Consider the following 72,089-nt stretch of genomic DNA (forward strand, 5'->3'; position numbering starts at 1 on the left):
GGGGTTCATCATACATCTTCTCTCTAAACTTTCCATCATGATAAAGTTTTAAAAAACATATTTGTTCAAACTGAATTTCTTTTTTTAAATTTATTTTATTCAAGTATAGTTGATTTAAAATGTTGTGTTAATTTCTGCTGTATAGAAAAGTGATTCAATTATACATCTGTATATATTCTTTTTCATATTCCTTTCCATTAAGTTTTCTTACAGGATATTGAATATAGTTCCCTGTGCTGTACAGTAGGACCTTGTTGTTTATCCATTCTATATATAATAGTTTGCATCTACTAAACCCAAACTCCCAATCCAACCTTCCCCACCCTCTTCCTCCTTGGTAACCACAAGTCTGTTCTCTATGTCTGTGAGTCTCAAACTGAATTTCTTAATCAACAGCTCCAATTATCAGGTATTCACTTTAATTCATCTAAACTTTATTGATGGTCTTTTAATCATCAAACTTAGTGGTAGACATAGTGGGAGGTTCAAGAACACTTTAAGACATGGTGGATTCCTCCTTCAGAAAGTTGAAATCTTGTTGCAGAGGCAAGAGGACTACTTGTGAAATGAGTGAGTCACACCAGAAAACAACACAGTAGAGAAGTTAAATCCCCGGCACAGAATGTAAGTTCCATGAGAAACCTGGAGAAAACTGAATAAAAGTTCTATCAATAAATCTGAAGGTTTCTAAACATCTGAATGTCAGGAGTTCTACCAGGAAAAATATATGGGTTTTTGAGTGCCTTTGTGGCACAGGAAGTCACATTCTGTTCAACCTGTTTTTTGTTTTGTTTTGTTTGTTTTTTAAATTCCAAAGTAAAGGACAGATGATGATGAAACCAGGGAGCAAGATCTCACTCTTGAATTGGGCGCAAGGAAAAGATGAAACTATATATACAAAAGCATGCTTACAGGCTGAACTGTGCCCAAAGGGGGGCTGGATGCTGTTTTCTGAGCAGAGCGCAGTGCCAAGCACTGAGTTATTGATGAAATGATCATTCAGGTGGTTGCTGGCCTTAGACTATTAGTGTGGCCTCTGTGAAGAGTTCAGATAGGGAGGCAGTTTTGTTTTAGACCAGTTTATTTAGTTGGCTGTGAGGCATGGCTTGCAGGACCTTAGTTGCCCCCTAGGGATTGAACCCGTGCCTCCTGCAATGGAATCGCAGAGTCCTAACCCCTGGATGGCCAGGGAATTCCCAGTTTTAGACCAGTTTAAAATTAAAATGTCTATGTGCATATATGTTTTATAGATTTATTTTGGCCTTTGTAAATATCATTGAGACCTTACAGAGTACTTATATTATATTTTGCCTTATTGGAGATTAAATGATGGTTCTGCATAAGATTCTAACGTTGATTCCCACAGAATTGATATATTAAGTGATTTGCCCCCCCCAAAAGAAGAAATAAAAGATTGTATATTTAGATTTTCATAGAGAAGCTCAGAAATTATAACCCCTTGGGAACCAGGAACATTTGAGACTCTCCGTGGAGAACTACTTGTTATTCTAAAATTATCTCAAAATCAAATTTCTTGAAACACAAAGTCAAGAGGGTTGTAAGTTTCAAGTGTTGGCAGCTCGGGCAGCACACAGGTATCTGTGAGGACTTTTCACTTAGAACCTGGAAAAGAGAGTGAGGATTTGGATCTAATGAATCTTTCTTTTTTTAACTTGTGTAGTCCTTGGAATAGTAAATAAACTTTTGAGGATGCAGAAGAGTATCTCTATTGCTTAATTGCTTTTTCTGACTTCTTAGGGGAGTTTCTAAATCATTCCCCATGTTCCTAACTGCTGCCAATTCCTAGAAATTTCCCTGGTTTTAAGAAATAAATCTAAGAGACTGCAGCTTTTTATCTGGAGAGGAGAAAGAAAGGAATTTGTGAGCACATTTTCATACTACAGGGATGGAGTAGCAACCATGTACAGCACGCAAAGTGCTAGCTAGGGTTGATGCTTTCCCTGTATCGGTTCATTTAATCCTGCAGCCACTTCTGCAAGGAGCTACCTGTATTTTTAGAGGAAGAAACTGAGGGTCAGCTGTCAATGTGCCTAAGGACACATGGCTTGTATGTGGCTAAGAATGTGAATCTAGATTTGTCTGACCCCCAAAGCCTTGGCTTCCCATCATGATGTTTTTTAGTTTCAGTCTGTAGACTCTAGGGCAACACTTCAAACAGAAAAGAAACGTGAGGTTCTCATCTCATTTTCTGAAGCCATTCAAATTATTATGTAAAAGATCATCTGTATATAAAACAAAGAAGTCAGCTCTTCTTAGGGTAATGTGAGGGACATCCTCTCCAGGACTAAAATAGCCTCCTTTTCCCCAGTCTATACAAGTGCTATTCAGGTACATTGGAAATTCCACCAGTACCTATTCAATCCTTTGTATTAAATATTTCTTTCTCTTGGTTCTTCTTTTTAAAAGGAAAATATACCCAAGAAAGGGATGGCATATTAATGATTAAGACTGAAGTCTTAATAGTCACTTAATTACATACCCTTTCCCTTCTCAGAAGGAACCAGGGTATTCCAGATTACGAGAAAAGGAAGCATATGCTCTGTGGGTTCACAACTGGGATTGCAAGGCACCTAGGAAATTAGTTACTGACAAGAGGTTAGTAAATTAGTTCTGATATTAAAACAGAAATTGTATGTTCCTTGGCAAAGGTTTTCACACTTCTAGAAAAAACCATTTAGTTTTTGCTTAGCCTTACATTGAAATAACAGCGTAATGAAATTTTGTCCTGGAATGCCAGGGAGGGGTCACTGGGTACCAGCTCATGCAGTTAAGCTCAGAAGACCTGCATGCAAGGAGCTCATACCGCCCAGACACCTGGAGGCTTACAGACCTCATCACATTCTACCTTCACAGTGACTCTGAAAGAGAGGTTAGTAGACCCTGTATGCAGATGTTACTAATAATAGCCATAAACATCCTCAATTTTTAAAAGATGCCAAAGCCAATTATTCCTTAATTACAGATCATTTTACAGACAAAAATAAAAACCAGTGTTAGCTTAGGCATCACGGGCATATGGAAAAGTATGGAATTTTAAACCAGAAAACCTGTTTTCAAGTTCTGTGTTTGTCATTAATGAGTTGTGTAACTTTAAGCTAGGCATCTTACTTTAAGCTCCAGTCCTTATCTATTATTAAAAAAAAAAAAAAGAGAGAGAATGTTAATAACCTAACACCCAGAGCTTTCAGATGAAATAGCTAGTCCAGTTTATTTGGGGTAATGATTCATCACAGGTACCCAGAGGAAGAGGTCAGGAAAGGGGAGGTAGATTGTCAATCCTTCGAAGAAACCCTGGGTCTATCTCACAATCTTGCTCAAGGCCATCTCTTCCCCCTAAATATATCTTCTTTACTCACCCACACCATAGTGGTTCTTTATCCAGCTTTAACTGTCAGATTTCTATAAAACTGCCACAGATTACAAGATTAAAAAATTTAAAGGCTTACATTCTCGGTATGACAGACAGTCTCTAAAGTATGTGTGTCACTTACATATAAATAATTTTAATATGACTCTATCTCCGGATTAGCTGGAGGGAACATCAGGTAAACACAGGCAGAACACCCGTGACGAGAAATCAAAACCATTCGTTTCAGTAGGCTGAGTAACTCAATTCCACTGAGTATCTTGATTCCTTACCAAATAAAAAATGGACGAAAACAGAGATCACCGAAAGAGACATGCTGCAAGATGATCTTCTGAATGGTAGACACTTTCCTGGCACAGAACACTCAGTATTTGATAAAATTAGAAGTAATATTGAGACTAGCTCTTCCAATCCTAAATGTTTAAGGTTTAAAGCTCAAATCTTCTCCCCACCTCTTCCCCGTGACTAAATGGAGAAGTAAATTTTTCTGGAATATTTCCATAACCGTTTCTCATGGCAAGCTGCTCTCCATGGGAGATCAAGGTGGTCACAATGACATGAAGTGGCCCCCTTGAATGCAAACCTGGCAATTCTAAAAGGCAGTTTAGAATGTCAGCACGTAACTAAGCAGCTGCAGTCTCCATGTCAGCGGGGGCTGCAGATCTGAGGCTTAACTGGGGCTGAAGGATCCGCTTCCAAACTCACCCACAGGGCAGCTGGCTCATATTCCACTAAGTTGATTATGGACTGGCTCAAAAGAAATCTAGGAAAGTAAGTGATTGCCAGGCTAAGTAAGGAATTTAACAGAAAAAGGATTCTCCCACCTCCCATCCTCCCCCTATTTTGGGTGTTAAATTGTGATAGCACTGCGTCTTTTTGTGACTAAGGAGTGCTCTGAAATGCCGAGTGTCTTGCTAGAGCTGGTGTGGGGTTCATACCATGGCCTTCATTGCTCGAATGAAGGAGTCTAAATATTTAAGAAAACCTAATGTCCACCCCAACTAAACTGAAAACTGGGGTATACAATAACTAGTTAGTATCAAGGGTTCCAACTCTTAGGAGAGCGAGTTCAAATTATTTAAAAGCACCAAAAGGGTGAAGCATGGTGAGCACCAAGCTTTGGAGGAAAGAACTGCTCACATGGAGGAACTTGGTGAGCACTTCTAGGAAACTGCCTTTCTGGGGAGCTGAATGTTAAGTCCCAGAAGTGTTAGGGTGGCTTTATTTCAGGAGAATGTTCAGAATTCCCACCATTGTAATCACCAGACTTTGAATCTGGAGGGAAAATACACTTTGTCAGAAAAGTGATTTGAACACTGAAACACTTAACTTGTTTTTGAGGAAGCCTTGGGACAATTGAACCAACTATGCCAACAGGACTCCCAGAAGAAGGAAAACCTCTCAAGGTCTGAACTCATTAAACACAACTGCCTTACAATGGAACGGCATTCTAAAAATGCTGATTTTCCAGACTTTCAAGAGTGAAGATTTAATTTAAAAAAAAAAAAAAAAGGGGCTTCCCTGGTGGCGCAGTGGTTGAGAGTTCGCCTGCCGATGTGGGGGACACGAGTTCGTGCCCCGGTCTGGGAAGATCCCACATGCCGCGGAGCGGCTAGGCCCATGAGCCGTGACCGCTGAGCCTGCGCGTCCGGAGCCTGTGCTCCACAACGGGAGAGGCTGCAACAGTGAGAGGCCCGCGTACAGAAAAAAAAAAAAACCAAAAAACAAAGAGCGTATGCTCTTAAAAGAATCAATACCCGTTTTTACTAGTAACAAAATTAAATGGCTTGCCTTTGAAAAACTAACAAACATCCTTCACCAAAAAGAGAGGCCGTGATTCCTTTATCAAACCTGACACTAAGGTGGGCTATCACTGCACAAAACTAGCAGAAGAGTGAAATACCAAACTAGCAAACAGTAGTGTTCTTCTACCTGTAAAGTCTATGTAGAGGATTTTGAACATGTTCATCAAGAGTTGCAAATTTGCATCAGTTTTTTTCCACACTTCCTAGTACAAGGACACTTATAGGCATATAGAGTTTAGATTCTTACACAAATATTTCTTATCTTGTTATTTTTACATGAAATATTTATCCTGTGCATCTATGGCAGTACTTTTAAGGTTTGGCGTATCTTAAGAATCTCTATAAAGCCGGTTTCATTAATAATTTGGTAAATGTTAAAAACCCTACAGTTAGCACCAAATAGACTGTCATTAACTCATTTTGCTCAGACTGATGGCAAGCTAATGGTTTGACATCTAGAAAATTCGTAAGAGTCTTCAATTAAGGTGTTCTGGTCTATCCTATATGCCTGTATTCATTTTATACCATTGACTAGATCAAAAGATTTTAATGTTTTTAGGGGCTTCCCTGGTGGCGCCCCGGGTTGAGAGTCTGCCTGCCGATGCAGGGGACATGGGTTCGTGCCCCGGTCCGGGAAGATCCCACATGCCGTGGAGCGGCTGGGCCTGTGAGCCATGGCCGCTTAGCCTGCATGTCCGGAGCCTGTGCTCTGCAATGGAAGAGGCCACAACAGTGAGAGGCCCGTGTACCGCAAAAAAAAAGAGATTTTAATTTTTTTATTGCTTAGCTATACCCTGAATATATCTTACTTTTATATTAAAATAATCTTAAAAGTTTACTTGTGAAAAATATTAAATAGATTTATATATTAAAATAGAAAAGCTTTAGAAATATTATACATGGTTATTACTATAAATGCTGTGTACAAAAATACAAGAAAAAATAGTCCCCCATGATATCACCTTTTAAAGATAACCACTATTAACAGTTTAGTGTTTTTCCACTAAGTTTTTATTTCTAACATATTTTTGTACGTGCCAAGACCATGTATCTGAACCTTGTTTCACCCTGCATCAACCTTATCATAAGTGTTTTCCTATATCATTAATTTTTCATAAAGTATTTAAAGTTGTAAACACTTCTTAATATGGATTTAAAATATTTTATTTAACCCTACTTTCACTGGAATATATATATAGAATTTCTCTCTAAAATAATACTGCAACTTAAATTTTTTTTGCATTATTTCCTAAACAAACGTTCCCAGGAGTAAAAGTACAAGGCCAATATATGTGATACTATTTCGGATTTATAATCCACAGTATCACATTGCTTTCTGTTCACCAACAGTGTGAGAACATCTCTGTTCTTACTCCCGAGCAGTTTGAGAGTGTGTTTCACTAAATTCCTATATTCTCACCTGAATATTCTAATATTCTCTTTTTTTCTCCTTGAAATTCATTTTAAGTTCTTCATGATTGCTTTGCATTCTTTTTTGCAGTTAAACATTTTTTGTCATATTTATTATCCATTTATAATCATCTTCTGTAAAATATTTTCTCTAGTACACTTTGGAGACACCCTTTATGTGGCTTTTCCTTTGGGCTGACGTCAAAACATTTCTAGGACCGGCTCCAATAAATGTATGCATTCTCTTTTGTTATGGTAAAAACTGACTAGAATCTGAAAGTGAGGATTTCTCTAATGTTGCCTTTGTTCCCGAGGTCCACACAGAGCACTTGATTCAATGATGCTGTAACATTCTGCAGGACAATTATATAGCTATAATTATCAATTCTTATACCGCATCATTAATCTTGTGCCACTTCTTATAAGAACTCTTATCACTACTTATTTTGAAATAACATTTAAAAATCAGAATTAAAATTACATTTTTCTATATCTCATTTTAAGATGGCGTCCTAAAACTCAACTTGGCTGTGAATTTTGGAAAAACCCTAGCCACAGGTCATAACATTCCTGTGTGCCAAGATAAGTTGGCTGAGAAATACTGGAGAGACTCAGACATATAGGAGGAGACTCTTCTTTGGTGCAGAATTGGCTGCACAAGAAAAATGAAAGAGGAAACCATCAATTAAGAAAGACCATTTTTTAATTTACTAAAATAGAGCTCATTTCCCAAATAGGGCTTATATACTCAAAATGTAAGCCAAAGTATGCCACTCCTCTGACCAGGGTCCTGCACTGGCTCTCCATTTCACTTGGAGTAGAACTTAGGTCCTACACATCCAGTGCCTACTTCTGCCACCTCCTCTCTGCCTCACCCTTCTCCCCCATTCCTTTCATTCATTCTGCTCCAACACTTCTGGCCTCTGGGCTGTTCCTGGAATAAGCTGAGCAAACACCTACCTTGGATCTGGTCTTTTTATCAGCTGTTCTCTGCCTGGGTTTTCTTCCCCTCGACATCCATGGGGTGAACACTTGCTTACTCTTTCTAATACTTGCTCAAATGTCACCCTCTCAGTGATGTCTACCTAACTCCCTTAATTAAAGTTGCAACCCACACCCTGTCCTACCATATCTGAATCCACTTGCCCTGCTCTACTTTTTTCCCCCATAATAATTCTCACCTAACATCACATATAATTACTTACTGCTTATGTCTATTTTCTCTCTCCTTGTTAGAGTATAAGTTCCAGCAGGGCAGGGATCCTTGTTTTGTTCACCAACATGTATCCCAAGGAACATAGAATAGTACCTGGCAAATTCAAACAATATTTGTGGAATGAATCACAAATACTTTTAAAGGAAAATACTATTGGAGAGTGTGCCATGGATGGCATTTGTCTGGGTATCTAGAAGAAGTATATGACCTAACTTAGTCTCATGTCAACTTTTTGATAATGTAGATCAATGTTGTTGATTCATTGATTGGACAAACATTTATCAGACATAGACTATGTATCAGCACTGTGCTAGACCCTAGGGACCCAAGGGAGAGAAAATATAATCTCTATCTTCAGTGAATGTGTAGACTAGCAGCACGTGGGGGTGCACTCAACCTAGTCCTACTAGGGGGTGTTCAGGAAAAACAGATCATCAGACTGAGATCTGAGGCAGGAAGAGGCTGGAGAAAGGGTACGAAGAGTGTGCAGAAGGCATTTCAAACGAAGGAGGCAGCACGTTCAAAGGTCGGGCATGATGTGGTTCCTGCTTACCCTCAATTCTACCCTCAGCTACAGAATTTGGACTTTATACTCAGAGCAGTAGGGAATCATGGAAACCCTGAAATAAGTTTAACATGGCCAGATTTTCATCTTAGAAAGAATACTCTGTCCTCTGATTCTCAAGGTATGTTAAACAAGCCTTTTAACAAATGCTTACAATAATCAACATGCTCTTTCTTTGTGCTATGGGGGAAATTAGAATGGTATGTCTAGGGAAGAAATTTTAAACTATATTGGTAAACTATGTCTTAAGCATAAGAATAAGAGGTATTGCGAAAGTTTTGTTTTTCCAAAGTTAATTACAATATGGAAAAGATATAAAAATCTTTTGAAGTGAAATGAATTATTGATTTTCCTTTTAGTTATTTTCTCTAAATTATTAAATAAGTTAAAGAAATTCAGTTTTATTTAGTTCCTAAAATTAAAAACTGAAAAAAAATGTTCAAAAAGCTGACTGCGAAGGAATACACTTACAACTTTCAATGTCAGAAAACTGTTGTTGCTTCAGAAATGCAGCAGAAGCAAGATGACAGGTACTCTGAAAGCACATTTGATACATGTGACTAGAATTTACAAAGAGGCAAAGTTATGTTCTTTACAAGCTCCTGGGTTTTTCTGCTGGGAAGGATAACCATCCTGTCGGTGTCAAATCCTGCCAGGTGTGTAACTGAGGTGTAAAGAGCTACCCCAGGCAACCGTCTCCCTATAACCAATGGTGTCCTAAGACACCTGGTAGAGGCCTCAATAAAAAAATTGCTGGGGCAGAATATCCTTCTATGACCTTATTCCACCTTTCTGATGTTAAATGACCTCTAGTCACTTTCAGGATTTCATATCAGAGAGCTGGGGATTGTGGGGAGGTGAAAAGCATTTCCAGAAGAGTTTATGTTGCTTGAGGTTGGATTTTTACATTCTGGATTGAATGTATCTGTTCAAAGTTTGTCAAATTCATAACAGTGCTAGTGATTCTGCAAGAGAGAGAGTTTACCATGTACCTCCATAGGAACATTGTTTTGCAGTGAAATCAAGACAATTTTTTATTGAGAGAATCTTTTACATCTATTCGTAGATGATAATCTGTATTTTTTTGTGGTTGTTTGACTGCATTTTATTTTTATTATTTTTTAACATCTTTATTGGAGTGTAATTGCTTAACAATGTTGTTAGTTTCTGCTGTAGAACAAAGTGAATCAGCTATATGTATACATGTATCCCCAGATCCCCTCCCTCTTGTGCCTCCCTCCCACCCTCCCTATCCCACCCCTCTAGGTGGTCACAAAGCACCGAATTGGTCTCCCTGTGCTATGCAGCTGCTTCTCACTAGCTATTTTACATCTGGTAGTGTATATATGTCCATGCCACTCTCTCACTTCGTCCCAGCTTACCCTTCCCCCTCCCCATGTTCTCAAGTCCATTCTGTACGTCTGCATCTTTATTCCTGTCCTGTCCCTAGCTTCATCAGAACCTTTTTTTTTTTACATTCCATATGTATGCGTTAGCATAAGATATTTGTTTTTCTAACTTCACTCTGTATGACAGACTCTAGGTCCAACCACCTCACTACAAATAACTCAATTTCATTTTTTTTTATGGCTGAGTAACATTCTACTGTATATATGTGCCACATCTTCTTTATGCATTCATCTGTCGCTGGACACTTAGGTTGCTTCAGTGTCCTGGCTATTGCAAATAGTGCTGCAGTGAACATTGGTGTGCATGTATCTTTTTGAATTATCGTTTTCTCTGGGTATATGCTCAGTAGTGGGATTGCTGGGTCATATGGTAGTTCTATCTTTAGTTTTTAAGGAACCTCCATACTGTTCTCCATAGTGGCTGTAACAATTTACATTCCCATCATCAGTGCAAGAGGGTTCCCTTCTCTCCACATCCTCTCCAGCATTTATTGTTTGTAGATTTTTTGATGATGGTCATTCTGACTGGTGTGAAGTGACTCCTCATTGTGGTTTTGATTTGCATTTCTCTAATAATTAGTGATGTTGAGCATCCTTTCATGTGTTTGTTAGCAATCTGTATATCTTCTTTGAAGAAATGCCTATTTGTGTCTTCTGCCCATTTTTGGATTGGGTTGTTTGTTTTTTAGATATTGAGCTGCATGAGCTGCTTGTATATTTTGGAGATTAATCCTTTGTCAGTTGCTTTGTTTGCAACTATCTTCTCCCATTCTGCAGGTTGTCTTTTCATCTTGTTTATGGTTTCCTTTGCTGTGCAAAAGCTTTTAAGTTTTATTAGGTCCTATTTGTTTATTTTTGTTTTTATTTCCATTCCTCTAGGAGGTGGGTCAAAAAGGATCTTGCTGTGATTTATGTCGTAGAGTGTTCTGCCTATGTTTTCCTCTAAGGGTTTTATAGTGTCTGGCCTTACATTTAGGTCTTTAACCCATTTTGAGTTTATTTTTGTGTATGGTGTTAGGAAGTATTCTAATTTCATTCTTTTACATGTAGCTGTCCAGTTTTCCCAGCACCACTTATTGAAGAGGCTGTCTTTTCTCCATTGTATATTCTTGCCTCCTTTATCAAAGATAAGGTGACTATATGTGTATGGGTTTATCTCTGGGCTTTCTACCCTGTTCCATTGATCTATATTTCTGTTTTTGTGCCAGTACCATACTGTCTTGATTACTGTAGCTTTGTAGTATAGCCTGAAGTCAAGGAGCCTGATTCCTCCAGCTCCGTTTTTCTTTCTCAAGATTGCTTTGGCTATTTGGGGTCATTTGTGTTTCCATACAAATTGTGAAATTTTTTGTTCTAATTCTGTGAAAAATGCCAGTGGTAGTTTGATAGGGATTTCATTGAATCTGTAGATTGCTTTCGGTAGTATAGTCATTTTCACAATATTGATTCTTCCAATCCAAGAATTTGATATATCTCTCCATCTGTTTATGTCATCTTTAATTTCTTTCATCAATGTCTTATAGTTTTCTGCATACAGGTCTTTTGTCTCCTTAGGTATGTTTACTCCTACATATTTTATTCTTTTTGTTGCATTGGTAAATGGGAGTGTTTCCTTAATTTCTCTTTCAGATTTTTCATCATCAGTGTATAGGAATGCAAGATATTTCTGTGCATTAATTTTGTATCCTTCTACTTTACCAAATTCATTGATTAGCTCTAGTAGTTTTCTGGTAGGGTCTTTAGGAGTCTCTAAGTATACTTTCATGTCATCTGCAAACAGTGACAGCTTTACTTCTTCTTTTCCAATTTGGATTCCTTTATTTCTTTTTCTTCTCTGATTGCTGTGGCTAAAACCGCCAAAACTATGTTGAATAATAGCGGTGAGAGTGGGCAAGCTTGTCTTGTACCTGATCTTAGAGGAAATGGTTTCATTTTTTCACCATTGAAAACGGTGTTGGCTGTGGGTTTGTCATATATGGCTTTTATTATGTTGAGGTAGATTCCCTCTATGCCCACCTTCTGGAGAGTTTTTATCATAAATGGGTGTTGAATTTTGTCAAAAGCTTTTTCTGCATCAATTGAGATTATCATATGTTTTTTATCCTTCAAGTTGTTAATATGGTGTATCACATTGATTGATTTGCATATATTGAAGAATCCTTGCATTCCTGAGATAACCCCCACTTGATCATGGGGTATGATCCTTTTAATGGGCTGTTTGATTCTGTTTGCTAGTATTTTATTGGAGATTTTTACATCTAAGTTCATCAGTGATATTGGCCTGTAGTTTTCTTTTTTTGTGACATCTTTGTCTGGTTTTGGTATCAGGGTGATGGTGGTATTGTAGAATGAGTTTGGGAGTGTTCCTCCCTCTGCTATATTTTGAAAGAGGTTGAGAAGGATAGGTGTTAGCCCTTCTCTAAATATTTGATAGAATTCGCCCGTGAAGCCACCTGGTCCTGGGCTTCTGTTTGTTAGAAGATTTGTAATCACAGTTTCAATTTCAGTGCTTGTGGTTTGTCCATATTTTATTTTTCCTCCTGGTTCAGTCTTGGAAGGTTGTACTTTTCTAAGAATTTGTCCATTTCTTCCAGGTTGTCCATTTACTGGCATATAGTTGCTTGTAGTGGTCTCTCACGATCCTTTGTTTTTCTGAAGTGTTAGTTGTTACTTCTCCTTTTTCATTTCTAATTCGACTGATTTGAGTCCTCCCTTTTTTTCTTGATGAGTCTGGCTAATGGTTTATCAATTTTGTTTATCTTCTCAAAGAACAAGCTTTTAGTTTTATTGATCTTTGCCATTGTTTCCTTTATTTCTTTTTTATTTATTTCTGATCTGATCTTTATGATTTCTTTTCTTCTGCTAACTTTGGGGTTTTTGGTTTTTATTTTTTTTGGTTCTTCTTTTCTAATTGCTTTAGGTGTAAGGTTAGAATTTATAGAAATTTCTTATGAATAAGAAATAAGAGCTTTAATAAGACTTTATAAATAATTATTTGAGCTCTGTTTTTGTGATTCTGGTGTGTTTTCCAATACCACCAAGTAATTCTCCAGTTCTCAGCAGACACTTACTGGGCATCCTACAAATTTAACTCAGTTCTAACACTATCTACCTGGAGACAGTGTCAGATCCCACAGGGTAAGAATTTAATATTCAGCCCTCTCTCCCCCAATTCTCAGAGGTCGGTGGGTGGTGCTGAAGTTCCAACCCTCCAATCACTTGGTGTTTCTGGTGACCAGCCCTTTTTTGCGACTATCTAGAAGACCAAATCTAAGCCACTTCTTTAACATAAACTCAGGTGTGCTCCAAAGGAGCTCCGTATGAATAGCAAAAGACAACTCTTATCTCTCAGGAAATTTCAAGAATTTTAGGAGATCTGCCAGAAACCAGGGACAAAGACCAAATATATTTCTTATTATACTATGGTATCATTCTCTTTTTTTGTAGCAGTGGATAAGAGCATGAGCTCTAGAGCCAGACTACCTGGGTCTAAACCAGGTGCTACAACTACCTAGCTCTGTGACCTTAGGCAAAGTTCCTTAACCTCTTTTTGCCTCAGTCTTCTCATCTGTAAAATGGATATAATAACAGTGATAGTGTTCAGGACATGCTATGCAAAATATGGCACCTTGACATGTTAAGTATGTTAAACGGAAGGAATTTAAAACACAGCAGAAGCAGGAAGGTCACTCTGACCTCCCCGCCCTTGCCCTTCTTCCCTGAAACAGGTTGTAAAACTCCCACGTGAGATGCCCTCCCTGTACCAGGAGGAAGGAAGACATTCTTATCACCAGAGACAGGGAATTGGGGGCCAAGAAATCTGTACAAACAAACCTTGTTAAATTCGACCTATTCTTCCTAATTACTTCTTCACCACTTATAACTCCTAGCCCAAGCCCTTTGTCTTGTCAATTCTTCACAAATTTGTTGTTTCTTTGTCTAAAATGTATTAAAGCTTCCTGCTCTAGTCACTTCTTCAGGTCTTGTGAAGGCTCCCACGTATAGTGTAAAAATATAATCAAACTTATATGTTTTACTCCTATTAATCTGTCTTTGTCAGTTAAATTTTCTGACCCAGCCAGGGACTCTAAGAGGTTCAAGAACAAGTTTTTCCTCCTGTACGACAGTCTCCACTTGATAGCATTGCAATTAGTTAATATATGTAAGCCCTGGGAACAGTGCGCATACCGGGTGAGAGCTTTGTAAATATTATCTATGATTATCTAGCAAGTCTTACATTGTCTCACAGTGCTTTGAAGAAAAGTCAGCATTGAAAAATTCCCTGAAATAGGTGAATACCAACTCCAGATTAATAATCACATTGGACAATTGGTCACATCCTGTTTTAATTCATTTAATGGCATATGAAATGAACAAGGTTCACATCCATGTTGAAATTAACTCTGACAAATCAAGTTAGAAACTTTAAGATGTTCAGTCCGTTTTGTTTTGTTTTCTAATTGTTTCTACTTCTCTGCTGTGTTTTATTTTTGTCTTTTTCCTGCAGGTATATTTTTTTCAAATTCAGAAGAAGCATGTTGCATTTAAATAATTTAGGCCTAACAGTTGTAACGTCTGAACACCACATTAAGATGTTAGAACTATTAAAAGGCAATTGGAATGAAAAATTTTAAGAGCTGATTTGAGCAAAAATCATTTTGAATCAGGCAGTGCCCAGTTAGGCAGGGCTAGGAGCACTCCACCAACAGGAGCTGGGGGGAAGACTTTTAGAGAGAAGATGCAGAAGCAAAGCCAGGACATTATTTGATTGGCTATAGCTTATGCATTTGCCTTATTTGGAAAAGCCTAGTTTCCTGCTTGTGGCACGTTGTCCTTAGGTTTCAACATCTTAAGCTTGAGGGATGGATAGGCTAAGATTTTGGTTTCCTAATGTACGTGTGCTACTAAGGCATTAGAGCCACCTCAGTGCAATGGCCTCCTTGTTTAACTAATTGAACAAAACAAATGCAGAAGTCAATGATGCCACTGAATTAACAGAGTGGAACTCAGACCCAGAAAGATGGCCCACAGTCCTAACAGCCTAAGCACGCCTCCCCAAAGTGTCTTGCTTAAGAAGCGTTGGACGCCTTGGTGCAGTTGACAAGAGCAAGCAGAGTCACTGTAATATTAAAACGGAATCCTTGACCCCTTTGTATGGCTTAACTTGAAATGGTGAATTTTCCTTTAAGGTATTAAAGCTCCACATGTTTGGAATTCAGCAGGAGGGATTAACTTTGACAAACCAGGAATAGCTGCTCATGTTCAGAAATGTAAGAAATAAAGCTTTTTAGTTTGGCTTCTGTTCTTTTAAAGATCTCACAAATATGCTCATGATTGGAAGCATGCATTCTTCTTTGCAGACTTTAGTAGAAAACTTTAGATTGATGGCATTTCTACCTAATTCATTCATCAAATATTTATTGAGGAGCTATATGTCTCAGGCACTGTCCTGGGTACTGAAAAGAGCAATGGAGAAGTCCCTGCCCGCATAAATGATTCATTGTGGAGTGTATGTATTGCACAGTGTTTACATAATGGAGTGTATACATTGTGGAGGGAGACTAAGAGAAAACAAGTGAGGACAATACACTATGTGACAAAAAGAAAACTCATCAGGGAAGACTTCACCATGAGGACATTTATTACTTTTTTTTTTTTTTTTTGCGGTACCCAGGCCTCTCACTGTTGTGGCCTCTCCCGTTGCAGAGCACAGGCTCCGGACGTGTAGGCTCAGTGGCCATGGCTCACGGGCCCAGCCGCTCTGCGGCATGTGGGATCTTCCCGGACCAGGGCACGAACCCGTGTCCCCTGCATCGGCAGGTGGACTCTCAACCACTGCACCACCAGCAAAGCCCACCATGAGGACATTTAGCAAAGACCTCAAGGAGATGGGGTTTTCTAGGGGAAGAGCATTCTAGGTAAAGGACCCAGAGACACAAAAGCTCTGAGGTGGGGCATGTGTGGCGTGTTTGAGGGACAGACAGTCTGGCTGGAGCAAAGTGAGCAAGGTAGGGTGTAACAGGATGTGAGTTTAGAGACATAAGGACGTGAGGGGAGAGCATGTAAATCATATAGGAATTTGGGCTACTCTAAGGGTTTTGCTTTTAGTCTGGATAATGGGAAACTTGGGGAGTTCTGAGAAGAAGAGTGACACAATCTTACCGTTTAAAGAGAGCAGTATGGCTATTGTGTAGAGGATAAACTAAAGGTGACAAGGGAGAGCAGGCTATTTCTATAATTCAGGTGAGCGATAATGGTGCCTTTGGTTATGCTGATATTAATGACAGTAGTGAGAAATGGATGGATTCTGGACATTTTTGGATGTATAACCAACAGGATTTGCAAATGGATGGAATGTGAGGTGTAAGAGCAAGAGAGAAATCAAGAATGACTCCAAGGTTTTCAGCCTGAGCAACTGAAAGGCTGGAGTTGCCATTTGCTAAATAGGGAACCTGCTGGGATAAACAGGTTTAGAGAGATGGAATTAGACATGTGATATCAGACACGTTAAGTTCGAGATACCTATTTATTAGCTATCTAAGCAGCAATGTGGAATAAGCAGATGGCTTTCCGATTCCTCTGCGTTCTGAATATAGTCCTTCCAGCTAAGTGCTTCTATAGTACTGAGACATATTTGAATTGCTACTTGATATAAAACATGTTTATGAACTTCTATAAGAAATTCTGAACCTCAACGCTGCTTTCAGAGAAAGTAGAACACTAACAGGAAGAATATAATTTGTATGCTTATGATGCGTAAAAAGAGTCCCAAACAGAGCTAACTCTCCTACAGCAGCTGCAACAGGCACCAAAGGGCAAACGAGAGCAGATTTAACTGCAGTTTGATTTCAAACAGGCTGTGGTCTTGAGGGTTTCCACACTCTTCGGTACTGTATAAATTCGTTTGGTTTTCAAGCACACGGGGAAACAATGTTTCCTGTGCCAGATATGTATTTTTGCACAAAACTAGTTTGAAAGGCCTCAGCATGAATACTCAAATTGCAATTGACCTGTGTCAGGGATGGCAACAGCACCAAGAAATGGAGCATAAGAAATGAAAAAGAAATGAAGAGATAAATTTGGAACAACAGGGAATGGCGGTGAGGAAATTTCAGGAAATAACAAAACGTAAAGTAGAGGTTAAAAACCCAGATGCCTGTTGGAGAAAGGCAGGTAGTGTCAATGGTAAAGTCAGCCTTGTGCACACACACATGCACAATAACAGGAAGTGGTAGGGACTGTGGTGATCCATCAGCTGGGCATAGGTTTCCTCCAAAAGGGAGTTGGGGTGTTCTTCGTTGCCATACAAGACTGGGAGCACAGAGCAGTAAGATCTTGTCTGATTGCCAGAAATCTAGATATTTACGTGAAACCTCCTGATTTTTCAAAATTTTTTATTTATTTATTTTTATTTTTGGCTGTGTTGGGTCTTCGTTGCTGTGCGCAGGCTTTCTCTAGCTGCGGCGAGCGGGGGCTACACTTTGTTGCGGTGCGCGGGCTTCTCATTGTGGTGGTTTCTCTTGTTGCAGAGCATGGGCTCTAGGCACATGGGCTTCAGTAGTTGTGGTGCGCAGGCTTCAGTAGCTGTGGCACGTGGGCTCAGTAGTTGTGGCGCACGAGCTTAGTTGCTCCATGGCATGTGGGATCTTCCCGGACCAGGGCTTGAACCCATGTCCCTGCATTGGCAGGCGGATTCTTAACCACTGCGCCACCAGGGAAGCCCTGAAATCGCTGATTTTTAAATGTTGGCATTTAATTCACTTTTTCAAACAGCACTATGTAAGCCAAACAAAATGTATGTGCAAGTTGCTTTTGGTCTTTAGGCCCCCCTTCACAACTTCTAACACTGGCATTTACATACAAATAGTTTTAATTATTGACTAAACCAAGCCATTAAATTCCAACATAGTTATGACAATTATTTCTCCTCCACAGGATAAACCATTCTTTTTTGTGTGTGATCTGGAGTTTCTGTTTCAATATGAAGTCCTCATATTCAAATACAAGAGTAAATATAAGGTAATAATATAATAAAAATAATTCCTTTTCGGTTTTTTTAATAATGAAAGTTATTGACTTTTGTTACTATCCTTGCATAAATCTTCTCAAACTGAAGTCTACATTAAATTAAGTATGATGCAGAATAAGACAGTCATGCCCTGCTGCTTCTAAAATAGGTTGACATTTTGAAAGATTCTCCTGAAATATTTTTCTAAGGATGTTCAGCTTCAGAAATTATATAGGCTGATGGGAAAGGACTGGTTCTAATGGGAACGAACAAGTAGAGAGAGAAATTTTCATTATGATTAAAGGCCAGTCTTCATAGTCTTTCCTATAACTCATTTTCTCCATTATTCAATATAGAAATTTCCATTAAAAAGCAAGCACACTGGATGAGTGAACAGTTTTAGGGGAATGCTTAAAATCCTTCTGTTCGGATCCTGGTGTTAACCTAAGCAGACAGCTGGACCAGTGTTCAGGTGCTGTGATTTGAGAAAGATCTGGGAAGAGTTTTATCTTCCAGGAAACTTTCCTTAGAGACTCTTGCCCTATGGTGGCTTCATTTCTACTCACACAGATAGATTGGGTGCGGGGGTGTCTTCATTTTTTTTTTTTTTTTTTTTTTTTTTTTGTAAAATAATTGAGAAAGCAGATATCCCCAGAGTGGGGTAATGTCTTAAAACACTTACCAGCTAACACCTGGTGCAAGAGACTGACTTTAAAAAAAAATTTTTTTTTTCCCCCAACAGGGGCAGGGAGCTGAGACAGCAAGAGCAAGAAGAAAGAACAGAGGCTCTAGAAGTCTGGAAAGGAGATGAACTGGAGGTGTGAGGTGTCACTTATTTCTACCTAGTATTAGCTCCGGTTCCCAGGAGAGCGAGGGTGCAGATGGAGACTTCAAATCACTTTCTATGTGGTCCCACCAGTGACAAATCAAAATGTTCTCAGGTTTTTGGTGGGGATTTGAAAAAAAGTATCTTGCTCCAGATGAAAATAGAAAATGACTTAGAATTTAGAGAGAGGAAGGATCATTTTAGTTAATTTCACCCACACCCCTATTTTGTAGATAATCCCAGATGCCTTCAGGAGAACGTTTCATGACTAGGGAAAAGATGTGTGGAAAACTATGGAGGAAAAAGTGAAGTGGAAGAGCTTGGCTCAAGGGGAAGCTGACAAATGTGTCTTGGTCACTTACCTGTAAATGGAACAGGTCTTACTCTGCAAACTTTGGAGAGATTTGCTGACATAGGGCTAAGAAGGGGTAAACCTGAGGTCAGAAGCTGCTGCTGAAAATGTAACCCTTCTCACAAATAAGGAAGTTCTCTGCCGTGGGCTGTGGCGCAGATGCCTGCTAGCCATGTGTTTGCTCAGTGATTTCTTTGGCACTTTGTAAAACCCTATAGGATTTCAGGATATTAGTGCTTCCCCCGATTTACTCTTTGTAAACGGTCCGTTTAGATACCCTTTACTACCAGTTAGCTTCATGTGAATCTCCTTTTATTGAAAAAAGGGGAGAAAGGGAGGTGTCTTTCTCTTTTCCCTTGCCTTATCAGGTTATAGATTATTTCTTTTTACAGGGTCATTGTATATTTTATTCTTGCTAAATAACTGGGTTATGGATGTCTAGTCATCTAATGAGATCTAACTGTGTTCTCAATCCACAACAGCTTTAGATAAAGGTGTGCTTACAGCAAAAGATTACGTTGACGTTTTATTTCTCAAGGAGGAAAAACTCAAATACCATGTGGTAGACACTTTTTTGTTTGTTTCAAAGATCTGAAAAAGATAGTAGGTTCTTGGTGTTGGATAATCTTTCTCTGCTAAGTTAGATTATTAGTTAACATTTTCATTTACAAACAAGATGATACTTGACTGGATCACATCAGAAACGGGTAATTCTCTACCAGTTCACATAGTTGATACAGCGTTTTGTTTTTTTTTGTTTTTGTTTTTTTGGCCACGCAGTACAGCATGTGGGACCTTAGCTGAAGAGTCTTAACCACTAGACTTCCAGGGAAGACCTGATACAGCATTTCTTTGCATAAATCCCCTGGGTCTTGCTTCATCATTTCCCAAGTGCTGTTTTAATCGCTCAGTAGTTAAAGGAGGCAATTCTGTTCAACTGAGATAGGCACACAAGGGAAGGCAAAATCTGGGCCAAGCCGGGAAACAGCACCATGGAAACAGACCTACAGCAAAAGAGGAAGAGGCCCTGGATTCTGCTTGGGTTGAGCACGCTGATGGCAGGACTTCTGTAGAGGGGATTTCTCTGCTTTTCCACTGCCCAACTGTGGAGGGGAGTACAGAAGTTTCAGCAGGGAAGTGAAGATGACACTGTCAGGTCAGAAGGAGCTGTGTGGGCCTCCTCCATGCCCCACAGCAATATGCAGTCTGAGAAATGTATGCCATCTCCCTCTTAATCCGTTCTAGGTGGATAAGAGTGAGCTTTGGATTTCCCTGAATCGAAATCTGTTCACTGTCCATTATTAGCAAATCTCTGAAGCCTCCCTTTCCTGGTCTCTTAACTCAGGATAATAATATAGCTGCTTCACTGGGTTGTGTCAGGATTTAAAGAGATGGTTCAGGCAAAACATTAGCACAGAGCTTGACACATAGCTCCAGGAGAAGGCAATCGAGGAATTCTTTTCTCTAAAGTATGTATTACATGAAACATTTGGCAGGTTTAAAGATAATAAAGCATTGTTGGGAGAGGAGAGAGAAGGGAAATCAGAGAACTGGAATGGAGCAACCCCAGTGAGAGGGGGACCACAGATAGCTCTAAATGGAAAGAGGCAGACAAAGCAGCAGAAAGAACCCTTAGCTAAGGTAAGCCCCAGGCCCAACTGTGTGTATTAGAAGAAAATCATTTGATTCGAGCATTCTGGTTCTACTGCAGGGTTATGTTTTGTTTTCTCACTTTTATCTCACACTCAGCCTCACCTCATACATTTCATCATGTCCCCCTTCTTCCTTATAAAAATTTCTGTAAGGTTTCTCCCCCTTCTCCTCTCTCTCTCTTGCTCACACCCACTTCTTTCCTCTTCATTCTTACTGGTACTTGCATTACGATTTACTGCTCTTTTGCTGTTCTTTAAAAACATTACTCTCTCTAGCCTGCCAGCTACCTTCTTTTTTGTCCCTTCCAGATCATGAGAAAACTGTATTTTCTTTCTCCACAAAGCAATCTTCTTTTTACTGACCACTTAAACTCCCTTTTAATCTCTTCTCTGTATCTGTTATTATCTGCCCACCAGTCGTTCATTATTTCTTGGCTAATTTTTAGTATTTATGCCAGCTGGAGATGCTGATCAAGGACCATTCACCTGCACATGTGCTAAATGCAAGTGTTTGCTTACTGGACTTTAGGTTTTCTGTATTTCAAAACCTTCATTAGAGAACGTTGCTGTGTGAACCATGGGTCTGTCCATTATTACGTAGTGAGAGATAACTAGCAAGCCCAATGTATTGTCTGTAATGATATTTAAAGTGGCTTTCTTCAAACCAAGATATTTTGGAATATAAAAGTGATAAAAATTGTCCAGGACTATTTAACAACTACCCAAATTATCCAATCACCAAAAATGATTTCTCTTGCTTTTGCCAAGGTAACTGAAGACAAAAGTGGGTTTCTGCCTTAGATGATCCACTGATTGTTTATACTATCTTAATGAGCTAGAGCATTGTCAAGTCAGACTTTAAACTGAATGTGTGTAGATATGCGTAAATGTATGATTTAATGGAAAGCAATTCCCCAGGAACCTAGGGTGGTCTAGATTCCACCATGGGAGGGCCATATTGGTGGAGAGAACCCACTTCTATTGCTATAGATTCCTCCTCTTTTCCATTTGCTTGAGGCAGAAGGGCTGATTTGCTACAATAGGATAAAGAAGAAATAATTTACTTGTCTTTGGACATTTTGTGAATTTGGCAAAGTTAAGTCTTTAATTCTGGTCTTTAATAAAGACCAGACTCAAATCATTCTTGGGGAAGCCACGATAAAAATTTGTCCCCAAAGTCCCGATGTATCAACACTTTCCAGTTATGTGGCGTGTGCTTTTAGGAGTATCTATCCCTTCATCTCTGAAGTGGAGGAAATTTTATAATAGTTTGGGAAAAAAATGTGTTAGCAGTTGACAAACTTGGGTTCTAACACTAGTGCCTCCTCTACCCTTACCTGTGGCTCTGGGCACGCCACTTTGCTCTTTTCATCACACTGTTCTCATCTATCACATAAGCTTGCCTTGAGTTATTGGTTACTGTGGATAACCAGAGAGCTGGATGACCATATAAACATGAGGCTTCCCCCAAAAGTTCATTTAGTGCATGAAATATTATTGATGGTAATAATGAGATTGAGGTCATCATGGAGGTGATCTGGTCAAATCTCTACCCAGTGCTGAAAGCAGCACCCACACAGACGATAGAGCCAGAGTACTTACCTTGTCATGTCTTAGCTGTGTGACCTTGGGCAAGTTAATTAACCTGTCGGTTACTGAACCAGATTTGTTTTACCTGATGCACAGCAAGCCAAAACACTGAGTCACAGAGGTCAGCAGCCAAGCAAGGAGAAAGTTCCAACTCCCGCCTCGCAGGCCAGGGGCTCGGGGTATTTATGGGATGAGGAGTGAAGTTGCAGGTCGGTCTTAAGGCGTGGGGAACGTAGGGGAAGATGATTAGAAAAAGGGGCGGTAATTGTGGTTCTGCTCAGGCACAACTAAGTTCCAGGCCTCTACAGGTTCAAACACGGAGGTGCTTAGCACCACCTGAGGGTGGAGTTTTTGGCCCTCTGAGGTCAAAAGGTCACCCAGCAAACACTCGCGCATGCGCTGTTGGAGGGTCTGTGGGCCTACCTGGTCCTAACCAGCTGAGCTCCAGCTAGACACAGCTGACTCCAAGTTCCCTAAAACAATTCAGGCAAACATCTTATTGTTTAGGCTGCTGCTGCTTGGAGGACATGCAAGTCTTAAAAACAACCTTGATTAGTGAAGGCAGGTGAAATGGATTTGACTAATAATTACCCACAGTTTCATTTCTATGCTTAAGTTTCTTCATTTCTAAAATGGGACTAATAACAGTATCTACCATGCAAGATGGTTGTTAGAATTACATTAGTTCACAGGGTTAAAGTTCTTAGAATACTGCCTCGACATACTGCTTATATGTAAGTATTAGCTATTATTTTGAGGGTTCTCAGGTAGCTGAGGTGTTACCACTGTTCTCTGGGAGGGTGCCTCAGCCTTGGACGCCAGGTCTAACCCAGGTCTAGGAAACCCTCAGAACCAGAGTTAGTCTAGCATCTTTGGGTTTCCCTGATTATAGCAGGGCTATAATGAACATTATATAATGAACCAGACTCCTCTGAACTCTCCCTGTCTCAGACCTACTGATATATCCAAAGGGGACCAAAAGTTGTTTCTCAGGACTTGCTTTTTGGAGACCTGGAGTTACAGGGTCCAAAGATGCAGGAACAGCCCATACCTCCAAGGTGTATGGGACCTTAATGTCCAGGGCTACTTAGTGAACTGGGGCATGGATCATTCCATATCTTGTTGGTGCACCTGAGTGTCCCTCGCCTTCATCTCTTTATAATATCTCTTTAAAAGCAAGATAATAAAGCGAAAGGGGTGGGAGGGGGAGGGTTGTCTTCAGAATTTTGCATTTTATTTTAATGACATGTGCTCCTTAGTTGGAATTTCAGCAATCTGTACCCAACATCAGACAGAAGCCAGTGTACCAATCCTCTCCATAGATGAGACACGGTTAATAAAGCTGGCCTCCAGAGCACACTATTTATTCCTTATTTATTATACCTTATTTTCTCCTTGAGTGATTGATAAATCCTGTCTACAGACCACTAAGAAAGGACGTGATGGGGGAATCTTTTGGAATTCCAGACTTTCCTGACCTGTTATTTCTTAACTATGTCTCACTTTTAGCAGGTCATTTTAATGAGCTTTATTGCAAAATCCTTAGATAAGCAGCTTTAAGAATTGTGTATGCTTTTGAAACCCAGAGGTAGCAAGGCAAACATCTGGCCCTTCCATTACTTCTGGCTTCTCGTCATTTCAAAGACCCCTCTCTTGGGCTCTAGATAGGGCATCAAAATAAACAGTATCTGCCCCTGCCTCTCCGTGGCACCCCCCTCAGCTACTTCTGGAAACCACCTCCAAACTGGTTGTTTCAGTTTCTATTTCTTCCCCACTCCAGTCTCTCTAACATTCTGCAGCCAAATTGATCTACATTCCTTGACTTAGCACTTTTCTCAGGTCACTCACTGCTCGGAGAGCTGCAGTGGTCTGGTGTTTCCATCCACACCAAGTGGAAACTCTCCTGTCCGGCTTCCACTGTAATCTGCGACCCGGGTGGGTGCACCTACTCTGCCGCCCGCCTCTTGTTTTCTGTCCTCCTCAGTTCCAGTCTCTACTCTTGGGGCTGCTGCTTCTGAAGTACTGATTCCCGCTTCTCTGCCTTCTCTCGAATCGTTCCCTTGGCCTGGGAGTGCTTTTTCTTCTGCCTAAGAGAAGCCCGCCCATTTTCTGGGGCCCAGATCAAATTCTATCTTCTCTAGGAATCCCATTCTGACTCTTCCAACAAACACAGATTCTCCTAGCCCTCTAGAGTTATATGGTATCGAGATCCCATAACCTACACTATATAGGACTTATATATATATATATATATATATATATATATATATATATGTTATCCTCTGTATTGGTTAGGATCTGGCAAAAAAAACATGGCACAATCAGAGTTTAATAGACTCCGTACAAGAGTATGGGTGGGGAGAAGAGAAATCAGCAAGGGAAAATGAAGGGCCATGGAGCTTGCAACTGCAGGAAACCCTTACCACCTGTAGGCTTGAAGGGGCAAGGGGACTGAATGGTGTCCAGAACTCCAAGCTGTAGCTGTAGGAAAGGACTGTCTGATAAGAGCTGAGGTCAAGGGACCTGGCTGGTCTGTGGCAGGCTGGCATGGGGAAAGCCAGGGAGATCAAGAGCTTGATCTCATTGTCCTGGAGCCTTGGGTCTCTTACCGGAAACTTCCATTAGCTAAATCCACTTGGAAGCCCGTGGGCCTGGGAGCCCATTGATGCCATCTATAAAGTCCCGTGTAGCCCAGAGCAGGGTGGGGAAGGGTGGACCTGAGGGGCAAAAGGAAAACATGCAACACATGCTCTTTACTGTGGGTTTGAAAGGTTTCCTGGAGTGAGTTTTCTCCCAAATGAGACTCACAGAATAGAGACCATGGCTTGTATTTGGTCAGCTTTGCCTTCCACAGTGCTTAGCTCAATGCGAATTAGGAAAGGTGTAAAAATGCATATACATTGAGATTGTAAAAAAAATAAAGGGTGTGCAGGGTTGGTTGTAACCTTCCACTCTTGGTTTGGTACCTTTTGAAGCATCTAAGCCTTGGTTTCCCAACTCACTCAGAGTAAAATTCAAATTCCTTAACGTGGTCTTAGCTGTCCCTCTGACCTTATCCCTGTGACTTCCCAGCTCTTGCCCACGTCACTGCTGCAGCCACCTGCCCTCTTGCTGTGCCCCAAATGTTTCCACTTCAGAGCCTTTGCATCTGCTGGGCCCTTTGCCTGGAGATTTCCGCGTGCTTTTTACTTCTTTCGAGTTTGCTAAAATGTTACCTTATCAGAGAGGCCTTCACTGATGACCCTAAGTAACATAGTACCATCTCCCATCTCTTCCTATCCTCTTACATCATGTCATTTTCCATATAGTACTTACTTATCACCCTCTGACCTGTGATATATGTATTGTTCATCACTTGTCATTCTCCTTGCGCTAGAAGACAAGATCCATGGAGCAAGGACTTTATTTGCTTTGTTCCAAATACCAAGATCAATGCCTGACATGTAGTAAGAGCTTGAGAATTGATTATATACGTACATGTATAGTTTTCCCCCACTATTTGAAAGTACAGCATTCCTTTGAAACCTTTCATAAGCTGGAATGGTGTCAAGTAAAGAAGCATTTACCTTAGGACTCATTTTGCTAACAAATGCACAGAATAAATGGAGATAACTCACAGACACTCACAGACAAGTTCAAAGCTAAGGTGGCTTGATGCGGAGCTGCAGTTCCAGGGGAAAGGGCTTGGTGGCGCCACTCTCACTGCTTGTGCGTGGTGTGTGTGTGTGTGTGTGTGTGTGTGTGTGTGTGTGTGTGTGTGTGTGTGTGTGTGTGTGTGTGTGTGTGTGTGTGTGTGTGTGTGTGTGTGTGTGTGTGTGTGTCTGTGTGTGTGTGTGTGTGTGTGTGATGCCTCTATACGGAGTCACTGCAAAACAAAGGCTGAATGCTATTTTTGCTTTTCGCCTTTTTTGTAAAAATGAAAATCCTCTTCGGATTTCTTTCGGTTAAGGAAAACAGGTACTCTTGTAGGTCTTTTGTAGAAGTGGAGTCCCTTTTCACTGTTTATAAGCATTTTCATTGTTTATAAGTTTGAATGTGGATGTTTGCTCTTAGCCCATCCTTGGCTAAAATAATGTTCCATTTCGTATGTTTTTTATTGAGTCTGTGCTTAGGTAAGCCAGAAGCAATGGCCAGTGCAGCTCTCATGATGCTCATAGAACAGACCTCTCCTTCCCACTGGCCCCTTCCTAGCTTCTAGATGGCATTACTTTTGGTTAGAGTGTCACCAAAGATCCCAAGACCTGGAACCACAGGTCCTGTCCCTTGCTGTTATCTGGTTTGCAAAATCGCACATTGTTTCTCTTACAGCAAACTTCCTAATAGAGTTGCTCTTAGAGTTGCTGTGCTAGTTTTACTCATTCACTCCCCGGCAGGTTCAGGGTCCAGTATGATGGCCGGTGCCCTGGAATCAGCTCGCTCCTGGCTGGTTGCTCGCAGTGCAGCCTGGTGGGCCTGTCTCCTGGGGGCTGACTGTGTGAGTTGAGCCAGTGGTATGGGAGGCCTTGGCCTGGGAGCCTGCTGCTGGGGGCCCTACCTAGTGATGGCCCTCCTTATCCCTTTGAAGCTCCCGGACACACCAGGCACTGCTCTGCTGGCATTTGTCCTGGTGGTGTCAGAGGCACAGGTCCCACTGGGCTCTTCAACACAGTACTCCCCACATCCAGGATATAGCCTTCTCTTTTCTCTGCTTACTACTTTTCTGTCCTTAGCATGCAGCTGGAAAAAGCAGATGAACTACCCCCAAGAAATGCTGGACAGTATCCCCAGCCTTTCCAGATACCTAGCTCACCTAGGGGACAAATGCATCTCCTCCCTACCCACCGCCCCCAGGATTAAGGAAACTGGCTCTGTAAGTACCCTGACCAGAACACCACCAACCTACTCTGACACTTCTGATCACCACCTCTCTAGTGGTGATCCGACAGACATTTCTTCCTGATTTCCATACCAGCAGTGGCCAGAGGCAAAGGCAAATACCAGTGGCAATTTAGCTATGGCATCCATGCCCCCTACATCTGAGGAGTCACATTCCTAGACTTCAGGCCATATGGTCTTGATGTTCTTCTCTAGGTGGTTCTGGACCTTGGTGATGGATACATGGAAGATACCATCAGTAAATGGGATCCTTCTAAGGGGCATTAGGCCCAACTTACAAGTCTGTTACCCAAAATGAGGCAGTTCCTTAGTAATTTACCTTAGTTGTTTTAAAAGACTTTGTACTTTGTTTTCACATTTCCACAGCTGGTGAAGTTTCAGATAATTCTTATCCCAAATATCATCCGTATCCCTAACCTTATAAAGATTGCAGTACCAACCCTCCCCCTGCCACTTCGAGCTTCCTCTATTCTGAATTGCTTACACTTCTCCCAGAGTACACTAGGCTTTCTTCTCCTTGGTGCCTCTGCACATCCTATCCTTCTGCCTAGAATGTCCTAGCCTGGCTTGTCTGACTGGCAAACTCCCAAGTCTCTTTAACATCACAGCTCTTTTGAGGCCAGTCACCACTTAAGTAGAGCTCATCACTCCCTCCTGTGTGCCACCATCGTGCCTCCTACATGCCTTGATTTCTGCCCCATCACATCATTAAGGGTCTTGCCTCTCCTACTGGATTGTGATTCTTAATAACCATGACCAGAGCCAGGGATTATTTATTTAAATGTGCAGCCCCAGTACGAATAGTGTCAAAAATATGTTAGGTGCTTACAGTTTATTGCTTCATTGAATAAAAGAATGAGGTCCTAACATTACCCAGCTGAAGCCTCACCCACGACATCTGATGATTCATCCTATCCCCTAGGCCCAGCACACACTGAATTCTTTGTAAATGTTCCTGGGATAAAGAGATTAAATGAGTGAATATGTTTTGAAACCAGCAATTTTCTTGTTCATTTCCAATTTTCTCTGTGATCAGTACTTTTCTCAGTGAAGAATCGACTTCCTTCCACAAGACTCCATTCTGAATTCCCCAAAGTTTCTTTCTTTCTCATCCTGCTACATCCTGCCTACTTGTCATTTGAAGCTGGATTTTATAAATATTCAGAACAGATGGAGTTTTTACAATGGGCAAGAACCAAAGACCAGACTCTTACTAACTGAATGGAGCCCCCTGAGGAGGTTACTGTTAACAGCAACACAACTCTGATCTGCTTATGAGTCATGACGATTAAACATGATAGTATTAGTGAAAGGGTTTTATACAGAGATTAATGTAGTATAATTGATAATGATGCATTAGAATAATAGAGTTTGAGGGTAATAGCTACTAGAATTTACCCAGTTTATTCTCCTTGAAAGTTCAGGGAGTGCATTTGTACATTTTTCTATTTGACATTAATACAGGTTGAGGCCATCAATATTTAATAAAATGAGAAAAATCCGAGCAATTGTAAATACTAATTTAGAGGTCAGCAAGAATATAATTTTGAAAGGTGTAGCATTTATAATTAAAATAGCTAAAGATATTAGACTAAATGCAAATTTTCCTCAAGGTAAGAAACCAAAAGATAAAAAATTGAAATTGTACTTATCGTGTCATAAAACAACATATTAGGAAAAGTTCCCTAAACAAGCAGTTTTTCTTTGATTAAAGTTAATGATTCATTGTGTCCCTTTGTTTACAAAAAAAGTCAGTGTTCCTTTTCCTCATGTTTAATGTGGAAATTAATATTTCTAATTTGGATTTCACAAACTGTGACTTCCAGTAGTTAGCATTTTTCTTATTCATGAAAAAGCAGGAGAGTATTTAGCTTCTGTTGAAGTAATGTAAGAATAATTTGAGCGAAAGCTGGGTCCCGTTATATTAAAATTGAATTTTTGGCTTCACATTTTTCATCTAAACATCAGTTGTATGGAACACTCATTAAGAAAAGGAAGACCGTATGAAAATAATTGTTTGAAAGGGAAGGAAGGAAAAGAGGTGTGATGTTTCTTAAAAGCCAAGGTAACACAGAGCAAAGTGAGAGTAAACTGAGTCAGAAAATGAGTTCTAGCTTCAACTCTGCTGCTGAGTAATCCCTTTTCTTTTAGTTAATTCTGAACACTGAATATGTTTCCCCACGTGAATTTGAATGTGATCGTCTCTGATGACAAGCAAGGGGGAATATCTCTTGCTGGGACCAGATCAGGTCATCACTCTTCTTTGTAAAGGTTTATTATTGGATTGATTGTTTCACTGTGTTTCTACTTTATTGGGAGAAGGATTTTTTAGAGGGACATATTACTCTGCACAGTTCTACTCTTTGCCACCTGTTCCCTCTGCCAACACCCTCAGTCCTTGATGCCCCTGTAGGAGCCCTGGAGACGCTTGAGAGGGCCACACTGTAACTCTGAAACACTCCTTTTGGGGCATTTGTATTTAGCTGAAGGTGATCTTGCTGGGAGGTTGCTATGACAATTTGCAAACAGTAGAGGCGACGGTCCCCATTCTGATTTGAGTCTGCACTAGCTCAGGCCTGCATACTTGGTCCAGCCAGGGGCGGCAGATACACAGGACAGATCATAACGGACCCAGGTTCGCAGGAGAACTTCAGAAACCAGGCACGTCTGGAGAAGAAAGTGCAAGGCAAACTTTCGGTTCTGTCATCCGGAATTGCCGGGCTTCCCCCCGCCCCACTCCCGTTGAAGTCACAAAACCTGTGACCTTTGGACAAAGGCATGTGCCACAGACGACAGGACGCGGGTGTGAGATGGGCAGTAGTTCTTCAGTCTGCAAGGGAAAGAGAGGCAGTATATGGCAAATTCAAAGGACAGGGAAATTCTCCGTGTCTTGGATGGGAAGGGGAAAGAGACTTGTGTCTGGGGAGGAGAGGAATTAAAGGTGTCGCTCGGGAAGGTGTACCTCTCCCAGTGGCCGCGCAGGGGAAAGGCTCGGAGTTGTAAGGAAATGGGAGGCGTCTGTGATGTTTATTTTTGCCTAGCAACCCACAGCCAACTGCTTCCCCGGCAACCATCCACACGCGCCTCTCTGCATCCCCTTGTCCTAGAGACTGGAGAGCGGTCACTTAGTGTCAGTAAATCAGGGAGGGGCTGTGTGTGGTGGAGGTGGAGGTGGGAGGGCAGCCCCCTCCTTGGCCCACACTCGGGGTCCCCAAGCTAAGGCGCGGCCCTCCAACGGGCTGGACTTTCCTTACCGAGGTGACCCCCGGCACAACTAAGTTATTTACCTGATCAATTTGGGAGAGGAGGTGCTTAAGCCACTGGGACCCGGAAGGCGGTGGGGGGGCAGTATTGTCTGTGAGCAGCCATCAGGTTCGGAAAGCTGAAAATGCATATATGGTTGGGGGTGCGCTCGGAAGGGGAGGGGGCCCTCTGCAGCGATTTCGGTGGGAGGGAAGCAATGGTAGGTTGCGCTGCAGGGAAGGGGTGGGGTGCTGCAGGGGCGGGCGAGGCCGGGGAGGGGAGAAGGCCGTTAGCAGGGGGAACCGTGCAGAAGGCCGGAGGGGGAGGCCAAGGGCGAGCGGAGGCTGCAGAGTTTTCGGGGGAGTGGAGGGGTGGCTATGCCGACGACTGGGGTTCGTGCTGGGGAGGAGGAGTGGGTGGGAGGGACTCCGGTGGGCGGCTGGGTCGGGGAGGGTGTGCGCGGGAGTCTGTGGCCGGGCCTGGGGTGGGGTGGGGAGTCCGGGGGCGGGGCCTGCCCGGCGGCAGAGGGAGCGGGGGCGGGGCTGCCCTTCCCGGGCGCGCGGTGCGCGGGCGCCTGGCGAGTGTGCGCGGGAGCGCGCGTGCGCGGGCCCGGGAGGAGGCTCCCGAACCAGTCGGCCGAGGCGGCGCAGCCAGCTTCCCCGCGCCCTATGTGAGGGAATCGGGGAGGCCCGCGGCGCGCCGGGGAGGGCAAGGCATGTGCACGGGCCGGAGGGTGCTGCGGCCGCCCGAGGAAGAGGAGGACGGCGGCGGCGGCGAGGAGAGCGGGGGGCTCGCGGCGGCGGGCCCGGGCCGAGGGGATGCAGCGGACTGTGTGTGTCTGGCTGTAGCTGACGGGAGGCGGCGAGGAGGCGCCGGAGATCCGCGAGAGGGGCGACCAGGAGGCGCGGCGGTGGCGGCCGCGAGAAGTAGCAGCAGGACGGGCGGCGGCGGCGGCGGCGGCGGAGACGGAGACGGAGACGGCAGCCCTGAGATGCATTTTCCTCTCCAGCGGCCATGTTAACCAGGAAACCTTCGGCCGCCGCTCCCGCCGCCTACCCGACCGGTAAGGAGGCCCGGGCCCCGCGCCGCCCCGGGCGCGCAGCCCCGCGGCCCCCGGGCCAGCCCTCGTGGCGCGGGCTCCCGCTACCAGCGGGACCTCGAACAAAGTCTGCGCCGCGGCGGGGCGGCGCGGGGTCCCCCGGGCGGACGGCGCGCCCTCGCCTCGGCTCCGCTCATTGTTACACGCGAGCTCCGAGGCTCCTCCGAGCCGGCCGGGGGCCGTCCCGGGCCTCCCCCGCCCGGGACTTGGCGAGGCGGCGGCGCCCGGGTCGGCATTCCAGCCCAACTCCAGGCCTGCGGCCTCCCGCAACGTGAGCCGCCGGCCCGCGCCCGGCCCGGCTCCACCAACGGGTCGCGAACTCGCTTGCGCGCCAGGGGCCCGACTTAACTTTGCAGCCGCCTGAGCCCCGCCCCGCGGGAGTGCCGGGTGTCTGCGTCCCCGGCCTCCTGCCGCTCCGGGACGCCCGCGTTCACGGTCCCCGGCTCTGCCCCGGGGAGAGCGGGCTCGGCAGCCTGGAGGGGTGGGGCGGGGCCACCGGGTCCGGGTGACTTTCTCCCCCTTGACCCTCTTTTGTCTCCTCCCGCGCGTGGCTGCCAGGCCGAGGAGGGGACAGCGCCGTTCGCCAGCTTCAGGCTTCCCCGGGGCTCGGTGCGGGGGCTCCCCGGAGCGGAGTGGGGACCGGCCCGCCCTCCCCCATCGCCCTGCCGCCGCTCCGGGCCAGCAACGCTGCCACCGCAGCCCACACGGTAAGACCCAGGCCGCGGGCGGCGGGGGGAGAGGGGCGGGAGGGGTCCGGGGCACAGGCACCCGGACTTGGGGGATAATGCGGCCGGGAGAGGGTAGAGAGGTCGAAGTGCGAGTGTCTCCACGCCAGTGGCCTCTCCGGGACGCCGCCCTCTGGAACTTGAGCGAGCCCAAAGCTGCAGCCACAAAGGAGGATTCGTGGCGTGGGCCCCTCACTTCCCCTCCGGAGCCCGCCCACCCCTGCGCTCCTCTTCCTCGGAACTTCCTCCTGGTCGCTTTCCTTCTCTCTTCGCTCCCCACCACCCCCCCCTTTTTATTCCGTCCTTGCTTCCTCGAGCTCCTTTTCCCTGACCCGCTAAACATCCCTGCCCCTCCACCACCACGTTGGGTAGTGGGTATTTATAGAAACAGATATGTGTTAGGGGACAGCCAGGCCGTCCTGCCCGGAAAATCGATGCCCCAAAGAGCATCCCGGGCCTGGCTCTACCCAGCAGGGAGCACCGACAGTTATCCTCCGCGTGTGGAAGCATGTTTTACGAGTGCTACAGGTTTGAGCACAGCAGAAATTGTAATTAACATTAACAAAAATAAGAGCCGCAGCGGCAGTCAAAACAACGCGCCACCCCTGTAGGATTCTGCAGTTGGATATTATTGAAAAGAAAAGGGCCAGCTTTGCCTCGGAAGGAGGTGGGAAGGGATGGGCACCTGACAGGTGCCGTGGTCCCTCAGAGGGCCAAGAGGGAACTGGGAGCTCGGCGCGGGACTGGTGGCTGCAGAGATCAGCAAGCTGGGCTTGATTTCAGTACGTACGTTTTCTCGCCTCCCAGAGAGAGCCCTTGGATGGTGGCTGACAGCCTAGGGGAGATGTGCCCTGGAGGAGTTGATGGCTTCCAATGTCTTGTTTACGATTCGATCTTCCAGAGGAACTGCCTAAGATGGTTCTGTATGAGGGGTGCTTGCTAAGGATATGGCTTTGGTTGCCAAGTGAAAGTTAAGTTCTTGCAGAAAAGGCCATTTCTAGCCTTCAGAGGAGCAGCTCTGAGGGTCATGTGTTATGGGGAAACTCGTTTATGGGGAGAATTTATAAGCGGATGGCTAGAATGGAATATTTTCTCTGAGACCTGGACATCTGTGCACAGTTCCCCAGGAACATGTTTTCTTCTTACATTTTCTTTCTCTCTCTCCTCCTCTTTCTGTCTCTCCTGACACATCTAGACCCAGGGGCTAGGAATTCACTGCGCAGAAGTTAACCAATCTGTTGGGCTGTGGTTAATGGAAGAGCATCAGTAGGCTGTTGATTCTGTGTGTTAGAGTTGAATGTTCTTGTCACAGTAATGTTTTAGTTGAGAAATTGCCATTGGGTTTAGGTGTTTCAGTTTGGTTTGGAATCATCTGACAATTTGGAAAATATAACATCCAGTTTTTTTCCATGTGTGAATCACATGAATTGGTATGACCTGGAAAAGAAATGCTACTTGGTTTGCATCCGGCTTCCAGTTATATAAGGGTGGGCTTTGCTTGATCAGAGCCTCTTTGCAACTGAAATATGTAATGAGATGACAGAAAATGATACTAGAGGAATAGCCTGTGGTGGAGCAGAAATGAGAAGATGTGTGGGTGCTTCTCGGGACTCCTAATGATGGTGCTTGTATTTTGCTGTGGTATCTACCAGATTTACCTGTGTTTAACTTACCTAAACTTCAGTAAACTGTTGATCACTAGAAGCTTGGTTTTGAAAGTGTGAATTTGGGTTTTGGTTGTTCTTTAGTTTTGATTTTATTTGCACAGCATTGCAGACTTCCTCAAACAGGCAAGTGAAAGGACCACAGAGTTTATCTGGTTCTACTCCTTCATTTTACAGATGAGGAAAGAGTCAGACAAGTGAACTGGTTTGGTCAAGACTCCTGAGCCAACTCCTATCAAGGCTGGAGCTAAAGCCCAGGCCCTCCTGAGTCCAGCTTTAACACACTGCTTGACTGCTAATTCTAGGAAATTGTATTAGTTTTGTTATAAATGCAAGAACCTTAGCAGATCCATGTGTCCATATGTCTTTCAGGTTTTTGTAAGCTTTTAGTTTTTAATTTCACAGCAGTTACAACTAGGAAGAGCTATTTTTGAATGGGTGGGGGGAAGGGCATTATGGAGAGGAAAATAATCTCGTTGTGTTTGCCCGTATTTTCTCTTGTAAATGATGCAGTAGGTAGATAAACATATGACTATAGGGATTATAAACTTCGGAATTTATCTAGTGCATTGCCCTTTTGTACCCTGTCTCCATGGATATATTATACTTAGTCATTTTATCTCTGTCCTAAAAGTGTACCCAATAACTATTTTGATTCCTATTAGTTTTTTTTTTCTTTTTAATGTTGTATGGGAGATATTAATGTGCTTATTTTTTAAATTCTGAAATATTAGTATTGTATCACTTTCATAACTGTTTAACATTTAAAGCACTCTCCAATTACTGGTTTTACCTTTATAAGATAATAGGAGTCAAAGAAGAATGAATATTCCCATTTAAAAAACAGTAATGTTTGATAGAAGAAAAAGACATTTGATTCAGGGCCACACAGACCGTCAGTGTGTTTGAGGAGGAGCTAGAATTCCGATCTTTTTGGACTCAGTTCTATTCCCATAACACTATACAGCATTTCTAAGATGACTTCAGCAAAGTTTTAAAACTCCCAGAAATGTTAGCACAGTGAAGTATGTGCTGTTTTCCCTTTTATTTTTGGAAGAGATTAAAACTACCAAATTGACTAGACTATTGTTCTTACATAATTTTTAATGCTAAAATGTGTCGTGGTCAAAGAGGGCTTTTGGGGGTCTCTCTGCTTCAACCCATACGTTGTAGGTATCTAACAATTACATTCATTCAGTATTTTTAAATTTAAGAGGCACTGTGCTAGGTAGGCATTGGCAAATAGGTAAAAGTGAGTGAGAGGTTTTAAACATTCTTAAGTTTATGGTGGTGTCCTGGCATATGTCTCGTGGAAATGTTTTGGCATTTCTAGGACTTTTTTCCTCCCTTTTTATAGATCAGTTAATTGTGCTTCCGACCTGGGTTGTGATTGTAGAGTCCCACAGTGTTTAAGACTCAAAATCCTCCTTTACTAGAGCCTCTAAAATGAATCTCCCTAACATCTGGAAAGTTTTTAAGATTCCACATGTCACTTTTAGGTGTTTAGTTGATCTCTTCTGCTGCAAGTACTCTTCAATGGGCTGTCATTTGCTTCCAAGTCTCTGCCGATGCAATGCAAGCCTAACATCTTGTGACTTGGGTCACTGGAGACAAGTCCCAATTCCCTGGGTGTTCACTTCATGTTTTCTTATGAAGGTACAAAGATAGTTCTTAAGAATAACTCAGACACGTGAGAGTTAGTTCTTCCACTCAACAGAAATTGACTGAGTACTTCCTGTATGTTGGGTTTATGTCAATAAGGACTTAAAAAGATAAGAGGTGACCCCACCCTGGAATTGTTCACAGCCAGGTGGGTACATCAGGTGTGAAAACAGGTATGTAAAACGAAATAAGTGTTTTAATATATCAGTGCTCTATGAGCACCCTGGAAGGGAAAGGGACCATTTCACAGAAGAGGTGAGAGTTGAACTGCGCATTGAAGGGTGAGTATGAGTTTACCATGTAGTCCTGGTTAGGAAGGAGATTCCAAGCAGCATTTGGAAAGGGCAATAACTTTAGCTCTCCTTTACTCAATACTATACTAAGCACTCTATATCTTTTACCTTATTTAATCCTCCTAATGGCCCTAATGAGGTCGCTTTGTTACCTTCTTTTTACAAATAAGGACACTGAGGTTTAGAGAGATTAAGTAAATTGACCAAGGTGACACAGTTAGTAAGTGGTGGAGCTGGGATTCATTTCCCATGCATCTAATTGAAAGTCCCTGGACACCTAACCATTATGAAACATAACCTCCCCAAAAACAGAGTGTAAAAGAGCGTGGTGTCTCCATGGGTCTTGGGGAATCCAGCTTATTCTCGGAGAGAATATGACAGTGGTGGGTGACACTGGAAGGACTCGGGTCATATAGGCTCTGCATTTGAGAACCTCATGTTCTTGCCTGTGAGGTCTCATATTATCTGTGGAAATGGGGTGCCTGTGTGGGCCTTAAGCAAAAGCAAGGGCAGTGTCAGAGTGACACTTTTCAGTGGTAACTCCAGAAGCACCGTGGAGAGAAGAGACTTGAGGAATTCTAGACTTAGAAGCAAGGGGACATGTTAAGAGGCTGCTTCGGTTGTCGCAGTGAGAGACAGCAGGGGTGTGAGGTGAGGCAGCGTGGATGGAGGGGAGTGGGGTAGATAGGAATGACGGGGCTCCGCGGTGACTTGGGAAGGTGTGGGAGACGTGGAGACAGTGATTATTCGGGGGTGAAGCCTTTTGTTGACCAGAAATTGAGGGTTGTGGGAGGAGGAAATGGTTTTGGTAGAAAAAGCGTGAGTTGAGTTTGAGTTGCTTGTGGGAAAGGTAGCTGATCTGGAGTTGGATACAGGGGGTCTTGAGCTCGGGAGACATAGATCGGGCTCCTTTTAGCTAGAGGTGTACATGTGGCGGATGTCAGCCCCTGGGTTGCTGGAGCCCTGGCTGTGGTCATAGTCAACCAGGGAGAGTTATGGGAGTGAGAAGCCTCCAGCCACTTGAGGCTTGAACCCTGGGGAACTCTGGAAGCCTTCTTCGTTGCTGTTGTGGAGGAGACCAAGAGAAGGTAGTTGGAAAGACAGGAGGTGATCCAGTTAATTGGCAAACTCTCTTTAGTTCTAGTCACTCAGATTTTTTTTTGATGATATTTTGAATTATGCAGAACATTAAAATTGCTCTTGCAAAAATAAGTTGGTTTCTGAAGCTCAGAACGTATTACGTTGTCCTCTTTTTAGGAGTTCCTAAAGCCCCAACGTTAATTTTGTCCCCAGTGAAGCCTCATGCTTTTTGTAGCATGTATGCTGGTAATGTCGGTTTTTCTTCTGAAATCTCTCCAAGCTGCCCTGAAGAGAATGGTTCTCTAGGAGACATATATTTCTAATTTCAGGCCCTTTTGTTCCCGGGTGCTTGAAAGACCGTAGTGGAGAGGAGGAGAGGTTCAGAGACTGAGGCTTGGGAACAAAAATCCATGGACAAGCCTGTACTACTTTTGTATATACCCAGGGCTTCCTAATGCCTTTTTATGAACTGCTTTGCTTCTGGCATAGAACGAGGATAAAATAACCTGTCCAGCTACCTGACAGAAGATAAGTTCACTTAGCGTGGAGTATCATCTGTGAGTTTAATAAAAGGGTTCAACTAGAAGTCTTCCAGAAATCTGAGAAATAAAATCTCTCAATGAAGTCATACTTCAGCAAGGCCCAGGTACTATACTATATTCTACTTTGTTTTAGAAGATTGCAGAGAGAAAGTGCAGGCCTCAGATAGTCCCTGTGCCTGCTGTGTGTTAGTTAAGGAAAATTTGAAGGTCTTGGTCTCCTAGTAAGAAGGACTTGGAATTTCGTTTTATAATCTAGGTAGTCCCAAACCACTTCCTGAATTATATTACATACACAGAGCACTTCTACGCCATTTAGTGACACGTAAAGCCCGAGAGGTAGGATTTCGGAGGAGTTGATGGGAAAAGTACTGATAGTAGAGGACTTCAGCCAGTTGATTGTAAGCTCCTGAAGGGCAGGGACTCTGCCACATGTGTGGTTAGACCTCAGCTGACACTGGCTGAAGGAATGAGTTGGATTGTGAGAGGCAAGTTGATCTTTAAGCTTTCATGTAAAAATCATCTAGTGGGATGCTTTTAAGACTTGTGAGTGATTGTCTGAGGCTGGCAAGAATTCCTAACTGGGAGGGGATCCTGGCTGCAAGTCCTCTTCTACCCCTCACCTCTTGGCCATAACAATGCTTGAAAGAAATCCCCAGTAGATTCTCAGTAGGAAGGCTGGGGCCCCTTGGCCTATGCCGTCAGTTTTGTGCAGACAGGAATGTTTATGGATGGCATGTGTGCCTGAAATAGAAATTGCTACTTTGTATTCCTTGTCAGAGAGCTGAGTATCCCAGCAGCCTGGAGAAACACAGGTCTTGAGAGAGCCAAGCCATTGACCAAAGGAAGGCCCAAAAGAGGGTGGCGGTTGGCTTGTGGGGCTGAATGGCCTTAAATGGTCATCACAGCCAGTGAAGCCCAGAAACTTAAAAATAGGTTTGGGGTTTACAAGATGCTACAGAGTGCATGTCTACATGGGAATCTTTCCAGCCTAAAAGTACAGTTTTCTTTGCTTCTGGATCATGCACTTTCCTAGGTGTAATTAGTTCGATTTTCAGGTAGTGGAGAAGGCCGAGAATGAAGACAGTAGTGTTCTCAGAATAGAGCTAAACACTGGAGAAGGAGTAGTAAACAAGACCGGCCTGGTCCCTGCCCTCACGATAATAGAGAAGCTACTAAGTGAAGTGTGAAAAATGTTATGGTCTGGGGGCGGGAGAGCCAGTAGAGTGCCGACGTGTTCATGCTTTTTCTGTGTCCTCTTTCATCTTGATATCAAGTATGGGCTGCATTGCACCTCTGTGATATCCCAGGCCCTGTGCTGAATCTTAGGCAGAGAATGACGAGCAAGAAGCATGGTCTCTGCCTCCACTGAGGACTTACTCTAAGAACCCTGAAAACACGTACAGCAAACTCTTTGTTATGTGTAGCAGCTGTGGGGGTCTTTTTCTTCCGGATCCCAACTTTGATCGCCTTCCCCAGCCCCCCAACCTCTTCTGCCTTTACTTCTGTCTGAGGCTGTCCACGTCACGTCCGCTCTCCCTGCCGGGGTGTTCGTGAGGTCCCTCCTGCGTGCACAACTCTTTCCATTTAAGAAACCTGATTCTGGCTGTAAATTCAAACCAAATTGGATTTTGTAAAGGTGAGGGTGGGCGCCGATTTATAAAATATCCCTTTGGAACAGCCAGACCTCTTCCATTCTCTTGATGTTCCCTTTCTGAATTACAGATTGGCGGCAGTAAGCACACAATGAATGACCACCTACACGTCGGCAGCCACAGCCATGGACAGATCCAGGTTCAGCAGCTGTTTGAGGATAACAGTAACAAGCGGACAGTGCTCACAACACAACCAAATGGGCTTACGACGGTGGGCAAAACGGGGTTGCCGGTGGTGCCGGAGCGGCAGCTGGAGAGCATCCACAGGCGGCAGGGGAGCTCCACCTCTCTGAAGTCTCTGGAAGGCGTGGGGAAGGTGAAAGCCATCCCCATGACACCCGAGCAAGCGATGAAGCAATACATGCAAAAACTAAGCAGCTTCGAACACCATGAGATTTTCAGCTACCCTGAAATATACTTCTTGGGTCCAAACGCAAAGAAGCGCCAGGGCGTGACAGGCGGGCCGAACAACGGTGGCTACGATGATGACCAGGGATCCTACGTGCAGGTGCCTCACGATCATGTGGCTTACAGGTACGAGGTCCTCAAGGTCATTGGGAAGGGGAGCTTTGGGCAGGTGGTCAAGGCCTATGACCACAAAGTCCACCAGCACGTGGCCCTGAAGATGGTGAGGAACGAGAAGCGTTTCCACCGGCAGGCGGCCGAGGAGATCCGCATCCTGGAGCACCTGCGGAAGCAGGACAAGGACAACACCATGAACGTCATCCACATGCTGGAGAACTTCACCTTCCGCAACCACATCTGCATGACGTTCGAGCTGCTCAGCATGAACCTCTACGAGCTCATCAAGAAGAACAAGTTCCAGGGCTTCAGCCTGCCTTTGGTTCGCAAGTTCGCCCACTCCATCCTGCAGTGCCTGGATGCTTTGCACAAAAACAGGATAATTCACTGTGACTTGAAGCCCGAGAACATTTTACTGAAGCAGCAGGGTAGAAGCGGGATTAAAGTGATTGATTTTGGCTCCAGTTGTTACGAGCATCAGCGGGTCTACACGTACATCCAGTCCCGTTTTTACCGGGCCCCGGAAGTGATCCTCGGCGCCAGGTACGGCATGCCCATCGACATGTGGAGCCTGGGCTGCATCCTCGCGGAGCTCCTGACTGGTTACCCCCTGTTGCCTGGGGAGGATGAAGGGGACCAGCTGGCCTGTATGATTGAACTGTTGGGCATGCCCTCCCAGAAACTGCTGGATGCGTCCAAGCGAGCCAAAAATTTTGTGAGCTCCAAGGGTTATCCCCGTTACTGCACTGTCACGACTCTCTCAGACGGCTCCGTGGTTCTCAACGGAGGCCGTTCCCGGAGAGGGAAACTGAGGGGCCCACCGGAGAGCAGAGAGTGGGGGAATGCACTGAAGGGGTGTGACGATCCCCTTTTCCTTGACTTCTTAAAACAGTGTTTAGAATGGGATCCTGCGGTTCGCATGACCCCTGGCCAGGCTTTGCGGCATCCCTGGCTGAGGAGGCGGCTGCCAAAACCTCCGACGGGGGAGAAGACGTCAGTGAAAAGGATCACCGAGAGCACTGGTGCTATCACATCCATTTCCAAGTTACCTCCACCTTCCAGCTCAGCCTCCAAACTGAGGACTAATTTGGCACAGATGACAGATGCCAATGGGAATATTCAGCAGAGGACAGTGTTGCCAAAACTTGTAAGCTGAGCTCAGTCCCCCGATGCTGGTAATTCTGAAAGATACGACATTGCTGAGCCTTACTGGGTTGAAAAGGAGTAGCTCAGACCTGTTTTTATTTGCTCAATAACTCGACTCATTTGTATCTTTTTGGCACTTATTTTAATGTAAGAAGGTTGTTTGTTTTGTTTTTATAAAATACATGGGGACAATGCTTTAAGTTTTTATACTTTCTGAAACTTTTTGTGTTCTAAAAGTACGATGAGCCTTACTGTATTTAGTGTGGCAGAGTAATAAACATCAGTGGCAGGCCATTGATTACGTCATGACTGCCGCGCATCTACAGATTGGTGTCAAAGACATTCACTATGTGTTCATGGTTCATAGTATATTCTCCCCAAGGTGATTGCCTCCGAAGGCCTCCCCTTCTCTCTCCACGCTTCAGGTTCATGCACAGGTGCAGCCTGTCCTGCTTCCGTTTTCCATAAGTTACCCAGGTGGTAGTGATGGTGGGAGGAGAATGGTCAGGATGAAAATGATATTCTAAGAAAAACTGCACCTTAGAGATTTTTCCCTAAAATAGTGCTCAGAGACAAAATAAAATCCCCACAGTTGAAATGCCCAGTTAGCATTCTGACATTCTAACGGCCGGCCAAGCAGACCTGGTGGATGAATGGAAACGTGTGTTCCTCCAGATTCTCCAATGTGATCAGCGAGCTGTTTTGCAAAGAAGCCTTGTTTAAAAAAATTGGTTTTGCACCTAAATTTAGAAATGTATTACATGAACTGTTCCTCCCCTCTCTTTGCTCTTCTCCCTGCTGTTCTTCTTTCACCACACATCTGTTGCTTGCATTTAATTTCTTTTTCTTCCTTCAAATATATATCCCAGACTCCTGATACAGAAGAGAGACATTTTAGCTGTGATTATGACCATCTTTTCATATTCCACTTTAAAAAAGAACAGCCTAGCTACTTAAGGTGGGGATTTCCATAGTTCCAAAGACGGTTTAGCAGATTAGACTGAGTTCACACTTTTCACGTGCCACAGTAAGGTTCTCTTAGCCTGGGAGAGCATCAACTCGTTAAAAAGAGAGAGAGTTGAAAATCCTCTTCGTGAACAGAAGTCATTGTGCTTGTTCAGCAAGGCCAATTTTAACAACAGATTCGAAGGAGGAAAAGTTCAGCCTCAAGTGAAATGGTTTGATTTGCTCTATGCATCATTAGAAGAACCACAGACATTACATTCCTCTGTTTTATTTTACTTTCGTTTGGATTGCACTGATTGTTTTTGTGGGAATGACACTTTACCTGGAAAAGTAACTGAGAGTTAGGTAAAAGAATATTTTCTCCTCTGAATAATAATTATTTTCACAGTGAAAATTTCAGTATTTTATCACTAATGTATGAGCAGTGGTATATATCAATTTCAAGGCACGTGGAAAAAATTTTTTAGTATGTGCAATTTAATATAGAAAGATTTCTGCCTGTTTGGACAATAGGTTTTGGGTAGTATAAATTAGGATAAATACTCTTTTATATGCACAGATATTATTGTATTGATTGCCTGTAAATTGATTTACGAGTACTTAAAGCATGGTCCCCAGCGAGGCCAAGAAAGTTTCCGGTTAAGTTCTTTTAATATTAATCCTACAGTTTCTCTTTTAAGAAAAAAAAGGTAGTTTTGAACAAAACACTTCACTTATCTTGAGGCTTTGTCAGTTGATGGTGGAGAAAAATGCTCAGGAACTATTACAGATATTTGCCAAAAAAATCAGTAATAAGATTAGCTTATTAATAAGATAGTGGTGTTGATATTTGCTTTACTATTTAAGGGTGTCACTGATAAATTAATTTATACTTCTGTTTTTAGAAATTATAGCTTCTTTCCTCTAGTCAAATTCTTTAGCCTGTTGTACACATTTCTGTGTAATCTGTGGAAGTGCAATAATGTTAGTAAGTTGCATTTTAAATGATGCTCATGTGATGATACCCCCCAATCAGTGGCTTATAGAATTTAAAGATTGTGTATTTATTATTAAAATTCTGGCTTAAAGGCATAAGAAGCGGCTTTGTAAAACCACAAGCCTCCTAAGATGGTTAGCATCTTTAAGTCATTAAAATAAACAAAACATTAAGGCTGTTTTCCCCTTCCAGTGTTCCTCTTCCATCGTATCCACTCTTGAGAGATTTTCACTTTTAGTTTTGAATATATGAACCTGAGCCTGCCATTAATATGAATATCCCTATAAAATGATTATCCATGTGAAAATTTATAAATGGGCTAATACTGCTTGTCTTCTCCCTCACCACACAAAACTGGTCCTTAAGATGCCAACAGTGCATTTGTGACTATCTCTATTCACAAATGTAACCGGAAACTTTTAAGCCAAACTATAATGTGCAGCACTATTGGGGCTCCCCCAACACCGCACCCCCTAAATACAGGGACATTTCCCTCATTCACAAGAGCCGCCATGTTCAGTGTTTAGTGATAGAGCTGCTTTTTAATTCTAGCTTAACTATAATGTCAAAAAAAACCAACAAAACTGTTGCATCCTTGTGATTTTAAAACACAAATGAAGGGCTCCGATAGGCTACTAGGAGTTGGCTTGGAAGCAGTCCTTGGTCTCACAGGTTACCATTGTCTAGGGATGTCTGAGCTGTTTTCAGATTTAGGAAGAGCACAGTGTGGTCTTGTCTTCGGTTGCGGTCTCATCTGGCTCCGTTTCTTGCACCCCCAGAGCGTGCATTACCACTTAAGTGTATTGCTACAACAGTGGAACAACAGTGATGCAAGGCAGTGTAGATTAACAGTAGAGGAGAAATTGTGCCCTTAGTGATAACAATGTGCCTTTTGTTCTGAATGCCATGTTGTAGGGCATGCATTTTTTGGCCTCTTTAACTCTTTGAATACTAGATGGAACCCACCTCTGCAAAGATACATCTGTCTTAAACATCCAGTTACTTACAGGCCTTAATAGAAACCATAAGGCGCGCGTCATCGTCAGGCACCGAGAAAGGTAACCACTGGTTAGTTACACAGGGAATTCCTATGTTTAAGGGGTTAAAGATGGTCTTTGTTGTATCTTAACATCAGACTGATTTTTTAAACGATATTTTTTTTTGTTATGCTAACACTAGACAAAAATCAACTGTATTTGTAAAAATTTACCTCAAACCATTTAATTTTATAGTGTGATTAATCCCAGGGCATTTGGTATGAACCAAAGTGCATTCCTTTTATATGTGCCTGGCTCTAGTAAGGATGGCCAGGGATTTTTACAATTTGGGTGCAAGGCACTTAAGCCACTTTTAAACTTACTAGGTGGTTTGGAGTCATGTGGAAGGACTCCATCAGAATGTTAGGAAACACTTTAGGCATCAGTAGCATTGGGCCATATTGGAATCTTCAAAGTGTGAATTATTTTCAAGAGAGCATTCATTTTTGTAATTTTTTTCATCAAGAATATTCTGGTAAGCAGAAGACTTTAAACAAAAAACTGATTAGGTTGGTAAAGGTTTTAATATTGCCCAACATAATGCTGTGGTAGCATTAAAAAAAAAATAGTATTTGTGAACTCTGTTTCTTAGGGGCTTGTACATCTCTCTGCTATGGACATAGATAAAATGAATTGTAACTATACTCAGCTCAACTGCTACAGTTATGTCTAGGCAGTGGCTTGGGTTTCTATCGAGCAACAACTTAGACACGTGACTGTAATATGCTGCAACTGTGTGTACTGAAAATATGTGAAAATGGTTGAATGTGGACTGTGTATATATGTATGTAAAAATTTCTGTGGGATGCTGCTCTCGCCACTTAACATGAAATATGTTCTAGTGGATTTTAATCCTAGTGGCCAGTTCTATGATACTGTATGTATTGTACAGCTGATGACAGGAGTAAGACTGTTCAGTGAATATTTGTTAAATTTTATTGTCGTGGCCAGAGATAATTTCAGAATAAAATTTTAATGTCCTACCTTACTTTTCTCCCCTTTTCTAACTATAATTTTACTCCTGATCTATTTCTGGTATTAGTCTTGGTCTGGTAGCCTGGAGAGAGTTTAGAATACAAACATTTTTCAGCAATCACTGATTTTCTTTTATTAGTTCAATATAAATGTACAAATTCCAAGTCAGAAAGACTAAAGTTTTAATAGGTAACTCTTTTCTCAGGATATTCTGTTCTTCTACCTTTAGTATTTCCGTGTTAATTTTCCTTTATAGAGCCTCTGCTATGTTCTCTATCATATAGATCTAGTATCTTGCTAGAACTTCAAAAAAACACTTTTTTTAACCTTCAAGTTGATAGTTAAGCTGTTGGAGCAGAGTCTAAATTATTTCCCACCAGTCTTCATTCTTTCCTGTACGCAAGTCCTGGTAAATTACTCTTCTGTGCTCTCACCACCTCCCCCAAAGGCTTTTTAATGCTTACGCTTTTGCAGTTCTCCTACTTGGTGGTCTCTTTGGTTCACATTTTTGGGAGTTTTAGTGGCTCCTCTAGTCATGGCTGGATCAGAAAATAAGGCCTGTGAACTGCAACTAGCTCATGATTTGTCAAGTTCAGTTAATACCAAGCTAAGGGTTTACTCACAGATGACAACAAGCAGATGCTCTGGAAATTTGTCAGACATGTGCAGGGATATTATGTAGACAAATATTTCCCACTTGTGGAAAGAACTACCTCACGTTTTTATTTACACCCCTCCTGCCACCAACAGTCAAGGAATTACTTATTGTGGCTTCCTGCAGCAGAAGTGGGATTTGCTAAAACAAGGGCGTACTGTAGGGGTTCCCAATCCCAGACTTGGTTTTATCATAGCCCAGGTCACAGACTTTCATAATTGCTTCTTTCGCTTCTCAGAGTTCTTACCCGGTGAAAAAATACCAACCAACCGAGAAACCCAATATATTTAGATATAAATTTTTAAGAGATGTACATTATGTATAAGTTGAAAGTTGATGCTAAAGCAGCAATTTAAATTTAAAATATTGTCCAGATCTGGCTGAGCAGATGAGAGTTCCCCACTCATTCTCTATCACCAGATCTTCTCAAAGCTCTTTCTTAAATTGATGTATGTTACATTCTATTTGAATTTCTGTGCTCTTCCCTTTTGGAATAAATAACTACACAAATAAATATTCTTGGAACCTCAAAGTTGCCTTCAAACTAGCACTGGCAGATGTTCCTAGCTGGCATTGGTATTGGTCTTTTAGAGAAAAGGGAAATCAGTTTATTTTCTGTTTTGGAAAGACAGCGTTGAGAGAGAGATTTGAAGAAAGGGTATTTGTGACTTTTCATTGTTGTTTTAAAAAAGTTTGAATTACACTGCGTTTCCTTTGGGCCATTAGGCAAATAAACCCTTGTCATTAGTGATGCTTAACACCTTCCAAAATGAAAAATGACTTGCCAGTGTGTTACACATACATAAGAAAACTGCATCTTACTGCAAAGGATTTGGTTTATTTGTTTTGACTTTCTCTTAGTGTTTTGCTGTGGTCATATCCTTAATATCTGTGCGACATTTCATGTATATGGGGGGGAAGGGACATAATTGCCATTCCTTTGCATCTCAAGGAAGTTTAATGAGCAAACTAATGAATTAATATTCATTCCTCCGAGGAAAGCTGACATTTTAGGAGTATTAAGCAGCCATCTATAATAGGGAGCAGCAGGATATATAATAACTCTCACGTGTTCCAGGGCATTGCTCCTTATGAAGAAAGCTTCCCGGATCTCATGGTGTTGTATGAACATCAGTTCAGCCTTCTACATCCCTGTGAGCTATAATTACCCTCATTTGATATTTGAGGAAACTGAAGTGACTTGCTCCAAAGTGACCTTGCAAAAGCAATTTGGGCCTCAGGTTGCAATCAGATAAAGAACTTTGGTCTTGGACAGTAAAAGAAAATCCCTAATTGTACATCACAGCCAAAAATTTAGAAAGGGGAGAAAATTTGAGCTAGCAGTGGGCATTTCTATTATTTGAATAAATTGTATCGGTTTCCAGGAATATTTTTTAAAAGGGGAGAGAAACTACAAAAAAACTGAGAACTAGAGCATCTTAGTCTCTTTTGGCTCATCTGATAACTAAAATGCATTGTGTACACACCCCTCAGTTAATTTAAGACAGAGGGACTTATATTGCCATATGTGGGGAGATTAATTAACTGCAGTGGTTTTATTCTTTAGTTTTTTGTTCTTAAAATATGCTTTTTACATTTGAATATATGAAAATATTTTTGACTTGTTACTAAATCTCAGGGATTAAAAGTTAAATTTTACTGACTGTAGCAGCAGGTAAATCTCTTAAATTCAAACTTACTCAGGCTTCCTCTCCTTTGCCTCCCTCTTTAAGAAAAATAGAATGCCGGCCAGGGAAATATACAAAAATTAAAATTCCAAATACAATTTTAAAATACCAAATTGTGAATAAATCAATTTTACAAACAGAAATATTGTGTCTTTCCTTTGCTTTTTATCCCAAATTATTTCCCCTCCTAAGTTTGAGGAGTTTTAAGTATCTAGACTATTTCTTGTAAAAATGAAGTGTGTTATTTGCAAAACAAAAACGCATGAGCAGGCTCAGGCCATTTAAAGTAAGAGCTTATTGAATTGCTTTCAGTTGTCTGGGGGGAAATGTGATTAGTGTACAAGCAATTTGTGTACAATGTGATTAGTGTACAAGATGTACAGGAAATAAGTGTATGGGTAAGTTTGGGCTGATTTTTTATCCTTTTATCTGAAGAGGGAAACCCAACCTAATTTCCCCCTTCCCTAGAATTCAATTCTTTGGAAATTTTGGCTTGAGTAGGCTTAAATTTAAAAAAACAAAACCAAAACACCTGTAGCATCCATCTTATTAATCTCTGTTGGAGATTCCATTCATTTGTCAAATATTTATTAAATGCCTACTACATGCCAGGTATTATTTAGGCACTAATGATATATATTAGTGAACAAAACAGACATAGTACTATCTTTACAGTTTTTAGACTGGTTGGGAAGGCATTACACAAGTATATATGAAAAAAATACATATTTGCAAATGTAATAAGAGCTGTGAAGGGAAAGCACGTGGTGCTGCGCGCGTGGATAATGGAAGGGGGGAGGTTGCATTGTCTTGTATGGATCAAGAATGGCTTCCCTAGTGAACAAAGAGCTTTTGAGCTGAGGAAGGAGATCATGGACAGAAACGCTGGGCTAAGGAAGCAAGGTGTGTGTGAGCAATTAGAGGTAGGTCCTTGCAGCTGGCACTCGCAAGAACCACAAGAATGAGAGAACTTGGTGGGACGTGAAGGGAGCTAGTCGGGCCCCAGGCCATGCCAAGCCTTGTAGGTGCTGTCAAAGGTTTTGGTCTTTATCCTATGTGCAAGCAACCACGGGATATTGAGGAAAATGCTCCCTGGCTGTCTTTAGCAGAATGTGCTGAGAAGGGTCAGAGCAGATGAAGGAAGACCAATGTGAAGTGTTCGCAAGAGACGGCAGATTAGACCAAAGGGCAGGGATGCAGATTTAGAAAGAGGATGGATTGGAGGGCTTTTGGGATGCGGAAATATTCAGGTAGAAATAATGGTGGGGTTTCTTGGTGCATAAAATGTAGCTGTTGCTCTTGCTGAAACTTGAGGCCTTTGAGTCAAATTTCATTTATTAATTCAATTAAATTTTTTTCAGGAATTTTATGTTTAAAAAAGAGTTTGTAAAAAAGAAAAAAAAAAAAAAAAAAAGATGGGAAAAGGGGATTATGGAGGTCAGCTAAGCCAAAAAACTTAGGCCAGCCTGGGAGAAGGCAGCGTAGACCACGTTGAGGAGTTGGGAATTTGTTCTGATTTGCCCCAGGAAGCCATTGAAGCATTTAAAGCAGATTTTTAAACAGTCATTCAGATTTCCTGTGGAAAAACACTGGAGGGGAGCCAAGTGGAAATGGTGAGCCTTCATGAGACAGTGGAGCCCTAACTGCCTGAGAGAGTGATAGGATTAATAATGGCCTGACACCATGGGTTCTGTTTAGGGAGTGAAGTGACTCCCTAGCTTCTAGGGGGTTAGAAGACCATGCAGGTTTCTGAGGGTACCATTTGTGTTGTTATTTTTATAATTAGAGTAGCATAGACTGAAAAAAAATGTGTGTTTAAAAATATGACTATATAAAAATTACAGACAAGTCAAAGGTTTTTTGCTGACAACTTTGAGAGAGGACTATTTGACTATAAAATCTAAAGGTGCACAGATTCAATTTAATTAATCTATAAGGACTTTTTAAATCACTAAGGAAAACACACTAATAAACCAGTGAAATAAGTGGACAAATGACATGTTTGAAAATTTTATGTGAGAAATATAAGTAGACCCTCCCCCCCAAAATTTAAAATTGTGACTCAAACTAAGGTAAATTAAAGCAATGAATTATTTTTCTTGAACCCATGAAGTTTCAATAATTAATAAAACAACAATCCTCCATGCTAGCAAGGGTGTGGGATGGCACAAAACATTCGTTTGTTTCTACTGGAGTGTAATTAGCAGAACCTTTCTGGAGGGCAACTTGGCGACCTGCATGAAGAGCTTTAGAAAATCTCACTTGCTTTTACCTACTTGCTTTTACCTCCTGGAATTCTACTTCCAGGAGTATATCTCAGAATAATCCATGATGTAAACAAAGATTTATGCACAAGGATAATCATAATTATATCTAGCACTACAAACTAAGGAAAAAAACTTGCATCCATCAACAGAGGATTGCTTAATAAAGTATGAGAAATTTATGTTTTCATGGACAAAAAGTTCACATTGACATATTAAGGCAAAAACTCCCCCCTCCAAAAATAAAATAGGACACAAAACTGAATGCCCTTTCCTCCAAAAGAGGCAGAGGCAGAGAGATGGCATAGGAAAAACGAAGGGAAGTAGACGAGGGTTTTAACAGGGAGCTGATTTTAGTTTTAATTTCCTTTAGATATTTTTTATCAATTTTCACAATGAGCATTCACATTTTATTTATTTAGTTTTTAAACCCAATATGTTATTAAGAAAAAAAAATTGTAAAGGAAGAAGAAATAAAAGAAGAAGAGGAAGTTGGCTATGGACCCAGTGAGCACTTTAATCATGGGGAGGAAGTTCACTTCTGGTCTCACTGACCCATCCCGGGACCATTTCAGCTCATACCCCTTGCTGTGCTCTTTCTCACCTCCAGTTTCCACCACCTGGAATGTAGTTCTTCTCTTTTTCTCGGCCTGGCTAACTCCTGCTGTCTTTCCGTCTCAGGTGGCCATGCTTCCCCTACCCACCCTGTTTGCTACCTCACTCAGGCCTCCCCAGGCTGGCTGCACTGCCCCCGCTGCATCACCCACAAGCCCTGCTCTCATAGACCTTCAACTTCCTCGTTAGCACTGGTTTGACTATTAGCCTTTATGTCCCATGAGGGCAGGGACTGCCTATCTTGCTTACCACGGTATCCCCAGGGACAAGTATAGAGTTTGGGGCAAAATGGGGCCTCAATACAAATTCTTGAGTAAGTAAAAGTGCTTGGAGAGGATCAAAGAGAGATGTGTGCACAGGGTTTCAGGAGAGTGCAGGAAATGGAGTGTTCTATCAAGTGGCTAAGGAGGAAGCCTGCGAGAGGAAATGGTGTGGTGGGCGCAGATCCGCTCCCAAAGGACGGTGGTGAATGTGGGTAGACGCAGAGAAAGACGATTGGCAAAGGTGGATCAAATGAGAACCTTTTTCCAAGTAGGCAAAAGTAACTCAGACTATGGCAACTTCTTCTACTTAAATTCTCCAATATCCTCTCTTCATACTGGTAAAATGGGCAATTTCCTTGTCATTACTTCGAAGCCCTCCACCATCTGTCTCTTTCCAACCTTGTTTGATTCCATTCTCCCCGGCTCAGTATGCTGCAGCCCCACCTGTCTTCTTGTGCTCCCTGGATGTCTCAATCTCATTCCTGCCTCAGGACATTGTACTTCCTGCTTCCTCTGCTGAAACACTTCTCCCCTCTTTGTGGGATGCTTGACACATCTAACCATTCATTAGCTCTGACTCTACTGCTCAGATAGCACTTCCCTGACTACCCTACCAATGCCCATTCCCCCACCCCCAGTCCCTCTCCATCGTACTACCCCGTTTTATTTTCTATAAAGCATGTATCAGTACCTGGAATTATCTTGTTTGTGTGTTTAATGATTGTTTATTGTCTCCCTCATTAAGTGCAACTTACTTACATTAGACTAAAAATCATACTAGTTCTTGCTCTCTCTGTATTTCCTATTGCCTTAAACGGTGCTTGGCACAAAATAGGTCCTCCATAAATATTTGCTATTGAGAATAAGGTCTATGTATGTTTTGAGGAAGTGAGGAAGAAGATGGTAAAGAGGGAGAAATGAGAAATATTACAGGTCAGGAAGGCAAATAGGTATCATTTTTGACGCCAACCCTGAATGCTTGATAGTGGCTACCTAGAATCTTGCCCTAAGACTGTAAAGTTTCCTCTGGGTTCATAGGAAATAATGCTATGATTGATTAGCAATGTCTGCCATGGCCATAGGAAAGGTTTCAGAGTCGAATAGACTTTTCTGTATTCCAGTGGGCATTGCCTCAATTCTCATCTTGATGCATGGATGTTGTGCTCAGGACATGGCCAAGACTAGATCTTAGTTAATGTATAGGTGTTTGGTTTTCTCTTTTCCTTTAGGAACCAACATAACAGGAAGAGCATAAATGCTTTTATATCAGTACAGCGTACTAATTTGTTCTTTAATAAGACATTTGTATGCGTGTGTGTGTGTTCAGTGGGATAGGAGAAGAACAAGAAAGTATTTCCTCGTTGTCATAATCTCCTTTCTTTTAGACTCTCATTGTTGGATCTTTCGGGTGATATGAGAATGGTGGCTAATTCTGGGTAAAAATTTACTGCCAAGCCTCTGGCCAGCAGTAAGCGGTGGTCTAGTAGAGCTGACAGGGAGGAAGCTGCATATTTTCGTTTTTCAGATACGTGCTGTCTGCTCTTAGGCTTGGGATCCGCAAATTTCTTACTCCCTGAGCTAATTATTTCCTCTCGAGAACAGTAAGGCCTTTTATCAAGATGGCCACATCCTTGTGTGTCCTGACACACAAATGATGAATAATGAGCCTGATTAACCCAGTGACCTTCCTGAACGATAAAAGGGAAATATGCACATGGGAGGTTTTGTCTGCTCTGGGAATCAGCTTCTCCCTGGACTTTTCAGAGGCACACTCCTTTATAACAAAGAGTGTACTGCGCTCATTTCTTGTCTTTTTCATGCATCGTGTGCTCTCCAAACTCGGATTTTAAAACCCAGTACAGAGTGCTTGACCCCCAGGCCCTTCCCCAGGATCTGCTCAGCACACACCATTTAACAGTATTCAGATTAACCCCTGGGTGCCCGCGAGTCATCTCAGTGTTGCAACCATCACAGCCCCAAGGTCTTGAGGGCCCGACAACACTGCCGCCTCCACCTTTTACTCTAAGTGCTCGCGTTGATCTTCCCCTGAACCAGTGCCAGAGAGGAAGGGAAGTCGGTCCTCTGTTTGAAAGCGGCCCAAGCATCAGTGACAACCACTTTGGGGAAAAAGGCCAAAGAGCCACTGTCCCACACAGCGTCATTCCTCTTCCCAGTCCTATCTGTGATCACCCACCGTTGCCCCCTTATTTGCCCTCAGGAGCATATTATGGGGGGCTGCGATTCAAAGGACAGCCCTGTGGCAGGCAGAGTAATGGCTCTACCAGATATGTCCACGTCCTAATTCCCAGAGCCTGTGAATATGTTAGATGACATGATGTTATGGACTGAACTGTGTCTCCCTCCCCCTAAAATTCATATGTTGGAACTTGTGATATTGTGATAAAATAAGAAATATGTCCTTGGTCTTAGTCCCCAGTTTCTGACACAAGAGCTTCTAAGACCCTGGGAATCCCCATCGTGATAAGAATGTCTTTTTTATGCTAATGAGACGACTGGTGACTAGGGGCCCCTAGATGGTGTCAGCATAAGGGCTGGTCACTGGCAAGACCAAGGTGTGAACTTTCAGGCTGCCCCCTGACCTCAGCGGAGGGGAGAGTGGCTGGAGAGTGAGTTAATAAATTATGATGCCTATATGTGACAAAGCCTCTGTAAAAATCGCCCAACTATAGGCTTTGGAGAGCTTCTGGGTCGGTGAATGCGTCCATATGCAGGGAGGTTGGTGCACCCTAACCTCCAAAGAACAGAAGCTTCTGTGCTTGGGACCCTTCTAGACCTCACCCTATTGCCTTTTCATCTGGCTGATCATCTGTATCTTTTACACTATCCTTTATAATGAACTGGCAAACTTAAGTGTTTCCCTGAATTCTGTGAGCCTTTATAGCAAATTGAACCTGGGGAGGGAGTGGTAGGAACCCCCAACTTATAGCAGGTTGGTCCGAAGTACAGGTGACACCTTGGGACTTATGACTGGTGTCTAAAGTGGGAGCTGTCTTGTGGGACTGAGCTCTTAACCTACGGAGTCTGCACTGCCTCCAGGAGATAGTGTCAGAATTGAATTCAGTTGCAGACACCTAGTTAGTGTCTGGAGAGTTGAAGAATTGGTTGTTCATAAGGGAAAAACCCCATCCTTTTGGTAGAAGAAGTACTGGAAGTAGAGGAACAGTTTTCTTTGGTAAGCCCTAACTGTCAGTGTGACATCATTGGAGATCGAGCCCTTGAGAAGGTAATGAGGATTAAGTGAGGCCATGAGGGTACGACCCTAGTCCCATGGGAATAGTGTACTTATAAGAAGAGAAAGAGATAGCAGAGCTTTCTCTCTCTCTCTCTCTGCACACATGGAGGAAAGGTCATGTGAAGACTCAGGGAGAAGGCACCTGTCTGCAAACCAAGGAGAGAGGCCTCACTAGACACTAATCCTGCCGGCACCTTGATCTTGGACTTCCTAGCCTTAAACCTCCAGAACTGTGAAAAAAATAAATTTGTGTTGTTTAAGCCACCCTGTCTGTGGTGTTCTGTTATGGCAGCCAGAGCAGACTATACACATGACAAAGGAGGATTAAAGTTGTAGATGGAATTAAGGTTGTTAATCAGTTGATCTTGAGATGGGGAGATTACTGTGGGTTATCCAGGTGGGCCCAGTATAATCAAAAGGGTCCTTAAAAATGGAAAGAGGCAGAAGAAGAGAGTCAGAGGAAGATAAGATTATTGTTTATTAGTTTAGAGAGATATAAGGAAGAATCTCCTCCAGCTTTAAAGATGGAGGAAGGGAGCCACGAGCCAAGGATTGCAGGCAGCCTCTAGAAGCTGGAAAAGGCAAAGACATGCATTCTGTCCTAGAGTTTCCAGAAAGTAATGCAGTCCTGCCGACACTTTGATTTTAGCTCAGTGATACTCGGGTCAAACTTTTAATCTCCAGAACTGTAAGATCATAAATTTGCGTTGTTTTAAGCCATGAAATTTACAGTAATTTGTTGCAACACCTAGAGAAGATCAGTATAAGTATGTTAAGACATAGTATCTATTAATACTTTTAAAATTATATTTTGGATATGCATGTATATTTGGGATTCATTTCCTCCTGGAAAAAAACCTGATGTGGAGAACAATAAAATGACAAAGTGTATTCTGTCTTGAACCCAAATAAACTGCTGCTTGTTTGGGTTCAAGACAGAACCGGTAAGTGGAACCAAGGAGTATAAACACTGCTCTTCCAGTTTACCTGCTTTGCCAAAACTAAAACTCACAATAAGCAAAAATATTAAAGGATTCTCTATTTAAATGTAATTCACTATTTAAATAGGGCAAATTTTTTTTTGTATTTTATTTTATTTTTTTATACAGCAGGTTCTCATTAGTTATCTTTTTTATACATATTGGTGTATATATGTCAATCCCAATCTCCCATAAATAGGGCAAATTTTAAGGAAACATAATACCTGCCTTTTGAATAGGTACTTCTGAATAACAGTTAATTCTGTCCTTTATCGATCGTTACTTTTGAGAGTGTGTGTGTGATTCCTCAGGGACCAGTTGTGGTTTCAGGGTGCACAGCTACTGAAGACAGCTTCCCATTACTGGATTTTGAAGGATGGCTTCCCCATTCTTTCTGGCTTTCTATTCCCTCTTGTCAGTAGTAATCTGTTTTCATTAGTTGTTTAAAAACAACAACAACCCTTACAACTATGCTGATCTCCAAAAGGCCAACTGTCTAAGTATGCCTGGTTCCTAATATTTCATCATCTCTGGGGAAATTTAAAAAAAAGCAAGCACTCCTGGTCACGGGGATACACATTCTCCTGCTCTCAATAATTGGAAGGAGTATGTTGTCTTCTTCCAGCCATCTCTGTTCTTCGGCCCACTGCACCATTTTTGATTTGTATCAATTGCTTGCAGTCACTCTTTCCACACCTTCCTTAAGACCTCTAGCTCTTCTGCAGCTTTAGATAATGTTTTTAGAATTCTCCTTCTCACAGAACATACATTTTGAAGAACTTTAAAAGAAAATATCAGTATTTAAAATCGAGACTGAAGATGATTATGTGCTTGTAGGCAGATATAAATATTGAGTAATTTTAAGTAATTTAAAATTGAGTAATTTTAAGCAGTGCTGGAAGTTTGGCCATGGTTAGAACTGTTTTATAACTGCAAACAGTTTTAACGATAATATCCTGAAATGCCGTTACTCTGTACTCATATATAAAGGGTAGCATAAAACAATGATCCAACTGAGAATACGCCTTCCCCTAATTTTCACATCTCACTTATTTCAATATTGAGACAGAGTTTGGCTGAAGTACTTAAGATTTTCTTATGGTTTTGAGTTGTTTAAATGTTGATACATATATTTCCAAACATGACCTCATTGGAGAGTCAATGTATGTGGCTAAAAATTAAACAAGATTTATAAGCTTATTTAAAAAATCATACTACAGCCAAGTTAAAAATAGAATACTTGTGCACAGAGCTACTTGGCTTATTCTCATTGGTCTGTCTTTTGTGACGTCAGGTGGATAGTTTCATTATATCTTTCTGTTTCTGCTCTTGGGCAAATGAGCATGTTGCTGAGACTTAACCATATGAATGTTTAAAGTTTTGTTCTCTCACATCAGCCATTGATGGAAGCCACCTGGGTATCCAAAATGATATTTATAGCTTCATTCTATTATGGTTTTGCATTATTCATCCAGTAAGTATTTATTGAGTGCCTTTGTTTACCATTGCATCTCAGTGTCTAGGATAGGAATAAAAGTCAACGCTAATAGTTCCCAATAATGAGTAACGTTAATTATGTGCTGGGCACTGCTCCCCATAGTGTTATGATGTAGGTGCTATCGGTATTCCAATTTTACAGATGGAGAAGCTAAACCATACAGGAAGTAACTCACCTGAGGCCTCACAGCTGTAAGTGGTATAGCAGGAATCTGAGCCCAGATTCTGTGCTTCTAACCAATAGTTGCTGAGTGAGTGGCTGAGTAAGGCATTAAGGATTCCCAAATATCTCAAAACAGAGTGAAAATTAGACGGGAAAAATGAAACTTTCTGGCCTCTTTAGGAGGACTCATATTCCTCATCTGGCTCCTCCTATTCAAAAAACACACCCAGCTTTGCTCTGCTACACTGATGTGGGAGGACTTCTGCACACAGCCCTGGAAATTGGGACAACAGTCATCCCAGCACCACTGACTTGCCACAGAAGATGCCATGAGGAAGACTGAATGTTTGTAATATGCTTAAGAAATGGGTGAAAGACTTGGAAAAAAAAAAAGCAAATTCTTATTGCATATAATAATTATAATTATTGCTTGTATAATGTCATAGTCTTTTGGACATCTTTGCTATCGATGTACTGCATTCTTGGCCTAGCTCTGAGTTTGTAAAATAGGTACAAGAGCAGATGTGATTGCTAAGAATATAGCAATGACCTCTATGTGAAATTTATAGACCTGGAACACACAGTGCTGAGGCTTTTGATCAGGATCTTTGAAACTATTGCACGCATGCACTTCAAGTAAAAGATCATGCTAATTATTTTATAGTCATTCTTCACCCAAAGGATCTTTGTGAGTAACTGGAAACTCTTTAATGAGCTTTGATTAAAAACACTGTTTTTAATTTGCAACTTTATATTATTATAATCCTAGTGATTTTCAAAATAAGGACTACGGTTGATCTAGCATGAGATTCTGAGTTCATGCCATTCCCAGGTGTGACAGGAGAGGAGGGTATAGAAGGCAGTATTTACTGAGTGCTGTCTGTGTGCCAAGATCTCTGTTTGGGGTCTTTACTGTCACCATTGTATTTTATCCTCAAAACAGCCCTGGAATGCCTTTGTATTTTATCGATGGGGAAAACGAATGTTTAGAAAGTTTACACAACTCCACACCTGGTAAAAGCTAGAACCCAGATCCATTTCCTGGTCTATCTTTTCTCACAGTTGTTCTACAACGCCACTAAGCAGACGAGCCAGCCTGGGGGCCAGTGAAGACTTCCCAGAGGAAGCAGTGTTTGACCTGCACGCCAAAACCTAAGTAGGAGGACTCCAGGTGAAGGAGGAGAGGAAGGGCATTTCGGGCAAAGGAAAGGAAGTATGGGAGAGCATGGTGTACACAGGGAACTAAAAGTAGCTGTCCAGGCCAAGAGCACAGCGTGTGTTTTATGAAGTTGTTGGCAAGCCAGCTGTAAATATGGGGGATCCCACAGGGCCATCAGTGCCAGGTAATGCCAGGTGCTGCCACACACCTGTAGAAAGTGGAATACCTTCCCCAAATTCCCACTGACTGAAGAAAGTAAATATTGATTGATCAGAGGAAGCAAGTGGGGGATAATAAATTTTTCCTGAGATGACTTCTTAGCTTCCTGCCAACTTTTCAGCTCTGATTCCTCATAGTCAACATTCCACAAATGTTACTGACATAGTCCATTTGGCCCAGAGAATGGAAAAGATACTAAAGAATGGAAAAGATTCTTGCTTTCTAGAGGCTGGTGGCGTCACTTCATTTACATCTGATTCCATCTTCCTTAAGCAAAGTTGTAGAAGAAAAGGCACTTTAATAAATTTGATAAATTTGAATATGAAAATAAATTTAATAACTTTGAAGAGATAGACTCCATGAAAATAGAGACTGCAGATCTTTCTGGTATATTGTTGAACTGCTAATACCTAGGACATAGTAGTTTCCTAAATAACTCTCTTAAACAAACAAACAAACAAATAGATTTTGAAAACTTCTATAAAATTCCTGTAAAATGCTTTGGTCTTTCAATTCATCAGATTAATACATTTTTCAGATATATTAATAAACTTGGAAAACTTATTTTCTTTTATAGTTTTAAAATGTGTTCTTCAAGGAACTGGGGGCAGGCAATATTCCAAGGAAGGTACACATTCAAAAAAATATTTTTGTTAGCTGAGAACTGTACCATGTAATTTTGTCAGACAATGTTTTATTTAAATTTTAAAACTCTGTCTGCTAAAAAGGGGTGTCACCATAGCTGTGACGTTTTAAACTGGTACAAAGCTTGTATTTATCTTCTTTTTATTGATTTTTAAGTTTATATATGTATATATATATATAGTTTTTTTTTTTTTTTTGTGGTACGCGGACCTCTCACTTTTGGTCTCTCCCGTTGCGGAGCACAGGCTCTGGACGCGCAGGCTCAGCGGCCATGGCTCACGGGCCCAGCCGCTCCACGGCATGTGGGATCCTCCCAGACCGGGGCACGAACCCGTGTTCCCTGTATCGGCAGGCGGACTCTCAACCACTGCGCCACCAGGGAAGCCCTGTATGTATATTTTAATTAGTAGTGATTTTACAACAATCTGAAGCTCTCAGAAAAGTGTTCATTTTTGCTAATGAGAAATGTGTTGGAATTTTGAAGTTGCATTTCAAATACTTGAAAAACTATATGGTGAGTTCAGTTGCATGATTCAATAAATTTTGGAACAATTTATCCCAAATATCTTCCTCAGCGCATAGTACCATTCTTCACAAAATGACTAAAATTAAGAACTTTTAAATGACCTTTGTTTAAGGATAAAATAATTGTGTACAAATTAGAAGCTGGGCTAGAGAGCCTGGAAATTCTTGGATGTAAATTCCTCTTGGTGTCTTCCCATAATTTCATGGCTTTTAAATATATTACCATTATAGAGAGTCTTTCCAGCAGGTGCTGGTGGTGTGTGTCTAGGGCAGCACAATAACTGGACAATGTGGATGTGTGCTGTGGGAGGAAAGACTGGATTCCTCTGCACTAGCTTCCAGCTTTACTCCCCTAGACGTTGCACTGAATTCTTTTAGAGAGATGGAGGAAGTTCAGAAGGAAATGATCAGAATGATAGGAAGACTTAAAAATTCAAAGAGGGAGAAATAAAACTGGGCCACTGACATAAAACCAGAGCCTCAGATGTAAGTTTGGGGCCTCAGACATAAAACCAGGGTCAATGACATAAATCCGGCGCCTCGGATGTGACTCCGGGGTGCAGATGCCTGTCAAGCCCAGGGGGAGTCCCTGGCACGCGGGCGGCACGGGTGGTGCAGATGGCCCGGCTCTGACCCCGAGGACACCAGGCCGCCCTGTGCACCTCAGGCCACCGCCCTGCCCCTCCGGCGGCTCCGGGTCCCCATTGCCGTGCACCAGCCAGGCGGTTCCAGGGATTTGGATGTCCATGTCTTTGGGGGACCATTACTTCGCCTGCCACATGTTTTCTCTTCTTCAATGTGCTTGAAAATTGCCAGCTTGTGGGATCTTGGTTCCCAGGCCAGGGGTCAGGCCGGAGCTCCCGTCGTGGGAGCTCTGAGTCCAAACTGCTGGAGCAACAGAGAACCTCAGACCCCAGGGAATATCAATCGGACTGAGGCCTCCGGTTGGTCCTCATCTCAGGACCAAGACCCAGCTCTGTCCAACTGCCTGGAAACTCCAGTGCTGGACGTCTCAGGCCAAACAACCAGTAAGACAGGAGTACATCACCACCCAGCAAAAAAAAAAATGAAATGACAAAAAAATATGTTACAGATGAAGGAGCAAGGTAAAAACCTACAAGACCAAATAAATATAGACGAAATAGGCAACCTACCTGAAAAAGAATTCAGAGTAATGATAAAGATGACCCAAAATCTCAGAAACAGAATGGAGAAAATACAAGAAACATTTAACAAGGATCTAGAAGAACTAAAGGGCAAACAAACAGCGATGAACAACACAATTACTGAAATTACAAATACTCTAGAAGGAATCAATAGCAGAATAACTGAGGCAGAAGAATGGATAAGTGAGCTGGAAGATAAAATGGTGGAAATAACTGCCAAGGAGCAGAATAAAGAAAAAAGAATGAAAAGAATTGAGGACAGTCTCAGAGACCTCTGGGGCAACACTAAATGCACCAACATTCGAATTATAGGGGTCCCAGAAGAAGAGAAAAAGAAAGTGTCTGAGAAAATATGTGAAGAGATAATAGTCGAAAACTTACCTAATATGAGAAAGGAAATAGTCAATCAAGTCCAGGAAGCACAGAGAGTACCACACAGGATAAACCCACAGCAAAACATGCCAAGACACATATTAATCAAACTATCAAAAATTAAATACAAAGAAAATATATTAAAAGCAGCAAGGGAAAAGCAACAAATAACATACAAGGGAATCCCCATAAGGTTAACAGCTGATCTTTCAGTAGAAACTCTGCAAGCCAGAAGGGAGTGGCAGGACATATTGAAAGTGATGAAAGGGAAAAGCCTACAACCAAGATCACTCTACCCGGCAAGGATCTCATTCAGATTCGATGGAGAAATTAAAACCTTTACAGATAAGCAAAAGTTAAGAGAATTCAGTACCACCAAACCAGCTTTACAACAAATGCTAAAGGAACTTCTCTAGGCAGGAAACACAAGAGAAGGAAAAGACCTGCAAAAACAAACCCAAAACAGTTAAGAAAATGGTAATAGGAACATACATATCAATAATTACCTTAAATGGAAATGGATTAAATGCTCCAACCAAAAGACATAGACTGGCTGAATGGATATAAAAACAAGACCCATACATATGCTGTCTACAAGAGACCCACTTCAGACCTAGGGACACATACGGACTGAAAGTGAGGAGATGGAAAAAGATATTCCATGCAAATGGAAATCAAAAGAAAGCTGGAGTAGCAATTCTCATATGAGACAAAATAGACTTTAAAATAAAGACTATTAGAAGAGACAAAGAAGGACACTACATAATGATCAAGGCATCAATCCAAGAAGGAGATATAACAATTGTAGATATTCACGCACCCAACATAGGAGCACTGCAATACATAAGGCAAATGCTAACAGCCATAAAAGCAGAAATCGACAGTAACACAATAATAGTAGGGGACTTTAACACCCCACTTTCACCAATGGACAGATCATCCAAAATGAGAATAAATAAGGAAACACAAGCTTTAAATGACACATTAAACAAGATGGGCTTAATTGATATTTATAGGACATTCTATCCAAAAACTACAGAATACACTTTCTTCTCAAGTACTCACGGAACATTCTCCAGGATAGAGCGTATCTTAGGTCACAAATCAAGCCTTGGTAAATTTAAGAAAATTGAATTTTTTAAAAAAAAAAATTTTCTCCTGTGAGGAAGCAAAGTAGAATTACTTTAAAGATTTCTTCTATTTCCTGAATTATCTATCTCCGCCAGGGTCAGTTTATTTATTTCCACCTGCCTTTCTGTCTTATTTTTTTCCCCACAGAATGGGAGAAAGTAGTTGCAAACGAAGTAACAGACAAAGGATTAATCTCGAAAATATAGCAACTCATGCAGCTCAATATCAAGAAAACAAACAACACAATCCAAAAATGGGCAGAAGACCTAAATAGACATTTCTCCAAAGAAGGTATACAGATTGCCAACAAACACATGAAAGAATGCTCAACATCACTAATCAAGAGAAATGCAAATCAAAACTACCATGAGGCATCACCTTACACCTGTCAGAATGGCCATCATCAAAAAATCTACAAACAATAAATGCTGGAGAGGGTGTGGAGAAAAGGGAACCCTCCTGCACTGTTGGTGGGAATGTCAATTGATACAGCCACTATGGAGAACAGTATGGAGGTTCCTTAAAAAAGTAAAAATACAACTACCATATGACCCAGCAATCCCACTACTGGGCATATACCCTGAGAAAACCATAATTCAAAAAGAGACATGTACCTCAATGTTCTTGCAGCGCTATTTACAATAGCCAGGACATGGAAGCAACCTAAGTGTCCATCAACAGATGAATGGATAAAGAAGATGTGGTGCATATATACAATGGAATATTACTCAGCCATAGAAAGAAACGAAATTGAGTTATTTGTAGTGAGGTGGATGGACCTAGAGTCTGTCATACAGAGTGAAGTAAGTCAGAAAAACAAATACCTTATGCTGACACATATATATGGAATCTAAAAAATTGGTTCTGATGAACGTAGTGACAGGACAGGAATAAAGATGCAGACGTAGAGAGTGGACTTGAGGACATGGGGAGGGGGAAGGGTAAGCTGGGATGAAGTGAGAGAGTGGCATGGACACATATACACTACCAAATGTAAAATAGATAGCTAGTGGGAAGCAGCCGCATAGCACAGGGAGATCAGCTCGGTGCTTTGTGACCACCTAGAGGGGTGGGATAGGGAGGGTGGGATATGGAGGGTGGGAGGGAGATGCAAGAGGGAGGGGATATGCGGATATATATATATGTAGCTGATTCACTTTGTTATACAGCAGAAACTAACACAATACTGTAAAGCAATTATACTCCAATAAAAATGTTAAAAAAAAATTCAAAGAGGCATGGTTAGTAAAACTAGAAATATTTGACCTAGAGAGGATAGGAGGATATAAAACTAGTTTCAAATATTTTGAGAGCTGTTAAGTAGAAATTCAGCCTTGCTTGTGTGGTCCTGTGGCTGGCCCTCAGTGGAAGCTTTAAGGAGTCTTTTGCCTGAAAATAAGGAAGTAAAATAAGGAAGAAATCACAAAGGTGTCCAAAGATACAATAGGAACTCTTGTTCAAGATGGCAGACAGAGCACAGGCATACATCTCTTTTCTGCTCCCAAATCCCATAGAAATATCAGTAAAGAGGAACAGAGAATAATACATGAAAGACAGTTCTGGGCACAGGAGAAGGGGCATCTGGGAACTAGAGATATAGACACATTTCTTAAAAGTAAAAACTACTTGGAATTGTATTAACAGATTCAATCGCATTCACAGGAGAAGGCTGCAGTCGGGGCCGGAGCTATTTTTTCCTGGCAGCAGACTCACAGAGGCTCAGAACTTGGAGTATGAGAGGAAAGTTGGACAGAAGTCAACTGTGGAATAACTGTGAGTCATAGCCCACATTCTCCTTCCCTGCGTCACATGCTCAGGCTAAAACCAGAGGATTAATCTTTAAAATAATTGAGGAGCGTCTGCATGCAATGTAGCCCTAGAACGGGTGATGCTCACTCTGAATAAAATTCTCCTCTTTCTGGCTGGGAGGTGGGAGGTGCTGGGAGGGTGTCCTCCTTGTTCCCCTCTTTCCCCTCAAGGTCTAAAGCAAAGTCTACCAGTCAAAAGGCCCACCCACGTGGAGAGAAGGCGAGACCAGGTGAGGCAAGGAGAGCTACCTGCATTAAATAAGCTGGTCTGCCTCAGTTATAACTATGAATTGACAGCCCAAGGATCATAAAAATTTGAAAAAAAAAATAAGGACAGAAAGGCAGGTGGAAATAAATAAACTCACCCTGGAGGACATAGATAATTCAGGAAATAGAAGACATCTTCAAAGTAATTCTACTTCCTTTCCTCACAGGAGAAAATTAAAAAAAAAAAAAAAAAAGCATTTGTAAAGCAAAAGTAGGCTGCTAAGGAAAAGAACAATCCAAAAAGTGTCCTTAAAATGAAAAAAAAATTGTCAAATTAAAAAATTCAGTGGGAGAAAGAATGGAAGCAATATCTCTGAATGTACAACAAAAAGTTAAAGGGATGGAAAATATGGGAGAAAAATGAAGAGGTTAGAGAAGAGTCTAAAAGTTCTAACATCCAAAAAGATGTTCAGAATGAGAAAACACACAAAACAGAGAAGAACAAGAGAGCATTTCTAAGTGTGAAGAAATAGGACCTCAGATTGTAAGGGCCTAGAGAATGCAGAAGATGAATGAACAAACCCACCCCATGACATATTCTTGTGACATTTTAGACACTAGAAATGGAGGGAAGATTCTAAAAGCTAAAAGAATAAGTCACTCAAAAAAAAAATGAGAATCCAGTTGACAGTGGACAGGTCATCGGCAGCTCTAGGTGATAGGAAAAAACAAAACAAAAACCAAGCAGCTTGTCTGCAAAATGTTGAGGGAAAAATGTTTTTGAACCTAAAATTCTGTACCTAGCCAAAATATCAATCAAGAGTGTGACATTTTCAAACATGCAAGAGCACAGACCATTTACCACCCACAGACTATTTTTGAAAGAATTACTCAAGCAAAACAAAGAGAATCCAAGTAAGAGGAAGTCGCAGGCTCCAAGGAGCAGTAGATCTAACCTAGGATTGTAGTGAAAAGGAATTCCAGAATGAGAACTTTGAGGCAGGGCTAGAAAGCCTTCAGTCCAAATTAGAGCCAGAAGTCAGAGGCTCTGTGAAGAATCCCTTTCGGTAGAACATGGATTTCTTCTAACAAATACAATGATTAAGAAGTTGGGTGATCTTGTGACTAGGCAAAGGCATATTAGGTCATTATGACATTGTGCCATCCTAACCCTCTCCAAATTTTAAAGTTATTTTCTGTTTCCAACAAGAAAGATTTATTGACAAGAGTTACATCTCCTCTACAGGCTTAATGGTACTCCTTGGTTCTGCAGTGAACAGTATTTCCATAAGCATTATTATGAATATTATTTTTTAGTTTTCAATTTAAGAAATGAATTTATAGACAGTGCATCCAAAGGAAATTGTAGTTACAGAACAAATGTAAAAACAATAATATTCTGGAATGGAGATTTATAGAGAAGGGTAGAGAGGATAAGTTTTGGGCATATGTGCACACCTGTGAAACTAACCCTATAATCAAGAGAAGGAGCCTACTCATCACACCCAGAAGTGTCCTCCTGTCCCTTCGCCATCCCTTCTTCTTGCTTCTCACCACTCCCCCGTCTCAGGCAACAACTGTTCTGCTTTCTGTGAGAACAGTTTGGTTTGCGCTTTTTAGAATTTTAGATACATGAAATCATACAGTATGTACTCTTTTGTATGGCTTCTTTCGTTCGGCATACTTATTTTGAGATTCATGCATGTAACAGTGTGTGTCAATAGTTCATTCCTTGTGTGGATAAACCACAATGAACAAACTCACCTGTTGATGGAGACTTGTTTCTTCCCCCCAGTTTTTGACAGTTATAAATAGAGCTACTGTAAACATTCCTGTATGAATCTACTAATATAGTCGTATGGGTTTTAAAAAAATTTGTTAATATGATGACTTACATTGATTTTTGAATGTTAGGCCAATCTTGCATTCTTGGGATAAGTCTCTCTTAATCACTGTGAATTAGCTTTTATGTATTGTTGGATTTGATTTATTAAAACATTGTTTTGAATTTTTGCATCTGTCATGAGAGAAATTATAGTTTTCTTTTAATCTCTGTCTAGTTTTGGTATCAGGATAGTGCTGGCTACATAGGATGAGTTGGAAAGTGTTCCCTCCTCTTCAACTTTTTTGGAAGAGTTTTATAGATTTGATAGCTTTCTTTAATAGATATAAGGCTATTCAGGTTATATCTTCTTTTCTTTCTTTCTTCAAATTATTTTGGTAAGAACACTTAACATAATATCTACCTTCCTAACAAATTTTTAGGTGCACAGTACAGTATTAACTATAGGCCTAATGCTGTACAGTAGATCTCTAGAGCCTATTTATCTTGCATAACTGAAACTATACTGTCCAACAGAGCAACACCTTGTTCCCGCTGACCCCAAACTTCTGACAACCACCTTCTACTCTCTGTTTCTATGAGTCTAACTATTCTAGATAACCCATGTAAATGGAATCATGAAGTACTTCTTCTGTGACAGGCTCATTTTACTTAGCACAACGTCCTCTAGGTTCATCCACATTGTTGCATATGGCAGGATTTCCTTCTGTTTTAAGGCTGAATAGCATTCCATGGTATGTATACACCACATTTTCTTTATCCATTCATCCATCAATAGACATATAGATTGTTGCCATATCTTGGCTATTGTGAGTAATACTGCAATGAACTTGGAAATTCAAATATCTCTTTGAGATTCTGGTTTCAATTCTCTTGAATATATACCCAGAAGGGGGATTGCTGAATCATACAGTAGTTCAATTTTTAATTTTTTGAGAAACCTCCATACTATTGATGCAGTGGCTGCATCATTTTACATTTTAACATTCCCACCAACAGTGTACAAAAGTCCCAATTTCTCCACATCCTCACCAACACTGGTTGTCTTTCATTTTTTGATAATAGCCATTGTGACAGATGTGAGATATTTCATTGTAGATTTGATTTACATTTCCCTGTTGATTAATGATATTGATCATCTTTTCATATACGTACCTGTTGGCCATTTGTATGTCTTCTTTGAAGAAATGTTTACTCAAGTCCTTTGCCCATTTTAAAATCAATTTTTTTTCTTTCTTTTTTTTTCTTTTTTTGCTATTAGATTGTAGGAGTTCCTTATATATTTTTGATATTAACCCTTTATCAAATACATGGTTTGTATTTTCTCCCATTCTGTAGATTGCCTTTTCACTCTGTTGACCGTTTCTTTTGTTTTGTTTTTGTTTTTGTTTTCTTTTGCGGTACGCGGGCTTCTCACCATTGTGGCCTCTCCCGTTGCGGAGCACAGGAGCCGGACGCGCAGGCTCAGCGGCCATGGCTCATGGGCCCAGCCGCTCTGCGGTATGTGGGATTTTCCCGGACCGGGGCACGAACCCATGTCCCCTGCATCGGCAGGCGGACTCTCAACCACTGCGCCACCAGGGAAGCCCTGACCGTTTCTTTTGATGTGCAGAAGCTTTTTAGTTTGATGTAGGCCCACTTGTCTCTTTGTGATTTGTTTCTTATGTTTTTAGGGTCATATCCAAGATATCATTGCCTATACCAATGTCATGAATATTTTCCCTTGTTTTCCTTTAGGAGTTTTATAAGTTTCAGGTTTTATGTTTAAGTCTTTAATCCATTTTGAGTTGATTTTTGTGTATGGTGTAAGATAAGGGTTCAATTTCTTTCTTCTGCATGTGAATATCCAGTTTCGTTGAAGAGACTATCTTTTCCCCTTTGTGTGTTCTTGGCACCCTTGACTGCATATGCATTGGTTTATTTCTGGGCTCTCTATTCTGTTCCAGTGTCCTGTTTTTATGCCTGTGCCGTACTGCTTTAATAGCTTTGTAATATATTATATTGTATTATAATATATATTTTAATATATTTCAAAATCAGAAAGTGTGGTGCTTCCAGCTATGTTCTTCTTTCTCAGGATTCCTTTGACTTTTCGGGGTCTTTGTGGTTCCATGTGAATTTTAGGATTAGCTTTGGTAGTTTGTGTCTTTCAAAAAATGTTCTATTTCATCTAAATTGTCGATAATTTTGGCATGAAGTTGTTCATTATATACCCTTATTATCCCATTAATATCTAGGATCTGTAGTGATGTCACCTTTTTCATTCCTGATACTGTTAATTTGTGTCTTCCCTCTTTTTATCCTGATCAATCTGGCTAGAGGCTTATAATTTTTATTGATCTTTAATATCCAGCTTTCAGCTTCACTGATTTTCTCTATTGTCTTTCTGAGTTCTATTTTATTGAATTCCACTCTGATCTTTACTATTTCCTTTCTTCTGCTTATTTTGGGTTTATTTGTTCTTTTTCTGGTCTCTTAAGGGGAAGTTGAGATCATTTATTTGAAATGCTTCTTCTCTTTTAATAAAGTCATTCAGTATTACAAATCCCTCCCAACCCCACACAAATACATCTTTAGTGGCATCCCACAATTTTTTTATGTTCTTTTTTTCATTTTCAATTAGTTCAAATACTTTCTGCTTTTCCTTTTGCCTTCTTCTTTCATCCATGGCTTATTTAGAAGTGTGTTATTTGGTTTGCAAAAATTTGGGAGTTTTCCAGAAATCTTTTTGTTATTGATTTCTAATTCAATTCCATCATAGTTAGACAGCATACTCTGTTGGACTTGAATTCATTTCCATTTACTGAGACACGGTCTATCTTGTTTAATGTTACAAGTACACTTGAAGAATGTATGTACAGCTGTTGTTTGGTGAGGTATTCTATAAATATCAATTAGGTCATGGTGGATAGTTTTGTTCAGGTCTTCTAGATCTTCACTGATTTTTCTCTCCATTGTTCTATTGATTATTAAGAGAAGGGTACTGATATTTTCATTTTGGTTGTAGATATGTCTTTCTCTTGGGCGTTTTATGAGTTTTTGCTTCACATATTTTGAATTGTTTTTATTAGGTACACAAACATTTATTGTTATGTCCTTTTTTTTTTTTTTTTTTTTTTCCGGTACGCGGGCCTCTCACTGCTGTGGCCTCTCGCGTTGCAGAGCACAGGCTCCGGACGCGCAGGCTCAGCGGCCATGGCTTCACGGGCCCAGCCGCTCTGCGGCATGTGGGATCCTCCCGGACCGGGGCACGAATCCATGTCCCCTGTATCGGCAGGCGGACTCCCAACCACTGCGCCACCAGGGAAGCCCCTGTTATGTACTCTTGATGATGACTTCTTAATCATTATGAAATGACCTTTGTCTCTGGCGCTATTCTTTGCTCTAATATTTACTTTGCCTGACATTAATATAGTCACTTCAGCCTCGTTTTGATTGATCTTAGCACATGTATTAGTCTGTTCAGGTTGCCACAACAAAATGCCACAGCCTGGTGGCTTAAACAACAGAAATGTTTAATGTTCTGGACACTGGAAGTCCAAGATCAAGATACCAGCAAGGCTGAAGCCTGGTGAAATCACTCTTTCTGGCTTGCAGATGGTTGCCTTTTTGCTGTGCCCTCACACAGCCTTTTCTCTGTGCGCCGGGGGTGGCACAGAGAGAGAGAGATCATACCACTAGTGTCTCTTCATCTTCTTATAAGTCTTATGGGATTAGGGCCCGACACTTATGACCTCATTTAACATTAATCACCTCCTTAAAGGCACTATTTCCAGATATATTCACATGGAGAGTTAGGGCTTTAACACAGGAATCTGTAGGGTGCGGGGGACACGGTTCAGTCTGTAATAGTATGGTGTATCTTTTCTATCCTTCTATGTTTAACTTAGTTGTTTCTTTGTATGTAAAGTGCATTTCTTACAGAAAGAATAGAGTTGGATTTTTGTTGTTCTTGTTACCGAATCCTGACAATCTCTATTAGGATGCCTAAATAGTATTTACTATGATAATTGATATGTTAAAGTTTAAATTTATCACCTTGCTATCTGCCTTCTGTTTATTCCATCTATTGTTTGTTCATTTTTTCCCCTCTTTTTCTGCCTTTTTTTGGATTGACTGAATTGTTCTTATGATTCTATTTTATATCCTTTTGTTGGTTTATTACCTATAACTCACTTAAAAGTATGTGTGTATATATATATATATATATACACACACACACACACACACACACACACATATACACACACACACCAGTCTACCTTCAAGAGATGGTATTCTACTTTCCATGTCATATTTTTATACATTTCATTTTGGATAGTTTCTATTGCTGTGTTTTCAGGTTCACTAATCTTTCCTTCTGAAATGTTTAATCTGCCATTAATCCTACTCAGTGTAATTTTTCACCTCAAACATACTTTTTCAGTTCTAGAGGTTGGACTTGTATCTTTTTAATATCTTCTATGTCTCTACTTAACTTTTTAAACATACAATGTACAGCTATAACAGCTGTTTTAATATCCTTGTCTCTCAATTCTAATATCTGCTTCAGTTTTGGTTTGGTTTCAACTTACAATTTTTTTTTTTCCTCATGATGGTTGTATTTTTCTGCTTCTTTGCTTTCCTGGTAATTTTTTCTATTGTATACCAGACATTGGGTATTTTTCCCTGTTAAGTGGTTTTTAAAAAATTATTAGTCCTATAAGTATTCTTGACCTTTGTTTGGGGATGCAGCTAAGTTACTTGGAAACAGTTTGATTCTTTCAGGTCATACCTTTAAGATTTGTTAGGCAGGACCATAGCAATATTGAGGTTAGGACTAACTTTACCTCACTACTGAGGCAAGGCCTTTCTGAACTCTCTACTCAAGGACCCATGAAGTATGAAATTTTCCAGTCTGTCTGGTGGGAAAAGGCATATGTGAGCACTTGATATTGTTCTCTCTAATCCTTTAGGATGGTTCTTTCCCTGGTCTTGGAGCGCTGTTTCCTCATTGTGTGCTAACCAGTAGTCTGATGAATGCTTGAAAGGAACCATTTACAGCTCTTGTCACCATATTTTTACAGGAACTTGAAGGGAATATTTCAGATTAGTTGATTAAAACCCTTTTTTCTCGACTGGGACTTGGCAATCTTGTTTACTACCTTTCCTGGGTATGAATCATCACTACCAGCTTTCAGGGTGGGGTCAGGATGGGTTGGCGATTCCTACAGAAAATTTCAAATAACTAATTAGAAAAGTCAGTGGCCCTTTCTCCCTCAGAAATGTCACTGTCTTGTTTAGGGTGGCGATTTTTCTTTTCTCATACCTGATTTGGTTATCTGTGTTTTCTCATTCTTCTAGAATGATTATATTTAACTTATGTTTGGGGAATATTTTTTAAATAATCAGAACAAAATTATGCCCTTCCCCAAATCATCATTTACATTACTTATTCCATTTTTCTGGCTGTCTGACTATGGGTCATCAGCAGACCTTCCAAAGGCTTGCTCTTTCGTGAGCAATGAGGCCCAGGAGTCAGCTCACCCTCCTTTCTCTACAGCGTGATCATAGGCTTCTCTTCTCGAGCAGTCCTTGTACCATGTGTCTCCCTTCCTCTCCAGGTCCATGTGTGGCGCCCAACACAAGTCTTTTGGAACAAGCTGTTCTGGTTTCAGGCTTGTTTCTTTTGCCTCAGCTCATCTCCAGATTTTCTTCTCAGAGTCCCACAGACTTAGCCCTTCACGGTTTTTTTTTTTTTTTTTTCTTCCCTTCCTGTTATTTGTACTGCCTGTCCCTACTTTCTGCTGTGCTTAACCCATATTTGTGTCACTTTAATTAGTCCTGTAAGCCTTGATCTGAACCTCCCCCATTCTTCTCATTGATGACTGTGCCGGCTGCCTCTTCCCCTTGTCTCGGGCTCGATTACTCTCCCCTCCAGCCTTTTCTCTTTTGTGACTGGCGTCTATTATTACTGAGTGCGTTATCCTCTTTTTCTTTTCTCTTGAATTGTTTTTTGTCGTCTGTGGATGTGTCTTGAGATGCTCTTGCTCCTTATTTCCTATGCTTACTGACATCGGGCGAAGCTGAGAAGTCTGAGACAAGACAACCTGCTCTTTCCTCTCTCCAAGCAACCTTCTGCTGGCATCTCTCCTCCATTTCCAATTACTTCACTTACTCTCTTTTTGTCTTTTTTCACATCCAAACTGTAATCCATATTTTCCTTTCTTCGTTTATATCCTGGAACTGCTAGAACAGAACTTGACATGTAGTACATATTCAGTAAATATATGTTGAATAAAAACAAATGAATGAATGAATCAGTTTGGGTTATTACCACCTGAGTTGTTGATTCTTTGATCTTATTTTTACTTCCTGGTAGCTGGGTCCAGTTGGCTCATCATTATTTATTATGAATATTTTTATATCATTTGCCTTATCTCAGGCCCCATACAGGCCCTGTGTTTCTCATTCTCTACAGAAGTGCTGTTCCATCTACAGCTTTTGCATCTATGATGATACTCCTTACCATGTGTGTTTATGCGTTATTTTTTCCAATTTGGGGGAAGTGAGGGCTTTTGTGCACAGAAAGGAAATAGATATTTGAATATTGAAATAATATTAACTTAAGTTACAAATTTAAAACTATAACGTTCTTAGGCCTTTAAGATCACTTTGCAATTCTGATTTTACTTATAAACCAAGTAATTTTTATAAAATTTACAACTATCCATCCACCTATTTAATTCAATTTTAGCAGATTAAAATCCTCTATACAATTAGTCACATTAATAAACCATCAGTTAAATTCCCCTAAGGTTTTAACAATATTTACAATTTAATATATCAAGCAATTCAGATGCTTGACAAGGCTGATTTAAACCTCAACAAGCAAAGTCCAAGTACTTGTAATTCTAAAACTTGGCCCTTAGAAACACAATGAGTCAAAACATTCAAAGACTATACAAACTTTATCAAA

At 41.5% G+C, this 72,089-nt stretch overlaps 2 protein-coding genes across 2 annotated transcripts; one reads left to right on the plus strand and one right to left on the minus strand.

Moving 5' to 3' along the window:
* Window positions 1-27,959: 27,959 nt before the first annotated feature.
* LOC113620714 (extensin-like) lies at window positions 27,960-31,348 on the minus strand. The gene is made up of 2 exons (XM_027106952.1): window positions 30,384-31,348; window positions 27,960-29,926 (listed from the first exon to the last, which is right to left on the minus strand). Exon 1 carries the CDS (start codon window positions 31,334-31,336, stop codon window positions 30,629-30,631), a length of 708 nt encoding a protein of 235 aa, XP_026962753.1. The 5' UTR covers window positions 31,337-31,348; the 3' UTR covers window positions 27,960-29,926; window positions 30,384-30,628.
* On the plus strand, window positions 30,963-44,691 carry DYRK2 (dual specificity tyrosine phosphorylation regulated kinase 2). The gene is made up of 3 exons (XM_027106951.1): window positions 30,963-31,402; window positions 31,997-32,145; window positions 39,127-44,691. The coding sequence occupies exons 1-3, from the start codon at window positions 31,354-31,356 to the stop codon at window positions 40,732-40,734; spliced, it is 1,806 nt and encodes a 601-aa protein (XP_026962752.1). The 5' UTR covers window positions 30,963-31,353; the 3' UTR covers window positions 40,735-44,691.
* Window positions 44,692-72,089: the final 27,398 nt, after the last annotated feature.

This window comes from Aethalodelphis obliquidens, unplaced genomic scaffold, assembly GCF_003676395.1.
Source record: "Aethalodelphis obliquidens isolate GAN/ISIS:26980383/991018 unplaced genomic scaffold, ASM367639v1 scaffold8, whole genome shotgun sequence".
In the NCBI taxonomy this organism is placed as follows: domain Eukaryota; kingdom Metazoa; phylum Chordata; class Mammalia; order Artiodactyla; family Delphinidae; genus Aethalodelphis; species Aethalodelphis obliquidens.

Coding starts and splice junctions, on each gene's coding strand:
- LOC113620714 (XM_027106952.1), bottom strand. CDS start 31,336: ATGCATCTCAGGGCTGCCGTCTCCGTCTCCGTCTCCGCCGCCGCCGCC.
- DYRK2 (XM_027106951.1), top strand. CDS start 31,354: ATGTTAACCAGGAAACCTTCGGCCGCCGCTCCCGCCGCCTACCCGACC. Junction 31,403..31,996: donor TCCCGCCGCCTACCCGACCG/GTAAGGAGGCCC, acceptor CGTGGCTGCCAG/GCCGAGGAGGGGACAGCGCC. Junction 32,146..39,126: donor CTGCCACCGCAGCCCACACG/GTAAGACCCAGG, acceptor TCTGAATTACAG/ATTGGCGGCAGTAAGCACAC.